The following is a 72,089-nucleotide window of genomic DNA, read 5'->3' as shown; positions in this document are numbered from 1 at the left end:
TTTACCCTTGCAGAGCTCCTAGACCTATTCTGACTGATTCTCCATCTGCAATCCAGGAAAGAGCACATGTTTGGAAGAGTATTGGAAGAGTATTAGCACAACTGCTATTTAAACTCAAAAATGGCATCAGCCATGGCCATCCCTCCTCCACAGGATACACCACCACCAAAACCACCACCCCCACCACCAGCTGGAAGGCCGGGACAATGGAAAAAGCGCAATGGTACAGAGAAGAATCAAGAGAACCAGGAAGATGAGATGGAGGAAATGCCTACCCCCAGTTCCCAAAGAGAATAATGGGTGTGGTGTTTCTTTACTTGTTTCTTTGTTTCTTTTATTTAAGTGAAATGCACTGAGTGCAATGCTGTACTTGGTGGCAGACAACCTGGGCAGTACTACAGGACCACATCCATGCACCACCACACCAAATCCAAACACCGGAATGCTCATAGAAAGGCTGTTTCTTTCTCAGGAAGTAGTAGGCTGTCTTCCTCTACCTTATCTTCCTCACCCAATACTGGCACCACACAGGCTACTCTTGTGGGGGTAGAAGTTCCCACCAGCTACCTTGCAAACCATAAAAGAGGCTGTTGATCCATATCTATCCAAGACAACAGTACTCTGTAATTACAGCAACACAGCACTCTGAAGGTGGAGCAGTTTTGAAGTGCTTTTCGAGGCTGCAATCAAGAAGAATGAGAAACACTGCCCCTTACCTTAGATTTAAGGCACATTCAACATCTTCCCCTGTCCACCTGCCCCTCTGTATCTGTGGTTTTTACCCCTTCCCTCATATCCCTCACCCACATTACTTCCTGGCACTGTATCTAGAAACATCATAAAGAATAGGTGTAGCAGTCAGGTTAAATGTTCTCTCGGGTTCACTAGCAGTTAGAGTTGCTCAGCTTCCTTCTAGTCCCTTCCTTCCCTTATTGAAATGCGTGCCGTTCAGTTTGTAAACTATTATTCTATTTTTTAACCATTTGAAATTGCAGCCCATCTCTTTCACATGTTGATTGGTGGGCCATATAGTGAACACTCCGTGGTCTCCCTCTTTCATGCATGTTTGTAATCTTTCAATCCCGGCATGTACTTTCCACTTTGATTTGATAAATTATCATGTATATGATATGCTCATACTTGGAAAATTCTCAATATGAAAGACTTGAACGGTATGTTTCATGTGCATTTCTGCAATACATTATCGTTCAGCTAACTACATAAATGTTTCAGCAAACCAATACTACGTGGCTTCCCAGTATATTTGCTAAATCTGCATCAGCAATCTCGTGCTAGTGACTAATTCATGACCATTCTCCTTTGCATGTATCTAAAAGGGCCTTAGATTACGCCTTACTCAACTTAGAAACAAGTTAACTGCGTTCTTTTGACTTACCAATTCTACGGAGTTCCGTTCTGCACATATCCGTGTATGGCAGTAGACCGCGCGGCCACCATTGTTTTGACTTTGTAAGAAGTACGAACTAGATTGATTACGCCTCATTCTCCACCTGAAGCAGCTATTGGCTCCTCCTTCAATTAGCTATTGGTTACCTTGACGCCCAGCGCATGGCGTTTTACAAACCAAATAAAGCAATAATGCCTGCTACCATGAGCACAAAAGTTCTAAACAAAGGAAATTTGCATTTTGAAAGAATGTAATCAAAAATCTACTTTTCTCACAGATGAAACATCTGTGATAGTTGAAAGTTTAAAACGTGTGTTGTAACTTTAATACTCTTTGTCCCTTCCTAATACCTGACATATAGACTCAGAGCTCATTTGGGCTCTGAACCCAACATATGGACACTGAGCTATTTAAGCTCACTTAATCTAAAGCAAGGCATGCAATACTATTTAGATAAGGCAGAATGTTACAATTTAGCCTGCTACTTATCTAACCACTTTATTATCAGCTGATTAAGCCCCATTTTTGGAGAGCATTTGCTCATCCACACACAAACACAATTATAATGCTCCAAATGGACTTTAGTCCTTGACTACTTTGCAGATATTCACCAAACAGTACAAAAGTTTTTTTAACAGAGATCAGTCACAAGAGATTACACCATGTTCTCTATATGGCATTTAACATGTCATTTCTATTAGTTGCTTTACACCATAATCTTTGAAAATCAATTAGCGATGGGTTGCCCAAATCTTGTGGGGTTTAGACTAAGAACTAATTTGTGTCCTCTGGGTCATGATATTTCTAATGCTGATTATAGACAAACCTTATTAATGCTGGTTTAGCTACATTGCTTGAACTATATGAAATTATAAAAAGGAACCCTAGCCCTGAAATGATAAATCATTTTCGCTTCCATCATACATTCCAGATTGGCACCTCTAACATTTCTTTGCACCTTCTTGAGTCTAATAAATCTTAGTTGATCTCTGTTGTGTAACTGATGTTCTTGCTGCCAATGGACTGCAAGGGGTAGTCTCTGATCTTGACTTGCAATTGAAGATCAATGTTCACATATTCTTGTTTTGAGGTTTCTTATCGTGCTACCAATGTAAAGTTGTTTGCTTATGCAAATAACTGCATAGACCAGATATTGAGTCTTACAGTTGATCAGCTCTTGGATTGCCCATTTGTTACCTTGCGTGTCTTCATATTCAGTGGTATATTCATGTGCATAGCGACACATTGTGCACATTCTGCATTTGAAAAAACCTTTAAGCCTTGGATTAAGCAAGTTTCAGGGAGGCAGGGAGGCTGTTCCAGAGAGAGGCCCTAGCCAAAGAAAGAGATCTATCAACAACTCATTGCTTGGAGAAGCGACTGACCCTGAGAGAGTTGGAGGCGGAAGAGCAAAGAGCTTGAGTAGGAAGATACTTAAGAAGAGAGAATTGGAGGTATTGAGGCCCCAGGCCCAAGAAGGCCTTGTCGACAATGCACACGGTCTTGAACTTAATCCTTGCAACCACTGGGAGCCAGTGCAGAGACTTTTGTACTGTTAAGATACGATCCCTGGGCTTGAGGCCTAGGACAAGTCTCGCAGTCCTGTTCTGGATGAGTTGCAGAGGGTGTAGAGTAGAAGCAGGCAGATTTAGAAAGAAGATGTTGCAGTAGTCGTGCCTAGAAACAACCAGAGCTCTGGAGACAGTGAGCTTTTGGGGGAAGGAGAGGAAAGGAAGAATACCTCTGCAGAGGTGCAGATGGTAGTGTGACTTCTTAGAGATGTCATAGATGTGAGGAGAGAAGGAGAGTGTGGAGTTGAAGATAACCTCAAGGTTTTTACCTCACAGTGTGGGAGCAGGAAGAGGGCCAAAAGAGACCGGCCAGAAAGTGACAGGAAAGGGGAGAGTAGGTGTGCCGATGAGGAGAATCTCAGTCTTACTGGCATTAAGGCAGAGATCATTGGCAGCATACCACTCCTGGGTAGTAGACAGACAGTCAGAGATGAGAGAAGGAGAAGTAGAGGAAGGGAGCCTGAAATTGAGTTGAGTGCCATCCGCATAGCACTGAAAGTTAGGGCAGAGAGCAGTAATGCGGTGGCCAAGAAGTGCAAAGTATTGGTTGAACAGCCAGGGAGAAAGGTTAAACCCCTGGGGAACCCTACAGTTAGAGATATAGATAGAGGTGAGGAAGGACCCAAGTTGAACCTGGGAGGGTCGATCGGAGAGGAAAGATGTCAGTCAAGGCAGGGCCTGGTCGATGATACCCAGGGTATCACGGAGACGGTTGAGCATGATGGCATGGTTGACTGTGTCAAAGGCAGACGGGAGATTAAGTAAGATGAGGACATAGGTGTGTTGGAATCAAGGTTGAAGAGCAAGTGTTACCCTTGCACTTGCCACCAGCTGGCCTCACCTTTTACTTATTGATTTTATTTATTCTATTTATTTTTCCTGTCCACTTTTTCTGACTCCCCCACCCTTCGCAGGCGATCTTTCAGCCACAAAATAACCCCAAATGTAATTTCCAGACTTTTTGCTCACCATTCTGTCGGCTGTCAGCGGCGATGTCTGTGGATCCAACATGGAGACTGTTTAAAAAAATCTGACGCAGCTCACGTTTTTGAACAAACAATCACTGTGCGTCTTTGATGTCCGTGGACACCGAACCATCCCCTGATTGGTCCAAAGGTGTCCACGGATTCCGAATCAGGAAATGAGTCAGCGGACCAGACCCAGATATCACTAATTTGTTTTACCTACTGTTTGCCCATTTTTATGAAGAACTACTGAATGGATTTACACCAAAAGTGCACAATCAGGCTTTTGGGACCAAGCCTCTGCTCCTGGCACGAATTTGGTGAAAATCCGTCCAGTGGTTTGGGCTGTAGGCACGAGGAAAAATGTGTTTCCATTGTGTCTATAGGATTTCAAACATTTTGGGACCCCCTATAACTTTGGCCCACCCCCTTGCCAAAACCACATCAAACTTCGTAGAATCATTCCTAGGGGGCTATATACTTTTTTTACAAAGTTTGGTGAGGATCCGTCCTTTGGGGCAGATTTATAAGCTACCCAAAAAGTATGAGTTGAGCAACTTAACCATAACTACAGGGCCACTATAATATATATATATATATATATATATATGTATATATATATATATATATATATATATATATGTATTCAATGAAAAGACGTTGTTAAAGGGACGTTATGGTTAAGTTGCGCTACTAAAAACCTATGAAATTCAGTGAAAAAACGTTGTTAAAGGGACATTATGGTTCCAAGTAAAACCGAAAACCCCCTGAAATTCTCCAGTTATGGTAAGCTAAGCAACCATAACTCGCGCCACCACCGTGCACTGCTAAGACTAACACCCAGGACATCAAAGATGACATCACTACATTACACTTGTCAAATAAGAAAACACTGCCACATTTGCAAAACCATGCTTGTAGATCCTTGCCAATGCACCTTACGCAAGTTTGCTGGAAATCCACTCATGTTTTATTTTTTCAAAAGTGTCAAATGAATGCACATGCAATCGTCATATAAGCTCTGCACAAAATCCCACCAAACTTTGTAAACTCATTCGAAATCAGGTCAGAAATATCCCATCCCATCCTCATCACCCCTCTCCTCCCAAGAGATTATTTCATAAGTTTGACAAGTGTAATGCTCAGAAAATATAATTGCCCTGAGGTTTCGGGCATGTATTTTTATACATACATTGATCTATCGCAAACATTTCCAATTCAACTTACCTCACTTTTCCTCTTTTAAAACATGTGAAATCTGGCAGCAGGGTGCAGCCATCTTGTGCTAATCTTATCCATTGCTGCATTGGCCTAAGGTAAACTTCCCTGACGTCACTAAATCATATGCCCCGCCCCTGAGCCTCACATCACCAAACCTAGTGATATTCTCCACCTTTCTCTGTGACGTTCCTCGTCAGCGTAGCCAGACGCGCCCATAATCACCAACGTGACGTGACGCAGAACCCGAAAATCAACACACATCGACTCACAACACAGCACGTCACAATTCGGAATATTAAACCGTACTTTAAAAGGAAACAACAACAATTTACAATTTGTAAAGTACTTTTATTTCACAATAAATGCTCCGAGAACATCTGACTATTGCCATATTCAATCAAATTGCAATTTGTTTCTTCGCTCACGATCCTAAATGTTTATCGTAAGGCACGCGTTGTTCTTTTTGTGTACACAAGATGTTCGTTTTCGGTAAAAGAAGCACTTGGGTCGCACAGTGAATCCAGTTGTTCACAATTATGTTCAACTGCCGATTGAAAAGGCCGTCAGTTGGCATCTGGAATCTATGACAATCGCAGAATGGCAGAACGTATCTGTTTCGAAAACATAACATAACATTTGTCTCACTACCCAAACTTTATTACAATCTATCTATTGACTTATTAATTCGGCATAGAGTTTAAGATTACCACAGACATGAAACAATCTCAACAGAGAGAAAACAACGTGGAAAGTGGTACACAATTCAAAATGGTCATACCTGACATTTTAACGAAATATTAGTGTTGAACCTGGGGGAACCGAGTGGTGGTCTACATGCACCTCAATGCTGGACTCCACATAAGTACGTTAGAAAGACCACTACAAACAAAGGCTGTACTTGCGTTTCATTGCAATAAGCCACACAGAACAGACGAATACAATGTAACCCAAAAATAATGTTCAGATAATAATACATTAATACTTGTTCCAGTATACAATCGTCAAAAATCAAACGTACATTATAGTCACCATTTCCATTCCACTCACACCGTAATGCTAACTGCGTTTGCACCAACGATTCTTCATAAACTGAACTTACATGTTCCTTACCCACTTTTGGAATGCATAACCTTATCATATCCTCATTATTACAAACCTCCTTTCATTGAATTCCTTTCGGAAGGGTCCCTTTCTCTCAAGGTCAAAAAACAATTGATACTGTGTGTCCGATGCATGGGCTTCCTTAGCTTGCAACCAAAAATTCAAAGCTGGTGACCTTCACTCAGAATCAACATACATTCTTACTTCGCAACAACTTGCCTGACTGCATCCATGAGAACTGTTATTCTCATCCACGTCCATCAGGCACTGCAGGTGGCTTCCTGAAGTGCCAGGATCTAGGGGGCACCAGTCTGACTCCATTATTATTTTAATTACATTTTAACACAGACACATTAGCCCTTTATTTGCCACGCTCTGGGTGTAGCACCAGCACAGCAATTTATAAACATCAAGTGTTTTAATTAAGAGTGTAAAATAACCTGAAATTGCTTCTATTTAATATTAATAAATATTGGGCAACCAATTTAAACAATATAGAGGAATGGGCATTCGTAATGTAGTATTACTCTGTAATACCACAAGGTAAGGTTGGGGTTGGAGACTGCAGAAGCAACAATCTATGCTTACAAATCCACAATTCCATAGTTATTCATCTCCATCCCTTGAATGCCAAAATGCAATCTCTTTGGCCTGCACTTTAGGCACATATTCTGGAACACCTCCAAATGTACCGTGTGACTTTCACGTAAATAAAACACCTGTTTTTTGCTTCTTGCAGCCATATCCCATCCCATCCTCATCACCCCTCACCTCGCCACAGATTATTTGATAAGTTTGACAAGTGCAATGTTGTGTTTTTTAATATGTTTTTACCGCAATGTCCGCGGACACCAAACATGGATCCAAGATGGTGGGCGCATTGAAACAATCCGACGCACCTCACGCTTCATTCCAACCAATCAGCGAACAAGTCGCCTGTCTGGGGACATGACGCAAGCCGATTACCCAATCGGTGTCCTGTCCGCGGAGCGAACAGGAAAGTGCATCCGCGCAGCGGACATAGATATCACTTATTTTTTGTGGCCTGCTTTTTAGTCATTTAAAAAAAAAATACTGGACGGATTTTCACCAAATTTACAAAAGCACACTTTCGGGACCAAGCCGCTGCTGCTGCCGTGAATTTGGTGAAAATCCGTCCAGCGGTTTGGGCTGTAGGCGTCAGCAAACTTTTTTCCTCATTCAGTCTATGGGAAGAAAAAAAGTTTTGGGACCCCTCTATAACTTTGCCCCCCCCTGGACCAAACCTCACCAAACTTTGCAAAAACAAAATCAGAGTGGGCCATATATTTCTTTTGCAAAGTTTGGTGAGGATTTGTCCAGGGCGAGCAAAGTTATAAGCCGCCCAAAAAGTGCTGTTACTATGGGATTAGCAACTTAACCATAACTGCACAGCCACTGCCGTGGCTGTGTAATTCAGTAAAAAAACTTTGTTAAAGGCACATTATGGTTAAGTTGTGCTACTAAAAACCTATGAAATTCAGTAAAAAAAACTTTGTTAAAGCGACGTTATGGTTCCAAGTAAAACCGGAAAACCCCTGAAATTCATCAGTTGTGGTAAGCTAAGCAACCATAACTTGCGCCACCACTGTGCACTGCTAAGACTAACACACAGGACATCAAAGATGACATCACAAATGTCATTGATGACATCACTGATAACATCACATGTCTGACTTGCTGTTTTTTCCTTTAGTGATATATCTTAGACAGCTAGGAACAAAAAAGTCAAAAAGTACTATATTTGTAGACTTATACTTTAAATATGTTCCTACAATAATTCTCTTAGGGTCCACTCACAGCATATAAAACATATACATAGGAAAAATACACAATCAGTAAGGTTATCAAAACTTTCTTATGGTTTTGCTGTTTTTTCATTACTGTACTTTCTCTGGTTGTGCTCATATTTGTATTTGCATTAGTTTCTTTAGGGTGCAGTCACATCATGTGATATTTGTACATAGGGAAGTAGTAGGTTTGAAGCAGAGCAACCCTTTCTGTGCATAAATATAATCAGTTAGGTTGTGAACACTTTCTGCTTCTACTGCTGCTTTTTTGCATACTTCACTTTCTCTATATATACTCATATGTGTATGTGTTGTTGTGTCTTTCTGTTTTGTCTGTAATAATGACATTATGCAGTAAGTTGTTTTATTAGCTGCTTATTACATGTTGCACAGTACAGCAAACTCTAATAAACCTCCATCATGTATGCTGCACACAATGCTTATATTTATACTTGAGTAGCTTAGTATAGTGTAAACAACTTCATAATAGAATACTATTTATATCAATGCATTGCCTAATGCACTACATAACTCCAGATATCTATTCCAATTATCCTTGACACTTTTTCTGTCAACATTATAATAAGAATACCTTGTACAGAGTTTTCATAAAAGTAAATGTACATGTGATGTTATCAGTGATGTCATCAATGACATTTGTGATGTCATCTTTGATGTCCTGTGTGGTAGTCTTAGCAGTGCACGGTGGTGGCGCGAGTTATGGTTGCTTAGCTTACCAAAACTGGTGAATTTCAGGGGGTTTTCGGTTTTACTTGGAACCATAACGTCAGTTTAACAAAGTTTTTTTCTGAATTTCATAGGTTTTTAGTACCGCAACTTAACCATAACGTCCCTTTAACAAAGTTTTTTTACTGAATTTCATAGGTTTTTAGTAGCGTAAATTAATCATAACGTCCCTTTTACAAAGTTTTTTTTACTGAATATACATTTTCATAGTGTGAATTTGATAGATGTTTACTAGGATTCCCTTACTTTATATACATGTAACATAGAACATACTGAACCCCCCATTAATGATTTTGATGTCCGCGGACTGTGCGTACGTCCGGGAACGGTCGCGGACGACATCAACACTACCCAAACACTCAGGGGGTATCTTAATTGTTTCTATCATACCATATAAACACTGCACAAGTTCAAAAAGCAGCACATAAACACATTATATGTAATAATAAATAAGCAGTGGAACCTACATATCTAACACATCAACCATCCATTTAAACCATCCATATGTAATAAAATGGAATATACCAAAACAAAAAAGATATGCCTCAACATAATTGCCTCACAGAAACTGCAGAGCTAGAAGCAACTGTAGACCTACACAACACTACGAATACAACTTACCAGAAACTAGTAAGTAGACTTCATTTTTCTTATATATTTCTAAACATTTTGCATTAGGTAAACTACAATTAATATATTTTTGTTTTTCACACAGAAATGTGCAGTACTTTTGAGTGGCGTGAGGAAAGTGTTCCACGTGAGGAAATGTCTGAAGACAGTGATAATATTGGTGGACACTTCTCTATATAAGCAAATTAATAATCATTACTTTATGTGTGCTTAACATATATATAGATTTATTTTTAAAAGACCATACAAACATTGAAAATAATACATCAAAAGACACATTGGAAAAGACTCTGCAACATATGGAATAGAAAATAGACATGCTCAAGGAAAATGTCAATGGTTTGAAACAGTTTGTGGAGGACCACATAAAAGAAAAAATTAAATACCATTGTCCCACATGTACCTGTTCCCCCTCTCCAAGTCTCAGTGAACTATACCCAAACCCTCAACACCAAGAAAAACGTTTTGATGAGATGTCCATCCCGTCATCCCCTCCCATCCATCCTCTCCAAACTCCTAATTCCCCTATATTTGTAGCAGTTTCTGCTTGCCCCTCTCTTTCATAAATTGTGTATGTATATAATAAAAAAACATTATGTTTCTTTTAATGAAATTCTTTGTGTCTTATTTTTTCTCAAAAAGCAGCTAGAATGTCCGCGGCCAGTGCGCCTGTCCGGGCTGTCCGTAATTAACAAAATGGGGATGTCATAAGGACACTACACCTGTCCGTACCATTAGCAACCAAGATGGAACTGTTCTCAGAACACTCCTGGTGTCCAGGATGTCCATAAATGAACACAATGGGGGTGTCCTAAGGACAGTATACCTGTCCGTGCCTACGGCCTGCGGCCAGGCACCCAAAACTCCAGGCCGGGCCACACCACCGCAGCATATCACACCCATAGAATCAAACATTTTAACTGTCTATATGGGCCCACCCATATCACACTTTCTGCAAAGTTTGGTGAGAATTCATCCAGGGTGAGCGAAGTTATAAACCCCCATGGTGGCTTGTAACTTCAGTGCATATAACTTCAGTCTTGGGTGTATGGCCTTTGTCCATGCACCCAAGACTCTAGGCCCTGGCCACAACCACCACAGCATATCACACCCACAACCACCGCAGCATATCACACCCATGCTGGCTTATAACTTCAGTGCTTATAACTTCAGTCTTGGGTGCATGGCCTTTGGCCATGCACCCAAGACTCTAGGTCCTGGCCACAACCACCGCAGCATGTCACACCCATGGTGGCTTATAACTTCAGTACTTAGAACTTCGGTCTCGGGTGCAGACCAAAGTTATAAGCACTGAAGTTATAAGCCTTCGGCCATGCACCCAAGACTCTAGGCCCTGCCCACAAACACTGCAGCATATCACACCCATGGTGGCTTATAATTTCAGTACTTATAACTTCAGTCTTGGGTGCATGGCCTTTGGCCATGCACCCAAGACTCTAGGCCCTGGCCACAACCACCGCAGCATATCATACCCATAGAATCAAACATTTTAACTGCGGCATATGGTAAATTTTTATGTCCGCTGACACCATATCACACTTTCTGCAAAGTTTGGTGAGAATTCATCCAGGGAGAGCGAGGTTATAAGCCACCAATGGTAGTTTATAACTCCAGTGCATGTATCTTCAGTCTTGGGTGCATGGCCTTTGGCCATGCACCCATGACTCTAGGCCCTGCCCACAACCACTGCAGCATACCACACCCACAACCACTACAGCATATTAAACCCATGCTGGCTTATAACTTCAGTGCTTATAACTTCGGTCTTGGGTGCATGGCCTTCGGCCAAGCGCCCAAGACTCTAAGCCCTGGCCACAACCACCGCAGCATATCACACCCATAGAATCAAAAATTTTAACTGCGGCATATGGTCAATTTCTATGTCCGCTGACACCGCTCGTGTCCTTAGAACAGTTTCAACTTGCCTGCGGACAGCACGGACAGGGATACTATCCTTAGGACACCCGTCATTTTCACTGATTACGAACATCCCGGACAGCGCGGGCATTGCGAATACATCAGTAGCACCTGCCACCTAATCAAATACAGTATTTCACCCATCTCTTACTCCCCAAATCTCCCCATGCACTCTTGCACACCAAAACACTCCAAGATGGCGGGCGCATCGGAACAATCTGATGCACATCACGCCTCACTCCAGCCAATCGACGGACACGTTGCATGTCCGCAGACATGATGTGAGACAATTAGCCAATCGGTGTCCTGCCCGCGGAGCAAACAGGGAAGTGTGTCCGCGGAGTGAACATAGATATCACATATTTTGTGATACCTACTTTTTGATCGTTTTAAAAAAAACTACTGGACAGATTTTCACCAAATTTACAAAGGCACACTTTCGGGACCAAGCCGCTGCTCCTGCCGCAAATTTGGTGAAAATCCATCCAGCGGTTTGGGTTGTGGGCGTGCGCAAAGTTTTTTCCCCATTCACTCTACGGGAAAAAATACATTTTGGGACCCCCCCTATAACTTTGCCCCCCCTGGACCAAGCCTCACCAAACTTTGCAAAAGAATTTTGAGTGGACCATATACTTTTTTTGTAAAGTTTGGTGAGGGTTTGTCCAGGGGGAACGAAGTTATAAGCCGCCCAAAAAGTGCTCTTCCTATGGGATTAGCAACTTAACCATAACTACACAGCCACTACGTGGCTCTGTAATATATATAAAACAAAAGGTTATTCTATTTTGCCTTGCACGTGAAAACTGCATTTGCTATTCTCCATGTATTCGCAGTTCCTTACCCAGGGATAGAAGTTCGTTATATGTGGGCCTCATGGCAGCTTGACGTTTAGAGTGCAATACTTTCAAGGACTGACAGTAGCACGGTTTGCAAAAATAGAATGTGGATGCCATGTGTTTTTTTGGTGTGTTATGAAATATCTAAAACTAAGAAAACGCACAGTATCCAGTACTGTGGGCTGTGTCTCATCCATGCAGTAACTGGGACTGACTCTGCATAGCTTCAAAGTGAGGAAAGGTGAAGCCCAATCAGGCTATGTTGCTCTAAGTGGTCTTGTAACTTGTGCTCATTTATTAGGCAACATGGCCTGAAAGGGCAGGCCCCTTGTTTGCTTAAAGCTAAGCAGGGTTGGTCCTGGTTACTGCATGGAAGGGAGTCCCAGTTGCCATAGTAACTGTGAGAAAAAAAAAAGATAAATATATATTTGCCCGTTTTTTTCCATAACAGCAGCTATGAACTACCCTTAGTTATACTCTCAGGTATTATTTTGTAGTTCTTATACCTGCAGTTATCAGGTAAAATCATATCCACTGACCTCTCCCATTCCCCCCACAGCACTCCTCATTTTTGTACTGCAGTTTTAGTTGAGATGTCAGGTAGCCGCAGCTATTCTGTCGGATAGCCAAGGTTACAGAAACGTTTTGTGTTGCAACCTCAGTCCTTAGACCTCATACAACTCCCAAATATAACTTGGCAACCTATACCCCACCCCCGACACCTCTACCCTAAAGGCATTTCACTGGACTTTCACCTGGAAGTGGCATTTTCTTGCTTTTTTATTTCCGGCTCACAGAGGTTATAGCCATGACTATATCTTGCACGGAGAAAACAAAATGGCTGCTGTTTAATTTATAAACTTCCGGTTCCTTGGCAATTTACCCAAGATATAGCTATCTATTTTGGAGAAGGAGCACCCCCTTCTCCAACAAATATTAAAAGTACTACTGTATGGAATTAAGGTCAACAAGTCAATGCTTCATGCCCAAGTTGTTTAGCATCTGATCTAAATCCATCTAGCGGTTTGGCCTGTGCGGTCCGGCAAAAATTGACCTTTTTTGTCTATTGGAATATCAAAGGTGACTAGGGCGCAACTTTGTTTTTTAGTTTTGTTAATAACTTTTTTAACAAAACATTTGTAGTTGTCTTCACAATTTCAACCAAATCTGTCACATAATTCACATAAGTCAAAAGTTATTATCAATTCATTTTTTCAGGTTTCTTATGGGAGTCCGACGCACCTTAACTATAGGGCAGGGACCACTACCTTATAATATGAGTATGGATTCAGGTGCTCACAAAATGCTAAACTAGATCGAAACAGAAAAAACCCTCCTCAAATCACCCATCTATGCATTAGGGAAGCTTGATCTCTACTGCCATCTTGTATGTTAGAGAAGATATCTTGATATGTAGAATAGGAATTTTTATCAATTTATGGAAAGAATTATAAACGTTTTGCCAATCTTCTGGTGAATACAAATATTCATAGTTCCCTTAGTGGTCTGCAAAAAGAGGTCATATGACCTCTTTTTTTAGATGACATTCCCCAACTGGTTGTACACCTCGAAATGCATCAAATGCGCCATGGGGGGGGGGGCTCCTATTTTTGTTCTATCATGGTTATTTGGTATACGCACCTTGACACCTTGTTTTGGGCAGTGGGTTTTTCATACATTACTCCCATTTCTAGATTTATTTCATTTAGCAATTTACACAATTCGACTATTTCTTGCCGTAATTGCTGGTCATTTAAACATGGGTGCAAAGGACCCTCAAAAGGGCTGGTTACTAATGTAGGTGTATTAGTGTAGTGCGTGTGCAAAATGAGCCAGAAAACATGGTGCCGATCCGCGGCCATCTTGGATATTCACTTCCATTTACGGCAACGAAACAGTAATGAAAGCCTACGTTTTTCTGGGCTCAGCAAGTAAACATGTATTTCTGCTGCAAAGACAAGGTCACATATTTATGTCAGATGACCAAGCCAGGAAGAATAGTTATTGTATTGTCTGCCGAAGTACACGCTAGAAAGGGAGTTGGGGCACTCTGCAGGTGCAGTGATAAGGGGTAGTCAGAACGACGGCAAGGAGGGAAGATGGATTTTTTCCACTTCTAGCTGGAATATTCCACTCTTTTTGCAGCTCATGCTTATTGTCTGCTCTTCGGCCGAGTGCAGCATGGTAACCCATGAGGGGCAGGGATGAAAAGCAGCCACTTAAGAGACAAGGTTTTCCTCCTGGAATAGTTAGAATTTGGACCCCAAGTGATGCAGTCTCACTGAGAGGGAGGACTCTCCGCTCCAGACCGCGTTTGAACGATCGATCGAAATTGGCCTACCTGCTGTGGGATTTAGCAGTGTTGTAGTGGCTGAGATCAAGGTGTCTTCTGTGGCGATGATAACAGTGATGCATTTTTTTTTCTATATATAACAGATTATGTGTTTATTTTTTCTTTCTGTATGTTATAAGTGATTAAAGAGCCTGTATCGCACCATTTTTCTTATAACTATAACCAATGTGGTATGTGTAATTCTTTGCCTATCTGAGTCCAATAACTACTTTTGCAAAAGGATGAACGCAATTAGCTGTTTCGATAGAGACATTTATAATACATGGGACTGGGGAAGGGATTTCTACTTGACTAGGGAGTGAGTTTGTTCTCTCCTTGGTCAATTGTTATGAAAGGGAACAAGTACCATCAACTTGTATATTGTCATGAAGTTTAGCAGGAAGAGTATAATAACATCCCCCTGTTTGATGATCTAAGCAGGGTCTTACTGTTGTATTGCAGTCATAGAATTTGTATTTTCCCACCATAAGAGCGCACATTGTTGGTTTAATACAAGGTATTCTGATTTAGTGGAGTTTCCCCATTTTTCCTGCCTTATTCTGTATGTCACCCCCCCATACCCCTTGCGCTCTTTTGCTTGCTCTCTCTCAGAGACTCCCCACTCCTCTTCAGATGATCAATGGCATCAAATAAAACCTCGATTTCATTGATCAAAATGTTCACTTTGTGTATTGGAGCAGTAAATCGGGCCATTCTCTTAGACCCTTGAGCAGGTGAAATCTGTGATGTTGCTTTATGCTTTGACATTGTGCCTTCAAGGATTTTGGGTTAGTGTGTACACACGCTATACGACCTTACCGCTAGTATCTGCCCACTTATGGGATGTGTGACTGTATAACAATCAGTTTATAGCAATGGCTGAGTAAATCAAAAAAATGTATTTAATAGTGCAACTTATAAATATTGAAAGGATTTGCTGAGTTAAAACTATACAAAAATATGCACAATTATATACAAGTTAGTTAAAATCTGTGAAGAAATGCAACACAGCTAATTAATTGTATCCAGGTAGGAAAACCAATAGGAGAGAGAGGGCTAATAAGTCAGCAATGTCTGCACTGCCCACAACTCTGTGTTAAAGTCAGCTTAAATAAAACAATTAATTACAATCTGTTAACTAAAATAGAAAAGAGATGACTAATAAATTGTTGTATTCTACCCAGTTTGCAGCTTCATATTTGTTAGTTTAGTAAAACGAATAGAGTCTGTTAGAGGATCACCCGATTGGCTTAAGGGGACACCGTAATCTGTCTCACCGACTCATATTCAAAAATCAATGTTAGAAGCAATCCTTTTAGAGATGCTGGTCTGACCATATAGTAGTTGTTGCCCCACTCACATCAACACAATAAGACCAGTCTAAGGGAGAAATCAAATAGTTACACACCATCTTCAGAAACACCCTATACCAGATTAAGGGACCCAATAGTCCATCTCCCACCCTTATCATCCAACTCCATTGTGCAGATCAGAATGTTCCAACCACTCTAGAAGATCACCAAGCTTATTACTCATTCATTGAATAATGGCGTTCCAGGGTGCCAGGTGGTGCCAAAATAGAGTAGTGTAATTAACAAGGCCAATTGTAACATACATAGTCTTGCCTTGTATCTATCTCTACACCATCTCTTTGTAGTATTAGTGGAGCGGTTAGCATTCAAACCCAATAGAGGGATTTGGATAACCTCAGATTAAGGAGCTACCAAATGGCTATTGACACCATCATTCATGCATGTACCACCTTTGTGCCCTTGAAGATCCTTAGTGTCACACTCCTCACTCCTCTCGCCTCACTGCCAAACAGCCTGAACAGCACTACTTAAGGCTTTGGCACAGACTCTGTTGGAGCCTTGGAGTCTTTTTACAGACATGGGTCATGGTGGTGATTTGGGGGTATAGCCTGGAACCCTGCTGCTTCCTGCTCTACCTTCTCCTTAGCCGAGCAGCATGAACAGTATGACTTACTCAGAGGATTCGGAGCAGACACTGCCATGCTCTGGTAGACCTTTTACAGGCACAGGTCATGGTGGTGATGTTGGGGGCCTGGCCTTGACTCTTACAGCTTCCTCGTCTCTTTTCTCCTTAGTGGAACCACCTGAACAGCACGACTAAAATATATTCTTTGCATAATCCTTAATGACTTTACTGATTCTTTCAGAATCTATTCTCTTTGAGGAATTCTCAAAATGACACCAAGTGAAGCTGAGATGTACTCTTAAAATCCTATCATCCACTAATTGTTAAACAACATATGAGGCACGGTAGTTTTAGGCTCTAGGGTTGGAACCTGCCAGTGCTGAGCTCCAGTTATATTGATCGTGAGCAAGATCACAGGAGTAATTGAAGGGGTTTAGCCCAAGCCCCTGTTTGGTTGGATAAGAAAAATGGTGGTCTCCTGGTTATCTCGCTTGGAAGTTAGTGAAGTAATTACTGTGACACTTTGTTCCATACGAATTGGTTTGTTTTTATTAGTGGTGGTTGTACTTGCATTGAGTTATTACATACTCATAGTTGTTTTTGAGAAACACTGTTTCAACCTAGATAAGCAAGTTAGGTCAGCCGACACGTGTTTCGACCCGTACGGTCTTTCTCAAGGCTGAGCAATGGTCATGGTGCCATGTGTGGGGTGTTATGTGACAATATCGTGACATATTGCAATAATACATTTGTGGTGTGAAGGTGATGTGTAAGTATTGTGACAATATATGACATTGACATCAAAAACATTGATGTTTAGGCAAAACATTTTTACATTGTATTGTAGGAGAGAAGGGAAGAGAAAGGAGAGGTGAGCAACTGGTAGAAAAATGATAGCTTCATTTAATATAAGAAAAGTTCGGGGTGGGGGAAAAAATGGATAACCCCTTACCATTTAATTCTGGTGTGTGCCCTCTGTGGGGCTCTGTTAGAATGTGGACTGTCCTTACGGCAGTCCAGGCTCCTGTTGGGCCCTGCAGGAAAGTAAAATGTAGTGAGCTTGTACTGCGGTTCAGCGGATACAGATAGTGCCCTGTGCTAAGTCTCCTGGGTTCATGGACAATCCCACCCGTGCAGAGTCTGCTCCCAATTGTGTTGTGGTTGCCTTTTGATGGGCAGTGCAATATGAAAATCACATCACGTGCCGTTTTCCATGGCCATGTGTGTTTTATACTGCTTGGGTCGTTTTATCTGTATGATGGTAAATCCAAGATGAGACATTTAATTGAGTAAGGATGGGTTCGGATGAACATCAAGAGCTCGATTGCAGTTCTTGTGTTCCCCGGGCCCATGATGGCCGTTTGAATTGGTGCTAGCGCTGGAGCGTCAGGGGTGAACCAACTCTAAGTGTGGTCACCGTCTCCCCGCGCTGTGCGAGTGAGGTGACTGCTGTGGAGTTCCATGGAAGGGGCAAGTCACTTTCGCTAGTGCTGAAGATCGGGGGGATTTGCGGGAAAGTTACCTGAGTGCTTCTCTGTAGTCCTCGGCGGCGGTGCGCTGCTGCTAAATGTGCCGTGCAGCGCCGCCATTATGTAGTGTTGTAATTAGCCACTACTTTTGTTGAGTCATGTTGATAGACTCAGCGCGCATGCGCATCACTGTAGTGGCAGTGGTCTGCGCATGCGTGTATGGGCAAATTACTGCCCGTCTGACGCTGGTCCATGCGCATGCGCATTATGTGCTCTTGGTTGCGCATGCATCATGGATCAGCTCCGAGAGGGAGTGTGTCAGCTTCCATGAGTCCGTTCCATAGAGAACAGCTGGGTGCACCCAGTGGTCTGGGGTCGGTCTGTTGAAAAAAAGGGGGGGGGTCGCATGTGTCCTGGTCCATGGGTATTAAGTAGTTAAGTAGTCACTAATTGCCCTATTGAGGGGCTGCTGGAGAGGTCCTAGGGTCCCGTAAGGGTCAACATGATAATGGTCCATCCCTCTGGTGGTTTGTAGAGAACTTCAATAATGGAAGACAGTAAAGGATCATAGGAAAACATTAAAATCATGATCCTTATTCAAGCCATTTTTTACACATCTGAAGTGGCAGATAAGACGTGCTTCTTCTTGTCTCAGTTTCAGGATTCTGTCCCCTCCTCTGGGACCAAGCCGGACCGTCTTGAGTCCGATGAATCGTATGTCACTCTTGTTCTCCATTTGGTGATTCTTTTGCCAGTGGTGGGCCAGAGGGAATCGAGGGTCCTGTGAATGTATACTGTTGATGTGCTCTCTAATTCTGAACCGCGTCTCGCGGATTGTACTGCCTATGTATATTTTTTGGCAAACACATATTAGGGCATATACCACAAACTTTGTTTTACAGTTAATGTGCTCTGTGATGTTGAACATTGGGCAGCCTGAGAATTTGGCACAGTTGGTCTGAGTTGCATACTTGCACATAGTACATGTTCCACATTTGGTAAATCCATGTGGTGACAGCTTGCTAAGCCAATCCTGTGCTGTGATCTTTTTTTCTGAAAGAAATGAGGGGCTCAGTAAGGTCCTCAGAGTCGGTGCTCTACTGTATGACATGCTTGGATACGATTCAAGTTGTGTTTCTATATGTTCATCCATGCGGAGTAAACCCCAGTGTTTTGTCAAAATTTTTTGAAGCGCATAGCTGTCCTTGTTGTATCTGGTGACAAATCTAATCTTGGGGTTTTCATCCTGTCTTCTTGGTTTTGGTGAGAGTAGGGATGACCTTTCGATTCTGCAGGCTTGGTTTCTTGCTTCGACCAGATTTACAGGGGAGTAGCCCCGATTTCTAAATCTTTCATCCAATAGGTTGCATTCATCTATGAAAGCTTGGTCTGTGTTGCAATTTCTTCGTGCCCGAATGTATTCCCCTTTCGGAATATTGCGGATGACATTTTTTCTGTGGCAGCTCCGTGCATGTAAGATAGAGTTGACTTCTGTCGGTTTGCGGAAGGTTCTGGTGGTAATTTTGTTGTCTACTATCTCAATTTTAAGGTCCAGAAAATCGATTTGGATTTTACTGATTTGGCTGGTTAGTTGGATACCAAAGTCATTGGTGTTGAGGAAGTCCATGTATTCTTTGAGTTCCTCCTCAGTCCCTTTCCAAATTAGAATGATATCATCAATGAATCTGGCCCAATTGACAATGAGCCCGGTGAATTTGTCTTCCTTCATAGCATGTTTCCTTTCGTATAAATGCATGAAGCAGTTTGCTAGTGCTGGGGCATAGCTGGCTCCCATTGCGATCCCTTTTGTCTGTTTGTAATATTCACCATTGAATATGAATATATTGTTTGTCAGTGAAAATTTAAGGAAGGCTTTAGTCATTTCCACTTGTTCCAAATGCGATGCAGACTCCTGTTTGAGAAGGAACCCCATGCTTGTTGTTGCAAGTTCGTGGTCAATCGATGTATATAGGGCCTTGACATCAAGTGTGGCCAGCCAGAAATGGGGTTCCCATTTTATTTTTGCCAGTAGCTCCAAAGTGTGCATTGTGTCCCTCAGATAGCTGGGGATTTTGGTAACGAGTGGTTGTATCCCTGAAGAATTTGTCATCCCTGAAGAATTTGTGAAGTTTCCTCATTTTCACTTCATCTTGATGTGTTTTCAGGATTTTGTACATGGTTTTGTAGTTTTTTTCCTTTGTTGATTTAGGTGCATCATAGTCTTCTAAGATGAAGTGAAAATGAGGAAACTTCACAAATTCTTCAGGGATGACAAAGACTATAGAGAAGATAGGGTTTTCAGCTACCAACCGAAATTTGACAAGAACCAACAACAAATCAAATCTACAGAAAGCACCCCTAACACTTCGGGAGCGAGTTCAGAAGTAGAAAGTGACCCAGAAGAAGCACTGGATCCAAGAGAAAAAACAATAGACAAACCATTAATCAAACGGAGTTTTTTAGACCAAATCAAACTACACAAGAACGCAAGTCGTTTGAAATCACAACCAAAAGACAAGCTCACCAAAAAGAAGGTATCCTTCGCGAGACCACTAGCAAATACAAAAACCCATCAAGAAGAAACAGAGGAGGAAGAAGAGTCAGAAGACACAAGACAACTGGAAGAAGAAATAGAACAAAGACAAACAAGATCCCAGTCACAGAAAACTGGAGGACAGAAACAGAACAAAATCTAATCATGAATCTATCAAAAAGGGAATTTTCAGTCCTAGAAAAGAAAGTCCTCAACAAAGGACTATCCTTTTCGCCGTCCAGTAACAACAACTTCGTTGATATACAAATAGACCTATTCAAATTTACGAGACGCCTCAAGCTTAAGAAATTCTTTGCTACGAAAGCAAGGGAATACAAACCACCGGAAATAGCACCCATACCAAGCATATTAACCATTGGGGATGTTGAGGACATCCATCTCGTCAGCACGCTTGCAGAGAACAATTTAAGTAAACAAGAATGCTTACTAGAACTAGGCATCCAGAATGTAGCAATGGCAATTCCTGAGCTCAAAACCAAATCTAGATTCACACCTCAACTCTTTTCAGAAAACTATATTGACACCTTTCACCAAGCAGTCACCTCGGACCTACACAAATTGAAAGATCGACGAACCCATGAAACAGAAACCAAGGGCAACCTCAGCATAAAGGAAAAAACCATACTAAAAAACCTACGTGAAGAAAACAACATTATAATCAAGGAAGCAGACAAAGGTGGTAATATAGTTATAATGGACAAAACAGATTACATAAAAATGGCACTCAACCATTTGGAAACACCAGGCAATTATATCAAATTGGTTAATAATCCTCAAACTAACATTTTAAAAGAACATCAGGCATTATTAACCAAATACAAAACAACAGGACTCATAACGGAAGAATACAGCTACCTCAGGACAGACCACCCGATTATGCCAACTATATACTTTCTGCCAAAAGTGCATAAAAATTTCGAGACTGTTCCAGAGGGTAGACCAATACTAAGTGGTATTGGAGGAATAACAGAGACATTAGCCAGGTATATCAATAATGTCATACAACCACTCGTTACCAAAATCCCCAGCTATCTGAGGGACACAATGCACACTTTGGAGCTACTGGCAAAAATAAAATGGGAACCCCATTTCTGGCTGGCCACACTTGATGTCAAGGCCCTATATACATCGATTGACCACGAACTTGCAACAACAAGCATGGGGTTCCTTCTCAAACAGGAGTCTGCATCGCATTTGGAACAAGTGGAAATGACTAAAGCCTTCCTTAAATTTTCACTGACAAACAATATATTCATATTCAATGGTGAATATTACAAACAGACAAAAGGGATCGCAATGGGAGCCAGCTATGCCCCAGCACTAGCAAACTGCTTCATGCATTTATACAAAAGGAAACATGCTATGAGGGAAGACAAATTCACCGGGCTCATTGTCAATTGGGCCAGATTCATTGATGATATCATTCTAATTTGGAAAGGGACTGAGGAGGAACTCAAAGAATACATGGACTTCCTCAACACCAATGACTTTGGTATCCAACTAACCAGCCAAATCAGTAAAATCCAAATCGATTTTCTGGACCTTAAAATTGAGATAGTAGACAACAAAATTACCACCAGAACCTTCCGCAAACCGACAGAAGTCAACTCTATCTTACATGCACAGAGCTGCCACAGAAAAAATGTCATCCGCAATATTCCGAAAGGGGAATACATTCGGGCACGAAGAAATTGCAACACAGACCAAGCTTTCATAGATGAATGCAACCTATTGGATGAAAGATTTAGAAATCGGGGCTACTCCCCTGTAAATCTGGTCGAAGCAAGAAACCAAGCCTGCAGAATCGAAAGGTCATCCCTACTCTCACCAAAACCAAGAAGACAGGATGAAAACCCCAAGATTAGATTTGTCACCAGATACAACAAGGACAGCTATGCGCTTCAAAAAATTTTGACAAAACACTGGGGTTTACTCCGCATGGATGAACATATAGAAACACAACTTGAATCGTATCCAAGCATGTCATACAGTAGAGCACCGACTCTGAGGACCTTACTGAGCCCCTCATTTCTTTCAGAAAAAAAGATCACAGCACAGGATTGGCTTAGCAAGCTGTCACCACATGGATTTACCAAATGTGGAACATGTACTATGTGCAAGTATGCAACTCTGACCAACTGTGCCAAATTCTCAGGCTGCCCAATGTTCAACATCACGGAGCACATTAACTGTAAAACAAAGTTTGTGGTATATGCCCTAATATGTGTTTGCCAAAAAATATACATAGGCAGTACAATCCGCGAGACGCGGTTCAGAATTAGAGAGCACATCAACAGTATACATTCACAGGACCCTCGACTCCCTCTGGCCCACCACTGGCAAAAGAATCACCAAATGGAGAACAAGAGTGACATACTATTCATCGGACTCAAGACGGTCCGGCTTGGTCCCAGAGGAGGGGACAGAATCCTGAAACTGAGACAAGAAGAAGCACGTCTTATCTGCCACTTCAGATGTGTAAAAAATGGCTTGAATAAGGATCATGATTTTAATGTTTTCCTATGATCCTTTACTGTCTTCCACTATTGAAGTTCTCTACAAACCACCAGAGGGATGGACCATTATCATGTTGACCCTTACGGGACCCTAGGACCTCTCCAGCAGCCCCTCAATAGGGCAATTAGTGACTACTTAACTACTTAATACCCATGGACCAGGACACATGCTTAGCCACGGTTTCCCCTTGCGACCCCCCCCCTTTTTTTCAACAGACCGACCCCAGACCACTGGGTGCACCCAGCTGTTCTCTATGGAACGGACTCATGGAAGCTGACACACTCCCTCTCGGAGCTGATCCATGACGCATGCGCAACCAAGAGCACGAAATGCGCATGCGCATGGACCAGCGTCAGACGGGCAGTAATTTGCCCATACACGCATGCGCAGACCACTGCCACTACAGTGATGCGCATGCGCGCTGAGTCGATCAACATGACTCAACAAAAGTAGTGGCTAATTACAACACTACATAATGGCGGCGCTGCACGGCACATTTAGCAGCAGCGCACCGCCGCCGAGGACTACAGAGAAGCACTCAGGTAACTTTCCCGCAAATCCCCCCGATCTTCAGCACTAGCGAAAGTGACTTGCCCCTTCCATGGAACTCCACAGCAGTCACCTCACTCGCACAGCGCGGGGAGACGGTGACCACACTTAGAGTTGGTTCACCCCTGACGCTCCAGCGCTAGCACCAATTCAAACGGCCATCATGGGCCTGGGGAACACAAGAACTGCAATCGAGCTCTTGATGTTCATCCGAACCCATCCTTACTCAATTAAATGTCTCATCTTGGATTTACCATCATACAGATAAAACGACCCAAGCAGTATAAAACACACATGGCCATGGAAAACGGCACGTGATGTGATTTTCATATTGCACTGCCCATCAAAAGGCAACCACAACACAATTGGGAGCAGACTCTGCACGGGTGGGATTGTCCATGAACCCAGGAGACTTAGCACAGGGCACTATCTGTATCCGCTGAACCGCAGTACAAGCTCACTACATTTTACTTTCCTGCAGGGCCCAACAGGAGCCTGGACTGCCGTAAGGACAGTCCACATTCTAACAGAGCCCCACAGAGGGCACACACCAGAATTAAATGGTAAGGGGTTATCCATTTTTCCCCCACCCCGAACATTTCTTATATTAAATGAAGCTATCATTTTTCTACCAGTTGCTCACCTCTCCTTTCTCTTCCCTTCTCTCCTACAATACAATGTAAAAATGTTTTGCCTAAACATCAATGTTTTTGATGTCAATGTCATATATTGTCACAATACTTACACATCACCTTCACACCACAAATGTATTATTGCAATATGTCACGATATTGTCACATAACACCCCACACATGGCACCATGACCATTGCTCAGCCTTGAGAAAGACTGTACGGGTCGAAACACGTGTCGGCTGACCTAACTTGCTTATCTAGGTCGAAACAGTGTTTCTCAAAAACAACTATGAGTATGTAATAACTCAATGCAAGTACAACCACCACTAATAAAAACGAACCAATTCGTATGGAACAAAGTGTCACAGTAATTACTTCACTAACTTCCAAGCGAGATAACCAGGAGACCACCATTTTTCTTATCCAACATATGAGGCACATTATTGTCTAAGAGACTGAGATATTTTGGAAGCTTACAACAGTTGTCATAAAATTGGGAGCATTAGCCTCCTCTTTAGGACCATTTGGGCATTTGCTTCCAATGCTACCTTAAATTCTTTTGGGACAGGTCCCATTACTTTAAGTGCATTGGAGGCTTCCAGGAAACATATTTTTGACTCAGATACTTTTCACTGATCAGGTTACAAAGTCGATAGTATTGAAAATAGCACGTTAGGGTAAAGATGTGTTTGTTCCCTTGCTAACAGAAAACTTTGTGTTTAAGGATCACAAAGAGTTTCTCTCCTTTAATGGCAAGTGGAGATGCTTTTCAAGACTTTCTTCCTGTTCCTATTTGTTAAGATATTTTTATTTGTACCATCAGGTTAGTGGGGTGTGGGAAACCAAACAGAAGTCGAGGTATCATATCCACATTCAGCCAGAATATCCTGTGCGCCTCAGACCATTGCTGCACATATCCAGTCATCCTCTGACATTGTCACCTCATGTGCGCGGTAGACTCTTCAATATTTTAATCACCTGGGAAAGTTCCAACTCAGACAAATTGTTCATGAACATTAGTTCCACAGGCTGTCTTATCAAATTCCTCAGTCCACCCCTAAGCCAAGGGCCATCACTCCAGACCAACATCAACAAACGATCAAGAATGTACCTATTGTCCACATTCACTCACACCACCACAGTGCGCAACAGGGCATGACTCAATTGCCTTCCTGTGCACAAAACATCACATTAGTATTGTTTGGTTATGGATTTGAAATTGCTCAACCACTTTGAGCACAATTTTCATTTTTGATAGGATACTTCAGCTAATCAGGTCTAACATACTACACTGGGTCTTCCTCACTTTCCTGTACCTGGAACATGGCTGCTTCCACATTCCATCATCAAGTTGTATCATAGATGTGGTGTGTGAGGAACATCTTCAATTCACTGTACTCCTTTTCAGAACAAGTTTTGCATCCAGGGTCTTTTAAAATATTTTCTTTTTTTATAGTGGCTATCCTTCATAGCAAGGGTATCACAGTTCCTCATCCCTTCTATGACTGGATTATACATTCTTATTTTCCCCAGGCTCCTGATGATGCACAGATTGGCTTCGAGCAAACGGTTCATTCATGCTTACTTCTCAACTGAGAAAAGTCATATCTTGCTCCCACTCCATCTTTGAACTACATGGAGGCTTCCTTTCATATCGGGAAGGGGATGTTTCACCCCCAAACGCCAGAATTGAATATTGTAAAATCAACAGTTTCTGTTACCTCTGTACTACAGCCAAGATACATATGGTGGTTGTGCGCTTAAGAAGTGACAGTAAGATAACATACAGCCAGAGATGACTTCAGTGCGCAGGGGGATACAGGAGCTTCTTCTGCTGTGGATGCTCGGGAGTGTATCCACATGTAGCCACTGTTCAGACCTTCCCTACGATACTGGTCGCCTTGATTCCTAAACACCTGTTCCTTTGGTCTGCTTTTGGATCTGCAGCTGTGATTCTATGTATTTATTTATTTCATTTACAGATCTCTATAAATTATAAACAAGGCACAAATACATCAGAGCGATGTACACTAAATCATATACAATAGCCAATAAATGAATTTATGATTAAAAACATCAAGTAAAAACGGACATAACACAAACATAAAGGCATATTAAATCAAAAGTAAAAGCCAAAAAAGTAAATCTAAAGCCACAGTTCCAAAACCAGTCTTTAATGTTTTCCAACATTTCAAATAATCACGGACCATACATAATACAGGTAGAACCGCATTCCAGTGGGGCACCGCAGCACCAGAAACATATTTTTTAATGGAAGCAGAATGTCTAAACCTTGGATCTACACACCATAGCAGTTCTGGACTGCAAAGACACCGGGAACCCCCAGAGATGTTCAATATTCAGCAAGGTATGCAGATGTCTGACAATGAAGAGCTTCATAAGAAATACACATTTTTTTCAAAAGAAATTCTAGCATTTAATGGGAGCAAGTGAAGCCTTTTATAGAATGGGAGTGATCTTAGCAAACTTCACGGCACTGTATGTCAACAGGGCTGCGGCATGAAACACGGATTACAATGGAGTCAAGGAAGAATGAGGCAGACCCGCTACAACAGTGCTACCTAAACGAATCCAAGGCAAGACTAATGATTTAACTAATGAATAAAAATGAGCGAAAGACGCAAAGGTTTCACAGGTTTTTGTGAAAATAAATGATAGCAGATTTAACCAAGGAGTTAATGTGATGATTCATGGTCAATTGAGGAGCCCGGATAAAGCCCAGGGACAGATTGCATTTCACCTTCGGATGGTATCTTACTATACAGCCGGTTGTCATCCGCATATTGATACATATGTATGTAATGCTTCATGGCCAGATATCCCAGAACTGTCCACTGGGACACTCTGAACAGCAAACCGGTCACAGCCTGTTTTTTTATTTAATTGTATTGTTTTAGCTTAAACCTAGTTCAAGATCAGCAGAGCACATCCTAGGAGCTGGGCACCAGCAATGTGCTTGCTATTTTATAGAGCAGTGCTGTACACTTGGTGGAGGAAGAGAGGCATTTTTGAGACACGTATTCAGTGTTTTACTTAACTGGAGGCTGGCAGGGGCATTTCAAGACTCTTCTGGGCTTGCGCACCAGATGACCGGGGCATGGCAGGAGGTTTGCTAGTGAGTCTTTCCTTTATGGGGTAGCTTAGACACCAACGTTGTGATAGTTTTTCTCTGTGAAGTTCGAGAGCCTCTAGAGGTGTGGAGTTCAGCCATCAACAATGCTGATGTTCCGTTCGAGACTACTTTCTATATGGTACACGAACATTTGAATATAAACTAGGATGGAAGGTTGAGACAATAAGGCTTGCACAGTGTTGGAGAGATATGGTCAAATGTAAGGGCACCTGCAATGAGGCGGCTGTCTTGAGGGGGGCTAGCGGTGTGGTTGAAAGCCTAGCGTGAATGGTGTTTCCCGCATCAATGTGTTAGATCACAAGAGCTTGGGCCACTGTGCAGAAATCATGTGGGGTGTGAAGGGTTTGATTGTTCAGAATGCACAGATCTGTGGCCAAGTAGGTTGCCCCTTTTGGGCTGTGTGCTTTTGGAAGGAAAGCCTACTGTAAAACATGAAGCCCAGGGATTTAGTTGACTTTTAGAGCTGATGATTGCATCCTTCCAGGCACATGTCATACATCCATTGTTGACCAAGTGGTTGTTTGGTGGGGGGGCCAATGAGGATGAATTTGGTCTTGGTGGGGTTCAGTTTGAAGTAGGCGTTTGACATCCATGGTTGTTATTCAGCAAGGCATTTTCAGAGGCAAATGTTATCCTGGGGCCATTGAGTTTAGGGAACAGCTGAGTGTCTTCAGTGTACTGATGGATGTCTACTGTATGCGTGGCTAGCCTTGATTCAGGAGGTTTGGCCCTACCCTAAGCTCTTCAGTCATCCAACTGGATGAAGTTGGAGTGTATGTTCTAAGCCCGAAGGAGATTCCTTCCCATGGTTTAATCATAAGCAAAATATATACAGCAAATCTGCAGCTGCGTTTTAAAATGGTTAGCAACCACTCCACTGCTCGATTTCTCCCTTTACATTAGACTCCGTGTGGAGCAAGACCTCATCAACCTCTCTGCAGTCTATATGCCTGCTGAAGAACATTTTTAGGCAGTCTGCCTTAGCAGCTTTCCTCGTGGCTGGGACTATTCTTTTCAACAGGAGGTGTTGCATGAATTTTGTAGTCAACTGGGTACTGCCAGACTCAACCTATTTTAATTCAGAGTTTCTATTTTTTCATTCCATTTTTTCAAGGCACAGGGGAATAGAAACCTAGGAGAACAACACCATGTTATTTTGGGGACAAGGTGACCTCCTTTACATAGCCTCACAATTTTCACTAGCTTCCAAAGTTCTGGTCCGATTCAGGGATGAGGCCGATCATAGTTTCCCTGTGGTTGTTCCTAGGCAAATTCTGCACTGATTCCCCTCCATCAAATATTGGTAATTTATCACAAGAAGCAGCTCCCCTACCTACAATCCTCTTCAGGAACCTTTTAGGGCCCAGGAGCTGTCAAATTTCCCCACTCCTTATTAGCTTGTTGGGTGATTAGGTAGCACCTCATTGTCCCTGGTTGTCCTGAGTGCTATATATATCTGTATTAAACAATCTAGATAACTAGCAAAGATGAAGTTCAATGGAATTCCTTCTATTGTGGTGTTCAGTGATGTAATTAGGAATAAAAACAACGGTATGGCGTACCGAAAGGGTTCTTCACACAGGGGAAGAAATAAGAAACAAAAGAAAAAAACTTTTCTGTAGAAAAATACAGTAAGTAAAATATAAATGAATGATGCTATCTATAGCATAGCTATCACAATATGTATTATGTGTTTGCTCTCATGACAAGAATCACCTAAGGGTCTTGAAAATGAAAATATATTCAATTCATGTTGGACTTGCGGATGGGACCTTACAGCATCTGCTCAGATACTTAGCAAAGGAACTTGGCCCGATCAAAGACTCCCCACCGCAAGAACGGAAGACTCAGCCATGGGGCAAAGTATAGTGGGCCCGATTCATGGAATAATCTGTGTGTAAAATAGGGTACCTGTGTGCAAAAGTCCCCATTGATCGATTCATGGAAAGCAATGTGTGGGGTTTACCCGGGACCTGCAGGGTATCCAAGCCGGTGCACCCCATCACTGGGACTCGATGAACGCTTTGCACGAAACTCAAAGAGGAGGGTGGCCCAGGCTTGCGCAGCAACCTAAAAAGGGGGTGGAACGCGCAGAATGAGGAAGAACAAGTGAAAATGTGGGCATTATGAGGGAATGTCCACCGTCAAACAATCGTACCCACCATACACAAAAAAAGGAATTCATGGAATCAAAAAGGGAATACCAGTACATGAAAAAGAATGCACAAATCAAAGACACCTACACCATGCGGTAGGAGGTGTAAACGTTAATGCACACACTAACAAATGTATAAAAAGCATGCACCCACAACAAACACATGGATACAGCCACGATGATTGCACCATTTGTTGCAGCAATCATCCAGGGACACCGCAGGAGGAGGAGGATGGCTAGGGCCCAGATCTTAAACCCACAGACCAGCCTTTTTGAGATGCCTGATGACCAGGCCTACGACAGGTATAGGTCCCTCCAATATCATCCTAGACCTAGTCAGGGAGAGGGAAAATAACCTCACATCACCCACCATGTGCTCTAAAGCACTGAGCCCCTTGCAAAAGGTGCTCACTGCTCTGCTTTTATTGGCCACTGGGTCATTCCAGTGGACCACCACCATAGTAGGTGGCATCTCCCAGGCCATGCAATCTCGCTGATTACACCAGGTGTTGGCAATCATAACTGCACATCCTTCTGTCTGCTGACATATCTATATGCCCAGAGAACCAGCAGAAAGGCAAGCAGTGGACCAGGATTTGTATGGGGTGGCACATTTTCCAAAGGTGCTAGGTGACATTGATTGCACCCATGTTGCTCTGAGTCCACCTCGAGCAACAGAGCACATCTACCGCAACTGGAAGCATTGGCATGTGATGCCAAGGGCATCATTACTGAAGTCTATGCCAACTATCATGGAAACACTATCATGGAAACACATATAATAGTTACATCTTCAGGATGTCCCTGCTACACCGGGCCTTGTACTATGGGAAGCATGGCAACACATGGCTCATTGCTGAGTATGAATGGCCATGCTCATGCATGCATGTTGCTCAAAGACCAATAGACATTGTCAACAAATGACAATGACAAAAATTCTGTAGAAAAAGGACCTATGCTGTTTAGCCATTGGTGTGGGCTGCACACCTATAATTACCACGTGTGGTTAATTGTTTTGTATTATACTTTGTCAAGTACCAACAAAGTTCAAATAGTTTTAAGGTAATTTTCTTTAATCCACTAAGTTGTGAATTAATAAATGCTTATAATTGGTTAAAAAGCACCAATTTGCTGTTTTTTAGGCAAACGAAAACCCTATGGCTAATGCATTTCGGAAATACTGATTTCCTTCTTCAGAGCCGGGTAAATCTACACAGGATTACTCAAAATTGTTCTTCCATTAATCAAAAAAATCATCAAGAATTACACATTCATGTTACAATAGACAGATTGTAAAAACTTTTAGAAAGACAAATTGCAAAAACATTTGGAAAAACAGGGTACCCACAGGAGACAACAACGATTAACAACCACACATAAAGAGAAAGAGAAAAAAGCATATGTTGCTATTAGTGACTTGTGTTAAAATACCTGTGAGTTTATGCAAGGGTCTTATTTAGCTAATTCTTTACACACTCATAATACAATGGTAAAACATGTTCCACATATTACAACAACTTAGAGAACTATATATCTCATCTTCTCTGTGTTCATAGAATTACTTATGCATTTTATCTGGTCAATCCATAATATTTATCGCTGCTCATTGGGCTAAACATTGTTAGTTCTCACCGAATGTTGTGCTTATTCATACTTTCATTTAGCGTATGCGGGCACTTACCTGCAAGTGCTTCTACGACCCGGGCGCTATCCGCGCTGGTCAGCGTTATCAGTTGCGTTCATATAACTCTGTAACAGGAAATTAAAATAAGTTGAACGCGTGCTGTAGCATGTTTGTGATGATAAAGTGCACGGCTGCTCTTGGTTAAGTGGCTGCTTATGGTTTCTTAGTGCTTACCTTAAATGCTTTGCTATCTGTAAGCGTAGTTCTTATGAGTCTTCCCTTCCGAGCTGCTGCCTGGCTCGGTGGTCACAGGAAAGTGAGATGTTGTCTAGGCAACGTATATATCCAAAATGGCCACTCGCAATAGGGCAAGTCGGCCATGTTGGTGTGGGCATGTCAATGGTACGTAATGTGAGTTACTGTGCTCCATCTCCATGTTCAGCTCATTGTCTGACTGGTGGACGTTTGATGGCTTAAGGCAATTCGTAAGTGTAAATAGTATGTTTACAGATTATACTACAATATATATATATCGGTAATTGAGTAGCAAGGTGCGTGTGTAAAGCGCGTGTGCTACTTTGTGCACATTAAAATTATGATGTTACGTGATTGGCTGGTTGGTGCCAATGCAAGTAATTGATGCCCATAGATGATGTTTCTATCAGGCTTATGTTACGTATAAAAAGTAAAAAGAAAGTGAGCAACTAAGCCCTTCTGAAGATGTAAATATGTGATACTCTTTTAAATGTTTAGATACCAAGCATGCATGATTATCATAAAGTAATACCAGTCTATCTATGTGGATACATGATACAGCGCTTGCAAAAACTTAAATAATGAAGAATGACAATACATAATGTAATTAAAGAAAACAATTCAGATCAAATTCGTCATTAATTCCTCTCAGTGATAATGCCTCTAGTCGATCAATCCAATATGCTTCTCTCTGCTGTCTCTTCTTTTTAGTGTCACTGGAGGTCTTGTCAATTAGTTCTAGTACTTGGAATCTGAGTTGTGAGATATTGTGATTTTTCTCATTGAAATGTTTTGCCACTACTGAGTTGGTATTTGTATTGTGTATACAGGATTAGTGTTCATTGATACATATGCGTAGTTTTCGTCCTGTTTCTCCAACATAGTATATACCACAAGGGCAACGTATACAATATACACAATTTTCTGTGTTGCAAGTTGCTTGACATTTTAATTTAATCTGTTCTCCTGTGTAGGGATGTACCACTGTTCCTTCTTTTATTATGCTGTTGCAATTCCCGCAATTTAAACACGGGTATGTTCCAGTTCTTTTGTCACTATGCTTTTTCTGCGTTTGTCTTCTCGTGTGTTAACAAGTAAGTCTCTTAGGTTGTTTGATCTCTGGTATGCAAATGTTGGGGGAGCAGAAAAAATATCTTTGGTTCTATCATCTTTCGTCAGTATTTGCCAATGTTTATTTATGCATTTCTTAATTTTCGTGCTCTGGGTAGAAAATCTTGATACATAGACCAGTGATGGTGATGATGGTTTGATTTGTGGCATGAGGGTACTGTCTCTTGTTTTTGCTGCAACCTTCTCTGTTGCTGCTAATATATCCTCCTCATGGTATCCACGGTCTTCAAGCTTTTTTCTCAATCTGATTAGCTCTTGTTCAAATTCACTTTGATCACTGATTATTCTTTTAAGACGCAACATTTGCCAATAGGGCAAGTTACGTAGTGTGTTTTGTGGATGAAAGCTCATCCGATGTAGTGAATTGTTTCTATCTGTTGGTTTGGTGAATAATGATGTTGTTATCTGTTGATTATGTACATTAACTTGAATATCCAGATAATGAATTCCAGGATTCCCTATCTTGAAGGTAAATTGTATTCAACAGTATATGCTGTTAATATACGGGAGAAATTCATTTAACAATTCCCTCGTATCTTGCCATATACAGAAAATATCGTCAATGTATCTGATCCACAATTTTATTTTGTCTTTCCACTGTGTTTTTTGTAGGATGTGTGTCATTTCAAATTGGTACATAAAGGAATTTGCGTGAGGCGGTGCCATCGTTGCACCCATAGCTGTTCATGATGTTTGTATGTAGTACTCAATCTTATATTTGAAATATGAATTAGTTGAAATGAAAATCAATAAAGACATTATGAATTCTTTGACTGCTCCTATGTTATCTTCACATAACAAGAGCCACTCCACCGCTTCTTGCCCCAAATCATGGGGGATGCTGGTATAAAGACTTGTCACGTCTATTGTAAAAAGAATATCATTCCCAGTTAGTTGTATGTTTTCGGGTATGTTAAGGAAATGTGTACTGTCTTTCACATAAGTTTCTGTCTTCTGTATGATAGGGTTAAAAAAATAATCAATGTAGGTTCCAAGTGGCTGTAATATACCTCCTGTGGCAGCTACAATTGGTCTTCCTGGTGGGTTTGTTAATCCTTTATGTATTTTTGGTAGAAGATAGAAATGTGGAATGGTTGGTTTCTGTGTAAATAGGAATGCTTACTTGTAATCATACCATCTTCTTCTGCTTTGGTTAAGAGAATCTCTAAATTTTCGCAAATATCATTGGTAGGATCTTGTTCCATCTTTGCATAAACTGTATGGTCGTCCAATTGTCTCCTGCATTCCAGTTCATAATCGTGAGTGTTTTGGATCACTAAGGCCCCTCCTTTGTTTGCTGGTCTAATAGTAATATTCTCATCAGAGTAAAGGTTACGTATTATGGACATTTCTTTTCTGTTAAGATTTTTATTTTTAGGAGCTCCATATTTAATTTTCTTCAGATCAGAGATAACCATTCTTTCAAAGATATCTATGGCAGGTACGCTGATAGGCGGTGTAAAAGTACTTTTTGGTTTGAACTCAACCAATTCTAATGTCTCTTTATTGGGAGACTCATGTTCCATTTCTGCGAAAAATACTTTTAATTTCAATTTTCTCGTTAGTTTATGAAGTTCAACTTTGGAGTTAAACAGATTAATGCCAAATGTAGGTACAAATTTCAAACCCTTCTGTAGTACTCGTTCTTCTTGTTGATTCAGAATACGTTTTGAGATGTTAACCACTAAGTTGTGCGAGCTTGGAATCTCGTCTGTACTCCTGGTCCTTTTCCTCTTCCCCTTCCTCGTTCGCTTACGTTTGGGTGTCTGTCTAAAAAAGAAGAAGAAGAAGAAGAAGAAGAAGTCAGGTGCGGAAATCTCCTGCTTGTACTTGGTCGTTCGGTTACACCTTGTTTGTGGTGGCTGTTCATGATGTCCGTCTCTACTGGAGTCCGTGTCGGAACTGCTATTATCTGAATTAGGGTTGGGATTCCTTGGTCGTTGTGGCTGATTTTGGTATTTATCAGCCCACGTATCAACTTCATCTCTCAAGTAGTCCAATGTGTCTCGTCTAAACTTTCTTATTTTTCTTGCTTCTAAATCTGTTTTGTATCCTTCAAGCTTGTTGTTGATGTCAATAAGTATATCTTTGAATGTTTCTTCACTTGTTAGTTCTGTTATCTCTGTACTAAGATATTTGATTTCTTGCTCCAGACCAAGCAAATTGTAACATGAATGTGTAATTCTTGATGATTTTTTTGATTAATGGAAGAACAATTTTGAATAATCCTGTGTAGATTTACCCAGCTCGGAAGAAAGAAATCAGTATTTCCGAAATGCATTAGCTATAGGGTTTTCGTTTGCCTAAAAAACAGCATATTGCAAATTGGTGCTTTTAAACCAATGATAAGCATGTATTAATTCACAACTTAGTGAATTAAAGAAAATTACCTTAAACCTATTTGAACTTTGTTGGTACTTATTATTTTTTGACAAAGTATAATACAAAACAATTAACCACACGTGGTAATTATAGGTGTGCGGCCCACACCGATGTCTAAACAGCCTAGGTCCTTTTTCTACAGTACAATACGAGAGTCCAGCATGGAGGCACTTTTTAGTGGGCGGCACCCTACGAAGTAACTATTAACTAATCAGAAGTTAACACGAAGAAAGTTACAAAATTATTGAATACATAGCTGTGCACCCTCTCCCTTCTCAATTCATAGTAATGACTAAAATTCTCACATCTACAGGGACAGTGCCTACCCTCTGAGCACATACATGATAAAGTCCATACGCAACCCCAACACACCTGCGAAGGTAAGGTGCAAAACCGGCCATATTGCGACTCGGCTTATAGTGGAGTGCACATTTGGAGTGCTCAAGTCATGTTTCCGCTCCCTTGACCACTCTGATGGTGTGTTGCTATATGCACCACCAGCAGTCTGCATGATAATTGTGGCAACATGTGTCCTGCACAATGTTGCAACACAACGTGGCATCCCAGGGGAACATGCTGGTGGCACACCATCCACACCCACAGGCACACCGCTTGCGTATGACTGGGCAACGGACAGGTGGAGAGGTTACACGTACCCAGCTTGTGCAATTGTTTTTCACTTAAAATCCTTCCCCTGTTGAGTGCACACAAGCCTGCAAAATTCCAGGTGCCATTCAATGATGACAATGGGCCAACCCACTGTGCCCACAAAATCCCCCTGAAAAAGTACCCTTGGAGGTGCAAATGTGTGCCCGTCCTTTAGAACTAAAAAGACATTCTATTTTGTGTTTCCAAAAGAAACACATTGAAGAGGGAGGACACCACAATAACCATGCATGCCATTGAAGGAAATCACCCCTCTAGCACCAAAACCATCCCATATGACTAACATACCTGTCAAATGAGTAAGCAGCGATAAATCATGACACCCATCAAACATCATACCTGAGCTGCAAGCCATACATGGCCTCCAAATGTAACATGTCCACAAAATACAAGAAGCACAATGGCATATTGCTGCACACATGTCCAGGAATGTGCATGATGTGCACAGACATGTCCCTATTGTGGGGTGTAGAAAAGCAGTGCAGTAACGATCCACATGTGACAGAATCTGGCAAAATGAACACAATAAACCCCTTCCAAAAAGGAACAAATGACAAAGAGGTAATTGACAATTTTGACAAAGAGGTTGACACACCAGAATGATCACATCCAGATATGCAGCAACCAATTTAGCCATTCCATAAGAATCAAGATAAAAGCTCATTTTACCTGTACCCTGGGCCTGCAGTCGGCAGTCAAAATTCATCCAAGGAAATAACCAACATTACCTGATGGAAGGCTATGCAGACCATGAAAAGAAAAATGAAACAGAGTGCAGCCAACTCAAACATGCACCCAAAAACCTAAGACCCATGTGCCCCACTCAGTGACATACAGCACATGCAAACAACAACTCACAAGACAATCAACATGTTTCCCAGCACACATGCAGAAACACCTGCACACTGCATGCAATTAAAATACACAAAACACACACACTGAGAAATATCAACAACCCCCACACTGTCTGACTCCCTGAATGACATGAAACAAATGTGCATGTCACATATCCCCATTCCCAAGGCGATGGCACATACACAACACACGCATCAGTCAACATGCTGCATGAAAATGAGAAGACATCAGATATCCAGATAATTGAGCCCCAAAAAAGCAGGGACACCCCTGGAAGACAAGCAATGGCATGACAAGGCATGCCACCACCAGCGTAGTATTGGAACAGTGCAGTGAACTCTGTCATGGGAGCCCATGATGCAAAGCACAAGAAGGCCAGTACACAAATACTCACATACTTCACTCCAGGCATGACCATGCTTGAGGAAGCATTTCATGGGGGCCGATTTCAGACTGGACAGGCTGGCGACAGAGGCAACTGCCATTGAAGACATAAGCAGACATGACAAAGCAAAGTGATACTGCAAGCACTGATAAATACAAGGAAAATGTATGATGCAATGGAAAAGTACAAGGTCAATGCAGACTTCATTGTGACAGTATACAATGGTCCAATTGTGCATTCAATTCAATGCATATGTACCATGCACCCAGTTGCGATCAGCTTCAAGTTGCAAACAACATGTTGCAGCATGCATGGGACTTGAATGTGAAAACACCAAACGTTGTGTGCCTGTTCACAACATAGCATCCAAAGAAATGTGAATCGATGGTTACATGGTTGTGGGTCGTAACTGGGACTGCACACCACAATTGGGGAACCCTGACAAAGAGAGGCCATATGTGCTGTTGAACCATTACCCCATAAACATTGCAAGGCATGTGAAGTGTCACTGAGTACAAATGTGCAAAGTGCAATGAAACACACACTAGCGCAACCATCAATACCTGTCAAAGGCCACGAACAGCTGGCCCTGCCACCCACAACCAACCACCCAAGAAAGGCACACACAGTTGGAACTCCCATAATTTGGAATCTGAAACATTTTGCCCCACCAATCCATAGAAACAACATCATGCCCAGACCTATGATCAGAACCATACCATGTGACACATGCACCCATGAAGTAGTATCAGTGCCCCACAGGACAAGTCAATCCCAAGTGATCACACACAGTGCCAGATCCCAGCCAAACACCATACAAGTGTCTGCAAATTCACTTCACTTACCTGTTCAGGGTACTCTCCTGACTTGCATACGATGCAACCCACCGGAAGACACATCCCCTAAATGCAATGACATGCATAGTAACAACAGAAAGAACCTGCACATCCATGACAACACATGAATGTAGCATGAAAATATGCTGAGACTACCCACTGCAGAAGGACCACAGGGTGCAAGAGGGTGACAGAACATAGATTGTGATCTGCCCATGAGTGCAACCTAGCACAACACAATGAGAGAGTGACAGCGAGAGGGAAGGCCAAGTTAAAAACACATCAAGGAGTACACAGCCTGGATTGGAGATGGTCAATGACACTGAGTACAACACAGTAGGTGCGGGCATAGCTGAGTTGATTGAGGGAGCAAGACAGTGACATAAGTACCACTTAAAAAACCATCCTGGCATGGTAGCATGCAAAGAAAATATGCAGGAAACTTCCACATGCAGAAAATACAGAGAACAATGAGGCATGCTGAACATGCCAGACATTGCTCATGCTTCACCGGGAACTGTGCTTCTGAATGAGTGGCAGCAGGCCCAGTGCCTGGTGGAGGCCGTCGGGAGCATGGATGTCAAAGAGTGCAGGGTGTCTCCCCCAGGACAGCAGTCACCGCCTCATTATGGATTACTGAAACAACATGGAACAAGACATTACAACAGGCATAGTTAAGTACCATTAACACAGCACACATGTGTGATGATACACTGAACCTATAGTTACCTGCACATGCCATCCTGAGCACCAGCATGCAAACATGCAAGTTGGCCTCACTCTGCATGCCTGCATGTCCACCACTGCAAATGTCATGTCCACCACCGCAAATGTCATGGCCTTGAGAGGGCTACTGCACAACTCAAGTAAACAATAAAATACCCCAAAATAAAAATAAACCTGGAAAGGGTAACTCAAAAACAGCATGCCAACATCTGGGCCTGGAGTCTACAATAGGGGCAAAAAAAAGAAATTGTCTATCATGGACAGGAGGGAGGTGCAGGGTCCAACCAGCAGGGGGGTGGGCCAGGGTGCATGTCAACATCCAACCATGAGCGGACATCCCCAAAAAATACAAAATCCCCTCATTGGGCTCATGGACTGCACGGCTGTGGTGGAACGGGAGGCATCTCTGTGCTGGCACCCCCAACATCATCATGCATTGAATATGCAGGTTGAAGTGGAGCTGGAGCCTGACCATGCAGTGCTCTGGCCTGGTCCGCAGTGGCAGCCGCCATGCGCAACACTGAGTAATGCACCAGCAGACTGAGGGCTCAGAGGTCACTAAGCACAACCTCACGGGTTGCACAGAGTTCCTCTGAGATTGTCTGCCTCAATGCTAACACCTCCTGGCGGAACAGTCTTCTGGTATCTGCATGTTCCTCACGGAATGCAGCCCTGTGGGCCAACAACTCACACCTCAGGGCATCCCTGTGTGCGCGACCCTCTGCAAGCAGGGATGCCTTCAGACACTGCAGATCTGCCCGTCGGCCCCTGATGGTAGCCTCCATGCGCCTGCAGCTGTTGCTCCACCTGTGTTTCTGGGGGGATCATGGAAGTGGCCACACTATCCATGGCCTCCGCCAAACGCAACATCTGCTGCTCCCACTCTGTATGCCCAGCATGCACACATCCCCCACATGTGCGGAGCCCACGCCTGCATGATGCAAGGGAGCATGGCCCTTGCTGTGATGCGCCTGTCTTTGGCTGCAGGACTACAACACTCATTTGTTCATCTGTCCCAGGACCAGAAACCAATACATGAGATGGTGCCATTGCAGCCGTAACCACCACAGACGGGCGTGCCACCACTGACTGGCCTTGTGAAGGCACCTGACCCCCGTGTAGACTCACAGGCCCCAACTGCTCCACCCATTGGTGCACTCACCACTGCCAGCAATGAGGACTGCACATCCAGTTCATCATCAGAGCCGGTTGAGTTCAAAGTGTCAGAAGTGTCTGAAACATGGCTCAGGATGGCTCGGGAATGGTCTTTAGCACCAGTGGGTCCTCACGGCCTGCTCCGCCAGAAATGGAACACATGGCCTATATTGCTTGGAGTCTTTTTTCCCTGCCCCCTCTACCTCCATGCATCTTTTGGGGCTATGGGGGAAATAGCATTGGTTTTTTGTGGGTGCAGTACTTAAAAAATACCACACTTTCCTACTCACAAGAAACCCTTCCCTAACTATTTCCGTGGTTGAAGATTGTATGGACACCCAGGGCACAGAGTGATCCTCAAACAAAGGTGGTTAGGCAAAGGTGAACCGTCTGCCTGATTAAAATGTGGGTTTGTGTAGACTTGAGAGGCCGAAACACGTGTAAACAAATGGAGCAATGAATTAATACATTTCTTTTGACTGCAATCACAGTGACAAAGGGAAATCATTTCTGGAGTTAAATAGATTTCGGTGGCGCAGTCACGGCGTGGTTCATAGACTTTGCAAGAAACCAAGGAGGGGGGATTGGTCCCTCCTAGAACCACCACACCAATGCGACACCACACAAAAAGGTGGTACTTTGGGGTCACCGGCATAAGAAGTTGTACCCAGAACAAACCCCCAAAAAACTACTGTCATGTGCAACATGTCTATAGTAAACATGTGCATCATATTGCAGTCATGCAACAGAATTCACGGCATGTCGCCATAAGAAATACAGCATCCACACATTATGGACAACAATCTATCTGAGCATGGCATATGCAGACTGGCAACAACATTCTCTGCTCAGGGCCATGCTGCCAGCGGACACATTGCCAACCAACAGGGTCATTAAGAAGCAAATCATGTGCCATGGTACCTCAAAATGTTGACTAATACCAGTGAAATGGGCATGGACATATGCCTCTGTATTGTGCAATTACATCACGGAGCAACATGCAAACACACATATCCACATCCAAGTCTGAGTCCATCACATGCCACACCAGTGTTATCTTGTACCCAATGGGAACAAGCCGTAAGTCTGGGAAAGAGGAAATTGTCCCAGGCAATGTATGTCTGTAAGAGTACCACCTAGGCAAGGTCTGTGAAGTGGAGAGAGTATGTCAATGGAGCCGAAGATAGGAATAAGGTACAGTGACCCACAAGAGGGAGAGAGGCATGGACCCATGGAGTGTGGGCTGAGTGTGGGAGGGTAACAGGGAGCAGGTCTCACAACTAAACGGCCTCAGGAGTCATTGCCATTGGGGCAGAGGGGATGTGCATAGTCTGGTCATATGCACACTCACTCAGGACATGCCATGAGGCACGTTGGGTATCATCTTGGATGTTCTATGTGGCTTGGAAACAGATATGTACATGTGTGAAAAGAGATTCAATAATCTGCATGGCATGAAGTGTAACTATGATTTTGGCCACATGCAGAGTAGAGGTACTCACATCAAGGATGCAGCAAACAAATGTGCACATTGTGGTATCATGTTACAGATGTTTGGCGGTTATGCTAGTGGGGGATGAGTACTGTCACACAGACATGTTCAAATGATGTACAACACATGGTTTATATCCACCCTTGTATACGCTGGACAGGAATCAGTACACCATATGACATGGTTCACCCGCGGCAGTCATTCAATGCAGCCAGATGTGCCCCACAATTATACATCTTGATGATGCATTACTTCATGTACTCAGGATGCACACTCTTGGTCACTGACCTGACGTGTCCTCATAATTTTCCACGCCTCACTTGCCTTGCACCTGCTCCAGTAGGATCAATTGGCTCATAGCCTCTTCATGCTCAATCAGCTCTTCCTCCTCTGGTGACCCCCCTTCAGTGGTCAGAGCAGAGGCCCGGTTGGCACCAAGCTTGGACTTGGTGCGATGGTTGAGATCATTCCAGCGCTTCACTACCTCTGCAGCAGTGCGCTTCCCAAACGCTAAGGCATTGATATCATCCATGACATGCTGCCAATGCACCATACGCTGAGCAGTTGTATATGAGCTCCCAGGATGCTGGCACAAATCATGGTGGTGAATGGTCACGTAGTCCATGAGGATCTTGAGTTTTTCATCATGGAAGTTCTTTTTCCTCAACGTGCCAGTGTTCTGTGCTGTGTCATGGGGTTGAGCCTGTTCCTGCTGTGCAGGCTTTGACTTCTTGCCATGAGGTGTTGGTGCCAGCCCTGTGTGGCTGGAACCACTTTAGGGGTCCAGATGCCGGACCACAAGTGGCCTGGGGCATGGCATTACTCCCTGTGACAGGGAAGCTGCTTCCACAGCATGTCCCTTACCCTTTCGGGCTGGGATCTGCTTCCAGAGCACGTCCCTTAAACTTTCAGGGTGGGAGAGCTGCTTCCACAGCACATCCTGGACCCCTTGGTGCTTTCACAGCTGCTTCCACAGCACGTCCCTTACCCTTTCTGGCTGTGACAGCTGCTTCTACAGTATTTCCGGGACCCCTTGGGCCTGGGACAGCTGCTTCCACAACATGTCCCGGACGCCTTGGGGCTGGGACTGCTCCTTCCACAACATGTCCCGGAACCCTATGGGCTGAGACAGCTGCTTCCACAGCACGTCCCTTACCCCAGCCAGTTGCAGGTGTAACGGAAATATGGAAGACACACTACGTAATTGTCCAGGGCAATATTAGTGTGGGGGCAGTCTACGTGATGGAAGACGTAGTTCTGTGGTCCAGAAGACTCAAATGTACCCCAGGTGGGGATATTATGGTATGCGTAACGCACAGGCACCCCTAAAAAAATCATAATGCATACCCGATACCAGTATAGCTAAGCAGTACGCGATACGCAGCGGCAGCCAGCAGCACCAAAAATGCATACGCAAACCCCAGAATTCTAACAGAAAGGTAAGAATAGTGGTATGCGATAAACAGGGGCACCCAGAGTAGAAATAAATGCATACGCGACTGACTGTTATCTTTGCAAAAATCAAAAATCAAAAGTAGATGCGCGTATGTGCGGAGGCGAATCCCCCAACAAAATAACACGTTTGTACGGTCCGTGAAGTGAACAGAATGCGTGGCACTTCAAAATACACAGTACTACACTAGTCTGTTTCCTCCCCTTAGCACGCACGTTCATAGTTGATTCTACATGTACTTATGTATCCCCAAATATGGCGTACTCAATGTCTACGTGCAGCACGTGTCACGTAAGTTACACACTGAGGGCCTTTCCTCTGATTTCACGTGTCCACGCTTTTCTCATTTTTTACCCTCAAGGCCCTGTAAGGAACTCACAGTGGCAAAAGCAAAAGACAGATACAAGTGATCAGAGTTCAAGGGTGTTTATTAAACTGCATGCAGGTTGGAAAAACACCTAATCTAAACCGAAACCTAAGATGGGAGCAAGTGTCATCCATCAAATGAAAATGAGGCAGTCCTAAAGGCAAGGGCCTATACTAAAAAACCTATTGCCAAACCTTACAACTAATACAAAAAGATTGTGGGATCGTTTTCAAGAAAAGAAACAAGTGTTTCCCAAGTAATATGTCAGGATGCAGTAGCTTGTGTCTTCCTTCCCCACGTTTTGAACACAGAGTAAGGTGGGACCTTGCAGCACAGCACATGCTCAAGCTTCCCCAAAACAAGACGACAGTTCAGCTTCGACTATAAGGTTCTTCGATGGCCAAGTCTCCTTTACCAAAAGTCTCTTGCCTTTGAGGGCCTGTTGTTTACGACAAACAAGTCCAAAGTTCCTTTTTCACGTATTCTCTGTAGGGGATGGATGCACCCCTGGGTCCCCCTCTTCCGGGCACTGACCCTTCAGAAATTGTATCTAAAAAAAAAAACAATTCCTTCCTTCTCTCAATGGACTTTGGGTGATGGCTTCAGCTCTGGATCGGCCTCGTTGGAGCTTGGAACCTTCAAAAATAGTTCCTATCTGTGTCAAGGCCTTCAGTGGTTTTGCCTCCTGCTTCCGAGGGCCTGATAGCTTCCGAAGTATCAAAGCAAAAAGTTCTTTCAAAAGGCTTTCTTCCCTGTATTTGGGTGATAGATCTCCACCCCTGAGTCCCCCTCTTTGTCAGCATCCCTCATTTGGTTTCTTTTTTTTTTATTTTTTTTTTATTTTATTGGTTTTTAGATCAAACCTTTAAAATATTACAACAAACACATAAGAAAAACATTTAGCACAACATTTAAACAAAATCATGATTCCAACATTATCCTACTTCCTTCCAGTGACCTCTTATACCAGCATACTCAGATAACACCTAAGGTCACTGAGTCAAACATGGCTTTACCTAGCCTCTTTATCTCCCAGCCTATCAAGAGCATTTAGTCTCTCTTCAATTACTGCCAAGAAGGAAGTCAGGGGCAATATTAATTTCATATCCAAACCATTACACATAATCTGCCATGATTCCTCCGCACATATGGACTGATGGACATTATACCACTGGCTCATATGAATTGATCTTATGTCTTTTAGTGCTGGACAGAAAAGCACAAGATGCTTAAGTGACTCCAGCTCTTTTTCGCAAAGGCGACAGGTGGAACTAGCTCCTACATTACAAGGCCAATGACTGGTCCTCTCCTTTGTTTTGAAGGCCTTTAACCGGAATAACATAAACAGTCTTCTTGCTTTCGAGTTTAGAGAGCAATTCAAATACTTTTGAGGCACGTTGAAGGCTCTTGCTTCGACCGGAGAGTCTTTCATGGCGCTAGCCGACTTTCGCTCACTACATGTGGAAATCCAGTCGGCACGCCAGAGCTTCTCCTTTGCTGCCGTTGGATTTGCTAGAAGAATTTCGATACTGATGTTATATAGTGCCACAGATCTTCACAACGTTTCACCCACTGAGATAGAATGTCACACCCTTTTGCTGAAGCCTGGTGTAATATCTTGAATTGCAAGATTCCTTCCTCTATTCTGGATTTCCGAAATAAGGTTAGCTGATTCCAGCTGACTCGAGCATGCAATGATATTAACGCAAGTTCGTATCTTATTCAAGCAGTCGATACCCCAATCGGTAAACTTAACGCTTTCATCCAGAACATGTGCTCCAAGGATGCCCAATGCTTTGACGAACATCCAAACGCATTTTCCGCACTGTAAATCAGGATAGGTACTGCTTTCTGTTCATAAAAGTTACGCAGGGGGTACATCGAAAAACGCCCAAACTTTCTGTGTATCACTAGACCCTGACAAGCTAGCTGGCCACTTTTCCTCTTGGATTCTACTACCCAGGACTCATCACAGATACTAGAATTCAGTAACATACCTAGGTACTTCACTTTTTTTGAAACCTTTAGCTGTATTTGATCTAGTTTCCACACGTACTTTGTCGCATTTGCAGTTTGAGTCGTTCTTGAGTTCCCAAACACCATTATTTCCGTCTTTGCTGCGTTGATCTTGAGGTTGTTCAAACTTACATAACTTTGTACTGTGTCTAGTTTCCGTTGAAGGCCAATCAGGGTTACGTCTAAGATTACTAAATCGTCGGCATACAGCAGCCAACTTATCCGTGAAGAATTGCGCTTAGGTGGGAACGCTCTCACGGAATGGATAGCCTCGCCGATATCAGAAATGAAGAGACTAAAAATTGCTGCTGCCAACGGACATCCCTGTTTGACACCCTTAAGTGTCTTGATTTGTGCCGACAAGGAGCCTGATTGATCTAGGCGAATTGTAATGTAGGTATCTGTATGAAGCTCTTTAATCGCCGCTAAGAGACCCACTGGACAACCCCACTCCTCCATTTTCTGCCACAGCTTCTCGCGATCAATCATGTCGAAGGCGCTAGAGAAATCAACGAAAGCTAGGTACACCTTCGTGTTTGATCGGAGGGCTTCCATCTTTAGGACCAGCAGGTTCAATGAGCATCCGACCAATTTTACGAATCCCGCTTGTCTTTCGTCAACTCTCTTTACTGTTATAGCCCAATTGAGCAATTTGGTTTTCAGCAACGATGCATAAATCTTGCCCAAGACATCCAGCAGCGCCACAGGTCGATAGTTTTTTGGTGATAATCTATCTCCTTTTTTGAATATGGGGACTATAATCCCAGTTTTCCATGAACTTGGCACTTGTTTTTGTGTATTAATTCTTCCAAATAGGTCGAAACAAAAATCAGTCCAGAGATCAGGGCACTGTTTAATCATGAAATTCGATAGGCCATCAGGGCCTGGTGCTCTGGAATTTTTAGCTCTCATGATTACCTCTCGGATCTCATCCTTCGCAAAGTATAAATCCCATGGTACTGAGTTAGGTCTTAAAGTAGTAGGAACTAAATGTTTGTGGTATAAAGCAGAAAAATGCTGCACCCACTCAGATTCAGATATCAGACTTACTTGCAAAGCCTCTTGCGGTCTTTCCATTTGATTAATAGTTCGCCAGAACTCTCTACTGTTCTTAGTGATTAGGATCTTCAACATTGCCTCTGCGTCTTGCTGAAGCAATATACATTTGTGACTTTTTATCCAATTTTTGTAGGATTGTTTGGTTATCCGATTTTTTGCTATTATTTCATGGACTGGCCCTTGCTTGTTTTTCCGAATTTCAGCCCTCATCAGTCTTTTCGGCTGCATCACCAACAGGTCGAAGCGATGTTTCTTCTGGAAAGACCAGTTTTTCATCCCGATGTTTTTAGCTTTGAATTGAGACAGAATGGACGCATATTCAATCTCCTCGGGAGTTGATCTAAATTGAGCGCATATGTTGGCCACGTCACTTTCATCCAGTCTCACCCGGAGTGGATTTGATTCCACCAGAATTTGTGATCTCCATTTTTGGTTTTGTTCCTCTTTTGAGTCTCGGAATGTTAATTCCAACAAATCATGGTCACTGTTGCTCATAGTACGGATTTTCAAGGATTTTGCCCGCGCCTGCATGATATCTGAAGCAAAAATATAGTCAATGGTTGAAAATTGACATTCACGCCGCCACGTAGGCTGAGCTGGAATGTCTCCTTGTGTACATCCGTTTAGCATTGATAGACCTCTTACATTCAGTTCTTCTACCCAGGTATTCGCGAGTTGTCTCTTCAATGCATTTTGCGGCTTGCAAATATCAACATTTAAATCACCACAAACTAACAAGCAACCCCCTTTGTTTGACTCCAGTAAATTGTCGATTATTAATGTCACCTGGTCGATGAACGAGTATGTTCCAGTCCGGTAATGGTTCCAGTATAGATAAATTATGTGGATCGCCTCCCCCACTTGTCGTATAGCGTTGCTTTTGCCAATCTCACAAACTTGAATGAAAGGCGTAACATTAGCGGAATTTAATAACCGGTAACCTGAAGATCGTTTGATCATCGTTAAGAGACCAGATATAGGGCGTCCCTTTTCTGCCTTGATAGCGGGGTTCAGTGCACACTCAAATTCAGAGGACACTGGCATTTCACACAACCACGTTTCTTGCAGGCAAATCAATTGTAAATCATGCAGCCAATCATTTTTTAGCAGATGTATGAACCCTCGCGTGTTCCATGAGGCAAAAGAACATAAGTGCACCGCGCTGGCCTTTAGGCAGTAGCTGTGAGTATTAACGTTCAACGCCGAGGCCAACCACTTCCAGTCCTGCGTCGTATCTCTGTCCGATGGGCTATTTACCATTATCGGAGTAGTCATGTCTGCAGAGCCACCGTTGTTTATGGTGATTTTAATTTTCGCCATTGGACTTGTTCTCGCAATCTCATCTTTTTTGCCTGCGCTTACACTTCTTCGCGCAGAAATTGATGACCCCTCTTTAGGCGCCAGCTCATTCACGACAAGTTGCTCCTGCTGGATTCATTCTCTGGATTCAGCTCTATTTAAGCTTTCTTTGTCCCCTGAATTACCTTTTTGTGTTACCTGAGCTTGGGCGGTTCCGTCTTTCATCACTACTTTTTTGCACCTTACAGGCTCCAATAATTTATAAGTGTCGAAACCTAGAGACAGTAGCTCCTCATCTGATTCCAAAATTACATTTGCGATTATATTGGAATTTATATGTAGGATCACCTTATCCGTGCGTTGCTCCTCCGGAAATTCGATAATACGCAGATCTTTAGAGCACAGGGATCGTAGCCTAGGCACGTGGTGAAGCAGCCTTAGCACATTTGATCAATTCAAAATTAATTTTTCACCACATTCCAACCTCTCCAGCATCAATTTAATTGCAGGGCTTAACCCTACCGGTTGGGCTGAATCGTGTCCGTTCCTGTCCTTAAGTTTGATCTCCTTCACCTCAGGCTGATGGTACTCGGTTTTCCGTGATCTGGGTAAATCATCAACCACCATTGACGCGGCCAGTTCACTTATTCCTTTTACGGCGTTTATCCTTATCAAAGGAGGTACACTTGTGCCACCAACGTTTTGACTCATTGATGCCGCGCTTCTCGCCAGCCGCTCACGTTTTTCTTGTAAGGTGACACACTCCGGGCTCTTGGGCCCTTGCTCCCCCTCTACAGCCTCTCCTACGGGTAAAGCTATCACACATACCCTATCACGGGACTCCGATGTTATGATCTTTGGTGGAGCTTGTTGCTTTCCCGGCAACTGGTCGTGAGAATTAGCAATGCCTACTACTGGCATCCTGAACTCACAATTCCTTCCTAAGTTTGAAGGCAACGTGACTGCTTTCTGATCACGCGGCACGACAAGAGGTATTACCACAGGGGCCTCTTGAATCGGATCCTCGTAAACTGATAATTCCAGTAGCTCCTGATCATCCAGCTCGGTTTCGTCTTGTAGAGCATCAGATCGTGGCGTGATAATTCCTGTCAAATCGACCTCAACTTGTTTATTCACCTTAATTGTGTCTGCTAATTTTAGACTAGATGTGATCGCTTTGTCGACCAGTTGGAACATGTTGATGTTGCGAAGAAATTTTCGGGCTCCCTTTTGTTTCGACTTCTTCCGAGCAGGCATGTTCTTTTCCTTTTTCGCTTGAGAGGGATTTTTTTTTCTTACTTCCCCAGTGATTTTATTTTGGGCTTCTACCAATATACCTCCAGAAATGGGGAATAGGCCTGCAGGCTTTGTCGTGTCAACAGCCGCTTCATTCAGGCATGAAACATCAGCCACCGCCTGCTGTATAAACAGCAAGCCAGATGCTTGCTGACCGTCATGCAAGGCGGGGTTTGATGCATTTTTAGTTTGCATAAACGCTGAATGGAACAAGCATTCCAGTGAGCATAGCTGGTCTTTGCCTTTTTCAGAGTCTTCACTGATGTTCTTCGAATTTTCTTCACTAGGTACCTCGTGAAAAGCGGCATCGTTAGTTGAACCTTTTGGCAAGCCAATTAATTCCATGTGCCGGCTTGTCGGGTTAAAGTTGGTTTGAGGGGACTGATCTTTCCTATGGGATAATGGAGTTTGCTGACCGATATGCTCTGTGGACGTTGCAATAGTGAATGGAAGTGGGAGAAGAGTCGACTGCTCATTCATATCCACGTGAGCCATGTTACTTGTTCTGCCCATCTCCTCTCCTTTTAGGTGGGTGTTTGGTTTGTGGAAGAGCGCCAACGCTTCTTTTGCAACTTCCGCAAACAGTTTTTTATCGATCATGTCATTCCGTTTGGCTTCATTAGCTGCTTCCATTCCTACCAGTATCTTTTGGTTTATCTCCTCTTGTTTTGACTCCTGGCCTCTGTGCATTAACTCTAGGTGAACGAGTTTTGAATTCACGAGAGCCAGCAGTGTTGTAACATCCTTCACATTTTCGTTTAATGTTTCATACAATTTAGTAAAAGGTGTCAGGGAGATTGCCATCGCGGATGTCAGGGCCATTAGTAGGTCATTCGATGGTACATGTACACACGGGGCTCTAGATTCGCCACCAGAAATGTGCTGCGCATCGCGTGCAGATCGTGAGAGCAGAACGCGTTCTCTTATTTTTGGGAGTGGACACGTCACAAACGATGAATCTCTTGACATAGGCTCGTCTGGTTTATCGCTATTTGAGTTTAGACTTAACTGTGGTTGATGTATATGATGTTGTCTCTCAACCTCATGACCTTCCGTAGATTGACAGGGCAATCTTTTCTGGGAGTGTACCACCTTTTCCTCTGATGATTGTGCTGACTCCTCAGAGGATCCAATTCTTAAGTTTTTATAATGACCAGATCCCCATATAACTCTATTGACATTCGTCATGGTTCTACATTGTCTTCTCTGGGAAAATGTTTGTGTCTCATTTGGATCTGGGGTAGCCACGACCGTCAAATTGCATGAACGTGATTTATTTAAATGGATCAGATTTTGCAAAACCGCAGAAACCACCTCCAACGAGTTCCTTCTATCGTTACATTTTACATTATCACTTACCGCACCTAGGTTACATTCACTTTGTGGTAATGTGTTTGGTGCTAGTATTGGCAAATAGGGATCCATTGTATCTAAGGGGGTAACATGAACAGTTTGTGATGTTGATGGAGCATTCATGACCACGCCTTGATCAGCTTGTGGCGTGCCATGCGAGTGCAAGTGCTTGGTTACGTCATTCTGTCTCCCAGACTTCGTACATGCTTTCGTTCCTTTCATCACTTTAGTCGTGCCAACTTTCCGTGAGTCAAGAAAGACCGCGGATGGAGGATCTACCGCGTCAGCAAGGTCGGTCAGTCTGCTATCCAGACATGCCTCTTCCAAGTCCAGCTGACGCTGCCGAGCCTCCGCGTCTGTGCCGTCATCACTCGCGACTGCATCAGTCACAATGCCGCCACGCCCACCTGCGTCATCACTCGTGGCCGGAGTCGGCGCTACCGCAGAAGACGCCCGGTCCACCATGGCACCCTCCCGCGGCGAACCCGCGGAGCCCGCGCTCCCCCCACCAACTCCAGGCAGCGACCGCGGGTCCGCCACGGTAGCCGAAGGAGCAAGCGCATCACCCAGTATGTTATCCATCAACTCATTACCCGTCGTGTGATCAACGATACCCACCCGAGTCATGAACTCAGCGGGTTGGGTAAGATTAGGAGGCGGGGGCGTAGATACGGAAGCGGAGAAAGTAGATGAGTGTAGAAGCTCATTGGCTACTAATGTCTCGCCCGGGGAGTCTTCAAAAACCTCTTCAACGAGCATAGCTGTCATATCCTCGCGAGTTTCTAATAATGAGCCACATGAATAGTATTGGCTCACCTGTTGTTGGCGGGCCCGCTTGACAGGGTGGTCCTCAGCGTTTGACTTGGGCTCTCGTCCTCGAGGCTGGTATAACTGGATCCATCAGGCCGAATCACAGTGACCTGGCGCCCTGCGCCACTCGCCAAACAGCAAACAGTATAGTCCACAGCCCTTTGGTCCTCAGGGCTTAGCGCCGCAAGGGCACTGGAGGCGGCCTTATGTACCAGGTGACCTAGGTCAGATGACCTGACTCCTGGGTCAGTTGTTAAAGGTACAAGCACACGCACCTCTGTACTCAGAACTCCTCCCCACAGCAAACAGTATAGTCCACAGCCCTTTGGTCCTCAGGGCTTAGCATTTGGTTTCACTCTTGCCAACTTCACATTTACTTTTGCTCTCAATGTTTGTGGGATTCACTTCCCTTGCTTTCTCTACAGTTCTTAGGTCAAAGCTTTCGACTGTATGTGGATTTTGCTTGACCTCCTGTATGACCACTTTGGCCTAACTTGACAGCTCTCCTATGGCCTTTTGGTATCTGTCGTTCACTCAAATGGGGATCGACCAGAGTCTTTCGAGTTAGCACCCACGTGGTGCCGGTTCCCTCTGCAGCTGGTCTCCCCAGTAACACTTTTAATAGTTATTTAAATGTGGTTCAAGTTGCCACTTTGCGACATTCATTCACCACAGCCCCGCTCTCCCCTTGACCCACAGGCTGTGATGAACCACTTCACTTTCCTCGTAACTAGAGTCAAGGTTGGTACCACAGGAGCAGGTGTTTCCCTCGCTCTTGCTTGACACGTGTTGACAGGCTCTGTGTACCGTTAACATCTGTTGCAGCACACTTGGGCTATTGTCCTCAGTGTTACGATTACCTCTGCAGTGGTTTAGCGGGACTACGTCAAAAATGACATGGTTGTTTCTATCCTTGTCAGCCCATCGATATACGCTGCCATTCTCCTCCTCTTGAACTGCCAGGCATGGATAGCTGTCTAGTCATGCGGTCTGCCTTGCTTGTACTGCGCTCTCTTGCTCCACCTTTTATCCCTGTGGGGAAAATGAAGGGTCATCAGGTGTGTGTGTGATTTAAGTCAGTTGCCTAACTTTGCCTGACCCTTGAGTTGGGACATGTCAGGTAAACTGGATGCATATTAATCTGTTGTTTTTCATGGGGTAAAACAGTGTTCATGTCGGAAAGGGGAGGGGTTGGAGTGTCAGAGTGTCCTATAGGATAGGATGGGGAAACAGTGCTATATGGAGTTACCATCCTTGCCTTAGAGGGGTTTTTGGTGATCTTGGGGAGGGCAGGTTTTGGAGGGATTTGAAATGAGTAGGAGGGCTTGTGAGGCAAACAGAGTGACCAGAATTATTTATATGAAGAAAACAGGGGGAATTGTAGGAAAGGTAGTGTTTTGTCTCAGCAGATGGGGAGTGCGGGAAATAGTGACTAGTGGGGTATAGAAAAGAATGACCTGGAGTATGTGGGTAAGACACGTGAAAACAGGGGATTTGGGAGAGAGAGGATTTGGATGTAACAGGCTGTTGGATCCTGGGGGATTGGCTCAGTACAGAGGGATCACTGGATCTGGGCACGAGAGATTTAATGAGAGGAAGCAGGGCAGTTGTATTATAGCCCATAAAGGTCTCAAGGACATCGATCACCTCTTCTTCATCAGCATAGTACAGTGTCTCACCTGGAGAATTTCCCTGAGCATAACCCCGGGTTCCCTTACCCAGGTGACCCTCTCTCACTTGTTCACCCTTAGAGTTGGGATAAAAGAGGGCCTGTTTTTCCATGGCCACCTGAATAAGGGGTTCCCGGGATCTACTTGGGAGAACACCCTCAGGTTTCTCACAGTCCCTTCACTCTGTACATGGCTTCCATCATTGCGAGACATGGAAGACCGACATTACTGCCTCTGTTCCATATGATCTGCCTCCACCTGCCCTGCGCTGCCTACAACTTTGCCATCTGCTGCTGCCTGTACAGTGTGTGTGTCTGCTGCCCACCTGAACTGCGTTTGGAGTGCCTGCTGTCCATCCATTGCTGTGCGACTGTCTCCATCGCAGCTGCTTCGCTGGACTCCCACTGTGCCATTCCACCACCACTGCTCCACAACCCAGCTCCAAGGTCCACCTTGCCCACCCAAACCTGCCTCAGGGGTTGCCATATCAGCACCATCATCCTCAGACCAGAGCGACAACCCCATGGCAGTGAGGCAGAGGGCTGTCAACTTCAGCGCCAGGAAAGTTGACATCCTGGTGGCAAAGGTCCTGGAGCATTATGATGCCGTCTTCAACCCTGTGATGCAACGCCGCAGGGAAGGACGTCAGAAGATCTGGGACGGGATCACAGATGCCATCAACGTGGAGGGGGTGGCAGTCCACACCTTCATGACCGCGCATAAGCGCTGGGAGGATCTTAAATCCAGGAGCCACAGCAAGGCCATGCGATACATCCAGGCCGGTGCTACGATGATGGGGCACAGTGCATTCATGTGCCAGATGTTGGGGACCAACGTGCAGGTCCTGGAGAGGTTTTACCCAGTGCTGCACACCCAGGTCTGCGAATAACACCAATCCCTGGAGTTGACAGGTGAGCAGCTTTGTGGTGCACTGCTCTTAGGTGCTTGTGTGTTGTACATGTACCAGCATGTTGGCAGTGACTCCCTTAGGCTTGCAGCAAGTATACATATCTCTGCATGCATGCCCCAGCCTTTGCTCTCCATGTGTGCATTGAGACATCTTTGGATTTAAAATGTCCTCTTACTTGCATTGTGTGTTGATGTGCTGTCATGCAGAACGTGCACATGCAATGTTACTTGTGGCTGAGACATTCCAGGATGGCAAGTGTGCCAGTTGAGGTAGTGTCGCCCACATCATGTGCATGAATGATGATCCTGTGTATGTGTCCCGAATGGAAATGTATGAATGTGCATCACCCACGCCTGGATACAACACATGCATTTGGATGCCTGGCTTTGTCATGTTGAGGCATTTCAGTTCACAGCACTCTGATGTGATTGACCATGGCACTGCTTGGGTCCTCTGTGTTGAAGTGTGTGCATGACATGTGTATGTGCTTGTTGCTATGGCATGCTCACATGTGCATGTGCAATTGATGCATGTGTGTATGGCATATGCCAGGTTGTGACAGTGGCATGTAGTTTGTTGTGACTGTGTGGAGTGATGGCCAGGTAGGTGTCTGCATGGATGTGGATTGCATGTCCATGTTTGTGGGTGTGGAGGTTTATGGTTGTTCCCTTGACAAGTTAGGATCCTGTGAATGTTGGTGATGTCATGCTGGCTTTGGTGCAGCACACGGATTTTGCTGTTCTGTGTCTCCTTTTCCACAGTTGCATCTGATGAAGAGGGTGGAAGAAGTGTGGTGGATGCAGCGATGCCTCCACCAGGCAGAGGCACAGGCCACAGCCACACCCCGGGACAACGTATCTTCCAGGAGCAAGGTGGCTGGGGCCGCAAAGCGACATCGGGCATGGCAGCTGTGGGTAAGTCCAAGAAGGTAAAGGTGAGAGTGGACTCCTCAGCAGTGTTGGCAACATGTAATATGGTATTATATGATATGGCATTTGTAACGCGCCTATACACAAGTGTTTCAAGGTGCAACAAGGCAAGTAAGGGGGAACAGACGGAGGACAGAGACAACGATCTTACTAGGCCAAGTGACATTGAGATCGTGCAGGTGAGGTGGAAGGGAAATGTGACAGGGTAAAGGGGAAGGAGCAGTGCTGTACATGGGATCAAAACAATAACAACAAGTGTGGGTAGCAGGTGGCAGGTGCAAGGGTAAGTGCAGACAGCAGGTGTCCGAAAGTGCCGGTAGGGGGACCATACGGTTACAGATACAGACCCAAGTGCAAGGGTTGTCGGGAGGCAGTGCAGGTGTGGCACTGGCCGAGTAGGGACCTGGGCCTGAAATCAGAGGGTAGCCAGGTGACAAAATCAGCAGGGGAGAAGAAGAGAGAAGGCAGAATCCAAGAGTAAGCTCTTGAGGTGCTTCCGGAAACAGAGATGGTTCTCCTCGAGTTTCAGAGAGGCAGGGAGGCTGTCCCAGAGGGAGGCCCAGCCAAAAAAAAGAGATCTACCACCAACTTGTTGCTTAGGGAAGTGACTGACCCTGAGAGAGTTGAAGGTGGAGGAGCGAAGAGCTCAAGTAGGAAGGTATTTACGAAGAGACAGTTGGAAGTATTGATGACCCATGCCCCAGAAGGCCTTGTTGACAATGCAGAAGGTGATGCCACACAGGGGCCATCCATGGTGGAATATGCCCTAGAGTCATCCAGGTTGACGGAGGGGGAGGTGGAAGAGGTGGCTGTTGTAGCCCAGCCCATGGGGTCAGGTGGGTGTGTTGAGGTAGGCATGCTTCGTGCAGTCCTGTCCCAGGGGAATGAGGCTATGCAGGCCACCGTGGAGGTGCCTGTGCAGAATCCGATCCCTGGGGCATTGAATGCAGCAGTATGCTCCTTCCAGGATGCCTCCACCCAGTTGACCAGGCGTACAGGTGTCATTCGTGATGAAGGCAGCCTACTCATAGTCTGCTTGTCCATCATCACAGTGAGCTATACCGCCTCATGTCCTAACTTGCAACATGCCTGTTCCGTTGTGTACTCCATGGGATGTTCACTGCTGTGACCACCTCCTCGTGTACCTCCTCTGTGCACCAGTCGTCCTCCAGGGTGCCTTCCTGCCCAGATACCAGCAGGGACCCCTGTTCATCAGTCCCACCCACAACGCCCCGTCTGGTGGAGCTCACATCTCTGCCCACATTGGGAGTCGAAGGCGCAGCAGCTGAGGTGGCCACCTTGCCTACCCAGGCACCAACAGGGGCACAGGCAATGAAGGGACAGCAGGCACCTATGAGCAGTGCAGGTGCCGTACACCCCCGGGGATTGTCTTCAGCTCGGAGGGCATGCATGCGTAGCAGGCACCGGGCACTGGACCAGCAGGTGGCAATGAGAGGAGGCTATTTATTGCAGAGCAGACCACCCAAAGTACGCATGTTGGAAGTGTGAGGTAGGAGGCACATGTGGCCATGAGGTACAGAATGTCTTCTCTGTTGCAGTGTTATGAAGGGCAGATCATGGCAGAGAGGTCGCGGGCATAGCAAGCAGGTGTATTGATGGCCAAGGCTGGGATTGCGCTGCATCGGGCAAGTAGGTGGGTTGCCATCCTGGAGGCCCCTTGCAGGGAAGTACAAGTGATAGAGACACAGATGCTGGACGACCTGCGACCCCCCAGGCAACAACGGAGGCCCACCTGAGGGGGGAGGTGGTGTGGGACCCAGCTCTAGGGGAAAGGCCTATTGAAATTGTAGAGGAGGACTAGCCCGCTGCCTTTGTAAATAGTTATTTAGGTGTAGGTTTCCTTTTTTATTTATAATTTTCCTCGGACCTGGCAGACCTTGCTTCCCAGTTTTTCATGTAGTTAGTTGGGTATAGGGCTTTTATTTCTTTTCTAATTTTCTCCTGGACTGCTTTGACCTTCATTCCCTGTTTTAACTTTAAATATTTATATTCAATACATATTTAATTTTGTTACATTCCACTCTTCATGCAGTTCATTTGTGTGTCGGTTACTTTGATAGTTCACTTTTCTGCAAGTGCATCTTTCCATTGCAAGCCATATGTCTCTTGGTGTGCATGCATGTTTGTTGCTGTTGCTGTGATTGTTGCGGCTGGAAGGATGCACATGTGCCTGACGGGTGGGGAAGGGTCCATCAGATGGCTGGGTCTGCACTGTATGTTTTAATTTGCTTTTAGCTGAGCAGCATCACTGTGTGTTTGCCATCAGTGTGGTTGGGGTGCAGGGAGGTGGCCTCACTGTGGAAGTGTTCCATTGTCCCGTTAATGGCACTTTTATTTGTCATTGCTGTGTTAAACCCATGCCATTCAAACATGTCCACCAGCAGGTGGAGTCACAAACTGCCTTCTCTCATGTGTTGCTTCTCCTCGGACAGTGTAATGCAGTAGTGAGCCATGATTGCTCTTTCTGAGTGGCAGCACAATTCTCCATTCTCTGTGACTCATGCACTCTCTCACTGTCCTCCCGTCACCCATGCATGGCCCTGTCATCTTATTGTTACCTGACAGGTAATTTGCCAACTCTTGCACCAAGGTCACTGATGCTCAGGCGGTGACGCACCTGGCCATTGTTTGTGTATATTTCATATTTATTTTTAGGTTTACTTCTGTCGTGGCACACATTCAGTTAGGGTGCTTTGATGCCTTGGCAATGTGTCATGGCCAACATACACATGAGTCTTAAAAGGTGTGTCAGCAGATGCTCCACTCCGGGATGAATCTCTGGTGCTTCCTGTTTATTGTGTTTGCGGTGGACATATTGGTTTTCCACTTCATGGTGCTGACAGACTACGATGGTTCATGTAAGCTGCAGACATGAATTGCACTGGTATTGTGGGAAACTGTGAGGGGGCTGTCTGGGGGGTATCCAGTCTGGCGGGGTCTGCCTGGGGATGGTGTCCAGGCTGGATGGGGCTGCCTGGGGTTTGTCCAGTCTGGAGGGGGCTGCCTAGTGGGGGTGTCACAGGTGAGAGGGGTTGGGGAGGTCCATCTGGAGGTGGCTGCCTGGGGGTGGTGTCAAGACTGGAGGGGGCTGCCTGGGGTGGTGTTCAGTCTGGAGGGGGCTGCCTGGTGGGGGTGTCACAGGTGAGAGGGGCTGGGGGTGGTGTCTAGTCTGGAGGGCGCTGCCTGGGGGGGTGTCACAGGTGAGGGGGGGCTGAGGGGTGGTGTCCAGTATGGAGGGGGCTGTCTGGGGGGTGCCACAGGTGAGGGGGGCTCGGGGTGGTGTCCAATCTGGAGGGGCTGCCTGGGGTGTTGGCCAGACTGGAGGTGGTTGCCTGGGGGGTATGGTGGTGTCCAGACTGGAGGGGGCAGGAGGTGTCCAGATTGGAAGGGGCTGCTGGGAGGTGTCACAGGTGAGGGGGCCTAGGTGTGGTGCCCTGCCCGGAGGGGACTGGCTAGGGGGTTTGTTCAGACTGGAGGGGGCTGCCTGGCGGGTGTCACAGGTGAGGGGGATGGGGAGATCAAGCTGTTCTCTCTAGAAGGTTGATATATCTCTGTACATCAGTGCTTAATCCATGTGATAACTGCAGATTTTCTGTGATTTTTGGTGCAGATCTGGAGGTTTTTTATAAATTGTTTTCTTATGTCCTGAAGACAACTACAGCATAGATCAACACAAGTTGAAACTAGACAGGAGAACCCGGTGCTATTAGTACCTCCTGAATGAGCTCCTTTCAGAAGGCAACTAGCATTGATTCTGTTGCCTCTTCTAGTAGCCGTTTTTGATCTAATTTATTATTCATGATTAATTGACCTTTCAGGGCATTGATTTATTCCATCTTAGTTTTGTTCATGGATCTGGTGATAGGACACAAATGGTATTTTCTTGTTTAGTAATGGTACCTATTTTCACCATTGACAGTGGCACTGAGTTAATTTATAGGTGCATTGACTGTTTTTAATTTGCATGATATGTTTTGTTAGAATTCAATAAAAATATGTTTTCATGTTCGAGACAGACACGTGATTCTTGTCAAAAGAGCAAACACATAATACATATTCTGATAGGTATGTTATAGATAGCATAATTAATTTATATTTTCCTTAGTGTGTTCTTCTTCATATAAATTATCTTTTTTTCAGTGATGTAATCATATGTGGTTTCTTTCATCCCCATCCAATGTATTTCTATATCCACCACATGTACTTCCATATGTTCCTGGTGGTCTCTTCTCTCATTGGCCAACGAGTTGCAGTTGCAGTTTATTCTCACAGCTGTAAGTGTCTAGACCAAATTGATAAATTCATGGGGCACCTCTTTAGCATATTCTCATTTGCATGCCGTACATGCCTTCAGGCTTTAAAATATGCACATTTTTAAACTATGGATTCTACTTCTTTAAGGTTTCTTTCATAAAGTTGATCTTTCTTGTGGAAAGGATATTACCACTAACATCAGGTTGAGGGGATGATTGGTGCTTTACTTTGCTCCCCCACACATCTACATTTTAGATTGTGAGAAGAAAGACCTGTGCTTTGCCTCAAACCCTTCCTTTTTGTTCCTCACAATATCATAAGTCAACAAAAATCTTCCTCCTCACATGTTTCCCATGCCAACCACTCAGGTCTACATATTTTATGATCAGAGAGCTGTGAAGATCTGTCTCCTGTTGCAGAAGTCAGACTCTTGATTTTTCAATTCTGGTTGAAGAATATTTAGACTTCTTCCATGAAGGTAATGTGGAAGAGTATGAAAATGTCACTTTGTATGACCGGCAGGTTTAGCAGTAACTGTTAAAACAAGCAGACTCCACTAAGTGAATTCCTACTTCCTGGACAGACCAAGGGGATTCACTTTCTTCAAATCTGCCAAAATACTACTTCTGCACCCAGTCTGCTTTTTTTAAAAATGGTAGGTTTCATGGTTTTGAAGCTTTTTGTTTTTGGATATTTTGACCATCTCTCTTTTTAAATGCTCTTACATTCCCCTATTTGCTTCACAGTTATACATTGTTCAATTAAAAAACGCTCTTTTTTTGTGAGCATTTCACATTTGGCCCTGGCCCTATGTTTTCATGTGTGAAGATCAGGTTCTAAGCTGATTGATTTCTCATGCATCCTCATAGAGTAAGGACAGGGCCGAGAAGGAGGGACAGGTGACAATGCTAGGAATGCTTATTGGTAAACTTATTTACACATAGTAATTTAATTCCTTGACACAGTCCTTCTTCCACTCATCCTCCTAGTGGACACTTCAGAGTTTAAATTGATCTTAAAATTCATCTGCATGTACTCTGCTTCATGCCTACCTCAAATCCATACCAATACTAGGAGGATGGAGCCATGGAAGGGGAGGACCAGGAGGAATATTAACAGTAAATAATCTGAGAATTTTCAGTTGGTCTTTTCCTGTTTACTTGGCAGCTAAACTTATCAACTTTCCTAATTTAATTTGTTTCAATAAAAGTACGTGAGCTGTTTAGTCACTGGCCTCATTACGACCTTGGCGGTAAGTGAAAAACGATGCCGGTAAAGGATTACCGGCATCGCTTACTGCTAGGTCCTATTACGACCCGAGATAGCGTTATCAGCGGCACCGTAATCAACGGTGACGCTAACAGCGCCAAGGGCGCAGGCACGCGACCTCCCATGCCGTAAATACCGGCATGGCGCAAAGTGGGGATAATCATGAGCCAAGCGGACATGCTCTTAACGCCCTTGAGAAGGCCCTAAAGTACCTCACCGACATGGTGCTAATACCGCCAACACGGATCAACCATAAACGGCCATGTGCAGTGTACCTAAGTGACACAGGTGCACACAATCAGCACAGGTGGAGGCAATACAGACAGGCCAAGTACAAAAGGAGCACACCCCACCCCTTCCCACACCCAGTCACACTCCACAATGATTCCAGTATGACTAGCGACGTTGGGGCTGGAGGACCTGATTGCAATGGAAGTGCTACAACAACAACAACAACAACTACTACTACATCAGGCAGCACAGAGGAGATGCAGGAGGAGAAGGAGGGCAAGGCAGGGCCAGCAAGCCCCACCAGCACATCCAGTGCCACCACGCCGGCAGCCCCCAATCCCACGCATCAGAGCCAGTCCATTCAACCTCACTGCTGAGCAGATCCACACCCTGTACCGTTTGGACCGGGACACCATCACCACCATCATTGACATGATACACAACAACATCATCAGCATGTTTGAAACACCCACCGCCATGCCACAGAGATGCATACTTTACCTGTCTGACATGGGGGGGGAGAGATGCATACTTTACCTGGCTGTGAGTACCAGAGGTAATGGAGCAAGCTCATAACCTAAAGCAGGCCAGACTTCAGCTGACACCTGACCATATAATGCTAGATGTGATCAGCCCTACCATGTGAATGAAGCTGTGTTCCAACCATTCCACAACCATCTGCATGTGCACTGTACTAAATCAGACCACACCCACCCCAACGCAATGTAGCTAGCTGCAATGACTTCAGGCAATACACAGCACCAAACACCATCAACTGAAAGGCCAGTCCCCCATAACTGCGCACAAAGGAGTCACATGGCGGTCATGAACACCAATACACCACTACACTGACACAGAGGCCCAACTGAATTGCATAACAACATTTTTAGTGCTCAGTGAGATCATCATGAGGCTGACAGCAATGGTGCCATGATGAAAGCATTAATATCACTGGACATCTGCCAGATCACCAAAAGAACCGATATGGACTAACACAGTGGATGGGCACTCACAAGGTACTGGACCTCCCTGCGTACACTAGTTGATGGCATGCAAAATTGTCCATAAGGGGAATACACATAAAGCGGTCACATCGTGTGACTCCATTCGTGCATGGAAATGGGGTTCAAGCTAAAAGATGAATGCATGCCATGGTGTCACGTAATGATTTGCAATCTGATGTCCTGACTGACACATACATTGTTTCCCACATACAGGTGATGCAGGCTATCCCTTGAGGAGGTGGCTCCTTACCCCAGTCTGGAACCACAGAACCGGCACGAGGAGGACTTCAATCGTGCACATGCACGAACCCGTGTGGTGATTGAGCAGACATTTGGCCTCTTTGAGGCACGGTTTCGCTGCCTCAGCAGGTCTGGTGGGGCACTCCTGTACCGCCATGAGAAGGTGCCAAAGATTGTCATGGCATGTGTAATGCTACACAATATGTGCATCAGAGGGAATGTGCCCCTGCCCCCTGACGCTGAACTGCAACCACCTGACGAAGAGGATGATGAGGGTGGGTATGGGGCAGCACCTCATGGAGGAAGCAATGCACAGAATCGACGTGCCATGCAACAGACTCTCATTAACCAATGCTTCTAGCACACATGGATGGGGGTGTCACATGGAGATGGCACTTGGGGCACTGTGTGTGTCTGGGACATGCACACTGCAGACTGTTCACCAATAAAGCACACGTACGCAATGAGCAATGTCTACACATGTGATTTGTGCATAACCAAAAAGTGTATTGAAATAGTGATTTGAATGAACACGCCCACTCCCCCCTCCCCCTCAACTCCCCAACACACCCACTCCCCCCTCCCCCTCAACTCCCCAACACACCCACTTCCCCCCTCAACTCCCCAACACACCCACTCCCCCCTCCCTCTTAACTCCCCTTAACATGTTGTGGATGTCAGTGTTCAAGTGCATCATGTGTGATCGTTCCACAGGGCGTCCTCTATTGGCACCCCCCTCTCCCGGCACCCGGTGCACCCCTGTCTGTACGCAACAGGTTCCTGCCCGATCTACGGACGGGGCTGGTTCTTGTAGAACTTGCAGCCGAGGAGGTACTGGCCTGCTCACATGTACGCATGTCCCTCATCGTTTGCACAAGCTCCGAAAGTATGTGCCGCACAGCGGCCAGTTCTGCACAAATATCCTTGGAGCTGGACTCTATGGCAGCCTTCACAGTTTCTACACATTGTTGCATTTCCGCCCTTGCACTTCCACATTCTGCCACATGCTGTGTCAAGAGGGTGGACAGTTGTTGTTGGTGCGTGATGATTTCTTCCATCGACTCCTCTTCTTTTTGGACTATGGATAATGCTAGTGGCGTGTCCATTGTGCTGCTCCCCTCCTGCACATCTGCCACTGGGCATGGAGTGGCCGGCCAAGAGTCATCAGGGGATTGCTCCTGTATGCCATCATCATGCTGGCTGCATGGGGACAGGTAGGGGGAATGAAGGGGGGCAGTGGGGGGACCCACAACAACATCATCATCCCCTACATCATTGTCCGAGGTTGCTGCGGTGGCAGCAGTCTCGCCAATCGTGCTGCTTCCTGCAGACCCAGTGCCTTCAGTGGACACCACTTGGTGGATGTTTGTTGCAGGTGGTACCGTGGTGCTTAACTTGGTGCACATCTGTGCCCTGGCCTGTGTTGTGCTGGTAGATTTCGGCTGCTGTGGGGGTTTGCTTTTTGCAGCAGAGTTGGAGGGTCGGTGTGTTGGGACTTCGGGCCTGGCCTTCTTGGCAGGTGTGGTGGCAGTGTCATCATCGGCACTGTCCGAATGAGAGCCTGTGGTGGAGCAAAGGAGGGAAAGGGTTAGTGATGGGTCTGCGGACATTGAGCAGGCATTGCGATAGCTGCATTCATTTTGATTACTAGATGGTGCACATTGGAGTCAGTGACATACAGGTTGTCTCCCTCTTATCTGGTAGAAGCATGGAGGCATGTGGGTGCCTACAGAAAGGGTGTGCATACTGCATGTGTAGAAGGCGGAGATCAACACTGCCTGAAGGCAGTCTTCTGCTAATGTTTTGTGTTAACCCAGTTAGGCATCATTCCCAAAAATCTGGACTTCAGTGAGTTTGGCAAGGCTGGATTCAAGGCACCTACCTGCGTTACCTGATGTCGGGGCTCCTCTCTACATTTCTCCGACCCCCTCGATGCTCTCTGTGCCTATGGTTGTGGCACATATCTCCTCCCACGGCTGCATTTTGATCAGTGACTCAGCTCCTCCACTAGTTGCCATGCCCAGGTTTCTATTTGCAGACAGCATACTCCTTACGCGGAGCCGTAGATCGTCCCACCTTTTTCTGCACTGTCTTGCATTGCGGGGTGTTGTGCCAACTGCACTGACCCTCTGTGCTACCATGTCCCATATGGCCTTCTTTCGTGTTATCGCCGGTCTGGTCATCTCGGTCGAGAAAACTACATCGGCATGTTCTTGTAGTGTTTCTGCCAACATATTCAACTCCTCCCTGGAAAAGCGCTCCTGCCGCAGCCGATCTCCGTTTTTTTCAGAACTTTAGGCATTCTGATGATTGATAGGTGTAGGAGAAGGTTTGTGGAGGTTGGGGGGTCAGGTGTCCACTGGTTGAAGAGGATGGCAATGGATTGTGTTTTTAAAGATGGCCGCCGTGCTCTTTCCCTTTCCTGTGCGGTGACGCAACTTCCGGATCCACTTATTTGCGATCACTGCTAATTGCGGTTCCCGCTATTTACAGTCAGCGCTATTAGCGGTGGCTGTTAATATGGAAGGCTAGGGTGGCGGAGGTGCTATTTGCACAGCATACGATGCCGGTAAGTGCAATTTTTATGCCTTTAGCGGCATGGCAGTGTTTCCATTACCGGCATGGCGCAATGCTCATGCCCGAGAAGTCGTAATGTGCTGCTTTTAGCGGTATCTGGCCAGCACGGACACGGTCATTACGCCATGCTGGTAATGTCCGTTACTTACCGCCAGGGTCGTAATGAGGGCCACTGTATGATTTGAAAATAATAACACATTTGTCCCTTGTCCTATGCCGTTATAGTCTATAGTGTACATTTCCAAAATAATGACCTGAGAATGACAGCAAGAAAGTAATTCGACAAATGTTAAAGCCTCAGCATAAAAACAGGTGTGTGTATTGTACATTCTAATTCAAAGTCGTCCAAAACCCCTAATAAAATCACAGGGCTGATACATCTCCTGCACTCACATTGATGTGGCTACGTTAAACCTTTTGAAAATCTGGAAACAGTCCTATTCCATGATTTTAAACGTTGAGATTGTGTCCCATTATTTTGTTTTTATATTTGCATATGTCCCTCTATCCAGCTTTTTACACAGTGCGTTAAAAGAGAACTCCGATGTTATGTTGTATCATAAATACATTTTCACTCTTGTCGAAAATCCTTTGAGGGTAATTTATCTTTTCTTTTATAAACAGTTTTGCTTCTTAAATCCTGACCTCCAGAGGGCATCTTAGAAATTAACTTCAATATCCTTCAGTAATCAGCAGCAGTGCTTTCCTTAAGGTAACTACATATATTTCTGTGTACGTTCAAGAAACCACCAGAGCATCATGAAACTTTCTCCTGGCCATGCCGTGACTGAACTATGAACATCCCGCAGCACCTCACCACGCGGCCTGCAATCCAACACTTAATTTGCATTGTTCAAAAAATGCAATGATTTCTTTCTGTTGTTCTTGAGTATTTGCATATTTTTCCTAATTAGTTATCACTTGCAGCAGCATGCCCTACAGGAACACCCACTAGGTCTGCTACAGTGGAACAGCTGCTGGTTGTATGTCTTACTGACCCGAACTTGCTCACAGCGAATTCTGCATTTTGATTTGATGGCATATTGAATTCTAAAGTTGGCGAAGGTCACGTACCTGCTTGTTTCTTTCCTATGCAACAATAGCAAATATTGACATTGAGAGAACCTTCTAGATCGGCATGATTTTAATATGTAGAGACCTTAGCTTGTTACGGGCTGTACAACACTTGTGTTGTGAGAACATAGCCCAATGTATGTAAAATGAAAATCACTGAAAACCGAGTAGAACATTTCAATTGAATTTTTCAGGGATGCTGTTCTGTTTTTGGGAGACTTTTTCCATGATAGAGATATTTGTGACGGCCTCGGCATAATCAGATGGGCTGCCCCAAATGGCCATAAGGCACTACATGCCACTCCATTGATGTATTGTATTTATTTGATTTTTATCATAAAGTGCTTTCACATAAGCTATATACAAATAGTTTACATAAACAGGAAGATATTAATGAGAAGAAAAGCAGATAAACCACACAGGTGAATCATTTCTATAATTTAAGGTACACCAACATGTGTTGCCCTAGTGTGTTCTTGCCCTTCAAACAAACTCCCCTAGGCCCTCGTCAGGGATCAGGTGATAAGCGGAGAGAGAACTTGCCCAATCACTAGTCTACATACAGACCACCATGTCTGATGAAAGAAAAATGATGCTAAAAGGCACATGCCAAACCAGGGATCAGGCATGTGTTGTCTGCTATTCAAATGAATTATTTAGAAATTTAATTGCATTCTTTGTCTAGCAAAAGCAGTTTAAAACACAAAACAAAAGAATTGAGATTTTTTGTTTTTTTAAATTTAAAATCGTCCTCTTGTCAGGTGTTCTATGTGTGTTCTGGGTACACCGTTGGAGAGGACTCACTGCTGCGTAACTTGCTTGCAGGTTTGTAATTTTACTTTAGAGAGTAGAGTGAAACCCCACATATCTAACAGAGATTCCTTCAGGTCATTGGGTTTCTTTGTGTTGTGTCTTAAACAAGTTTGTGGTATCTCTCTTTCTTTGTTTGTAAGAGAGAAATTGTTGTGACCTTTTCTGTGGAATTATTTGCATCTCACTAGACTGAGTCGTCTAAAAGCCGACCAGTTTCAGTGGACTGGTGTAGATGTACAACTTTCTTCAGGGCTAGGAAAAGGCGCCAATCTGTGTGCCTTGTCTAATTCGATCACAGCTCTGTCTGTAGTTAATTGTTGCGGTCCCACCTATAAGGATGAAAGGAGGGGTGGGGGGAGAGATACATGTCCCAATTAAGGTATCTCTGTAGACTGCCAACCTGCTGTGGTATAAAGAATACAATGGATAAAAGCTTATCCTATCCTTGGATTTGCTAGACTGCAGCGCTGACTCATACTGAAATACATGTGACATACAATTTTGTTATTGCGGATCCGTTACGATCTCAAGTCTCTTTTTCTATCTTGTGTAATCACCCGTGGGCACATCTCTCAATCTCAACCCCTCCTGCGGGGGAGCGTGTGAGGGCGCGCGCGAGGAAGAGCTTACCTTCTGCAGCGAAGCGTGTAGTCTGCAGGGTCTGATGAGCTGCACGTTGATTCAGAACGCAGCCGCTCAGTTGTTTGTGTTTATCATGGTTGCCATGATGCACATAGCGTCACGTGGATAAACAAAGATGGTGGCCCGATTTAGTTAGAATGGTCCCCATCTTTGAGTGTCTACTGGTGTCTGTGAGTTCAAATGCAGCGTTGTTGTTATAAACTACTTGTCATCCGATACTGGATGCTGCGGGTTCCAGCATCGCTTCAACAGCCTTTTGCAGGCGATCTATGATTGCTACTACATTTGTACACAAGTTAAATTCAAATTAGACAAAATGCAATGCTAAAGCTAACACTTGTTCCAATTCACATAGGTTATGCAAACAGTGTTCCAGGGCCCATGGGTAATTGAAAAAAGTTCAAGTTAAACCAGGAGGTTGGTGTGCAGATGTCTCTGGGTCAAACTGGGCCAGGTGCCCATTGTCAGCCTCAGGATAGTGCATCATGCAGGCAGAGGGGGGATCCCTCACTTTACATCTGTCTTTGCGTTTTGCACTTCTCTTCGATTTCTTCAATGTACATTTGTGTAATAACAACATTTACGCTATTTCCATATACATATTATTACATGTATGCATTATTGCATTCTGCACATTTGTCAGGACTTAGATTACAAAACAAACTGACACATCTCTCCATCTCTGCTCATTATGATTTCAGCAGTGGTGATGTACACCACTAGATTGCGACTCATGTGGGCTGATGTCATGATCTGCAGGCCATTCATCCCACATGGTTGCCAAGGTTTGCCAACTTGTAGGTTTATTCAGACCTGTTACATCTGTCCTCAGATGGAATATCCATAGTTGTTCCCTTCTGTAAAGGAGGTTCTGAATGTTGCCTCCCCTTTTGGGTATGTGATCTTTTCGCAGGTCGCACCCTTCTCTGTATGTAGGAGATTTGTTCATAGAAGGTGTTCTCGTGTATGAAGCAATTTATAGTTAAGGCAATTTCTGCCAGTTGCATGATGAGTGAGGCAGGGGTGCGGATAGGTGGATTAGTATTTCTCAGGACTTCTTCTATCACTCTGAGTGTTGCCATTTGGGATATCTTAGTGTATAGGGATTCAATGTCTAGGGTAACCAGTAGATTCAGTGTGGAATTGAAAGGGCGGTTTTTCATAAATTCAAGTACTGCAGTTGTGTCTTTTAGGTAGGATTTCATCTTGACCACCTCTGGTTTAAGAAAAAAGTCCACAAATTGGGATAGCGGTTCAAGTATTGATCCTATGCCGGACACGATGGGTCTGCCCGGCGGTGGTGATTTCCCTTTATGCACTTTAGGCAATACATAAAACGCAGGTTTTCTAGGTGCCTTCAGGTACAGAAATTCGTACTCCTTGTTACTAATCAGTTATTCTGCAGTTGCTTCCTCCAGGATAGGAAATATCAGTTGTCTAATCCCTTCGGTAGGGTCTGTACCCAGTGGTCTGTAGCTTTGGCGATCATAGGTAGATCTAGGGCCATTTTCTTACAGTTCGTTGAGTCCATTATTACCGTAGCTCCCCCTTTATCTGCAGGTTTAATTGTGATCAATTCATTGGCTGTCAGGGATTTCAATGCCATTTTGTTTCTTTTCGAGAAGTTATTGTAACCTGGTATCTTCTCTTTTTCAAGATCCTCAAGTTTTTTTTATCAAAGCTCTCTCGAAGGTGATTGATTCTGGTGATATACCGTTCAAGGGAGGGAAGAAGGTGGATTTGCCTCTTAAGTTGGTAGCACATGTTTCCTCTATGGTGTTGGTAGAGCCAAAGAACTGTTTATTCTACTTTCTTTCATAAAGTTTCATAAAGTTGATCTTTCTTGTGGAAAGGATATTACCACTAACATCAGGTTGAGGGGATGATTGGTGCTCTACTTCACTCGCCCACATATCTACATTTTAGATTGTGAGAAGAAAGACCTGTCTTTTGCCTCAAACCCTTCCTTTTTGTTCCTCACAATATCATAAGTCAACGAAAATCTTCCTCCTCACATGTTTCCTATTCCAACCAGTCAGGTCTACATATTTTACGATCAGAGAGCTGTGAAGGTCTGTCTCATGTTGCAGAACAAAATCTAATTATTTGAGCTATTTCTATGTGTGCTTGGAACAGGTCATGATCCGCTGTGGGTACAAATGAAAGTCTGTTTTCTAGTAGCTCTTTCTTGTCTGAGTTGAGGGTATAGTGTGATAAGTTCATAACAAGAGTCTCTATGTATGAAGCTGGTTCAGGGACAGGTGGCTGGTCCTCTAGATCCCGGTCACCCTGTCACTCTGGTGCAGCTATGGTGGTGGTCCTGTCCATCCTTGTCCTCGTCCTCTGCTGCGGCTTACACAGGGTGATTGATTTTGCCAGTGCACTAGTGCCTCCCAGTTGCCTCTGCCCTTGTTTTTGGTTTTTTCCTTGTCCTCTTTGAAAAATAGGTTGTCCTGCAAAGGGTACGTTGGTTTGTATTTTGTTACTCAAAGAGCCAGTAAATTCTGATGCATTTGAGCCACTGCCCCTGGAGCTCCCGCTTGAGAAAGTCCAGTTGTTTGGTCTGGGGCGGTTGTTCTGGAACCTCTTTCCATTGTATTGGTTAAATTGCTGTCCTGGTATGAGGGAAGTATTCTTGCTCTGATCCTCATAATATGCATCAGTAATGTAGGGATAGATCTTCTCTTGTGTGACGGCTGCTAGGTCCTTTTTTAGCTTGACTACTTTTTTGTTTAGGTTGAAGTCTCTGAATGGCAAGGATATTTGATGACTTGAGTGGCTCTTGTTTTTCCTAGATTTCTTTCATGAGTTTCTCCGATACTGCTTTCACTGTGCTGAAGATGAATACAAGTCAGTCTCTTGTGCATTTGTTGCATATGTTGCTCCAATCTTTTCTGAATTGCAGATGTTCCAGAAATGTCCTTGGTTAAATTCTTATAATTAGGCCCATTGGGGCTGCATGCGCCAGTAGGTATTCTGTCATGATGGGTCCATGGAGTTTGGTTCTAAGGAGTTGTTTCTTTAGGACTTCTAGCTCGTTCCATTCATCTGTGTTAGCTCCTACAGATGGAATGTTTCCTGCACCTATGATGGAGGGGATGGATAGGATGTCCTCTACTAGTTCTTCTGCATATGCTAGACATATAGCGTCTGTCATTTTCACTTTGTGTGCTATTCAATTGCCTTCTTTTGAGATTGTGAAAGTATGTCTATGTATTTCAAAAAACAGATACATAAATAAACTGGTGTGGGGTTGCTTGAGAAATTCAAGCTACAGTCCACAGCCTGTGGCCGCAAGAAGGACTATAAAACACTACAGGACTGTTTGGGGTTATCTCCTGTGGATTACCCTAATCAGTTATCACACCAAAAAACCACACAGGTTAATCATTTCTATAATTTAAGGTGCACCGACATGTGTTGCCCTAGTCTGTTCTTGCCCTTCAAACAAGTTCCGCTAGGCCCTTGTCAGGGGTGAGGGGATAAGTGGAGAGAGAACATGCCCTATCACTAGTCTACACACAGAATACCATGTCTGAGGAAAGAAAATGATTCAAAAAGGCACATGCCAAACCAGGGATCAGGCATGTGTCGCCTGCTATTCAAATGAAGTATTTAGAAATGTAATTGGATTCTTTGTCTGCTTTCTTTCATGTCCAGTCGATTTTGAATCTGCTATTTATCATATTTGTCTTCATGAGAGAAAGCATAACCAGGGAGCCCTGCAAGAAAATAAGAACAGTAAGAATACGAGTTGAGAAGGAAAAAAAGTGAGAATAAGGGTTTAGAAGCAAACTAAGAGAAGGGAAGGTAATTGTATAAATATTATGAAGTTGAACATTACATATATGCGGTAGAGAGGAAATGTGATGAGCAAATAAAGGAAATGAGAATTCAAAATTAATACCCAGATTATGTGTAGAGTCAGATATAGAAAGAAAGACATAGAAGTAGGAGGAGGACAATCATAAGTAGATGAAGCAGGCAAGAGGATGACCTCTGTTTTTGAAGGGTTTAGATTGTTTGAATGAGAAAGAATCTAAAGTTTTACAGCATAGAGAGTCAGAAAGAGAAGAAAGAAGGTGATCATAAAAGGAAGAAATGGAGATAAAGCAGTGAGCATCATCAGCATAGAAATGTCATTACTATCATGTCCAGAATCCTACCAGAAAGGCTGAGATTCTGGAAGGGTGGAGCATTGCCCAAAACATTGCATTAACATAAGGACTGTTCTTGAGGATGGGTTGAACAAGGGGATTTCCTTAGCACCAGGACCACAGACTATCCAAAAAGAACTGCTGATGATCTATCCTGCCCAGCATAACAGCGCTACAAAGGTGGCCCTGAGAAAACACAGTGGCCTAGAATACATATAACAGTTTTTCCAATTGAAACCAGTGGCCAATTCAAGGATTTCTGAAATGTAAGCACACCTGAGATTATTAATGCCAAACATCAGAGAGGAGTCCTAGATAAAGGTGAAAAAGGAAGCTGAAGAACATGATCTGATGAGAAGGGAGACAAGGATTGTGATGGTTTTGATATATGTGAGCATAAGGTACGGGAAGAATTCTCCAAATTAGCAAAGGTGTGACGATTTTGTAACAGAGTGTTATGGGCAACTGTGGTGACATCTTGAAAACATTTTGACCATTGTGCAGACACCACAAGTGTCACTTTTCCCACTGAAGACCAAGTAAAGTCAGACAATAACCTGCTTGTTTCAAGCAAGAAGCTGGCTACAACAGAGGTTGAAGTGCACAAAAAGAAATAGTGGAACTATTTTCCCTGCTGTCCTGCCCCCCACACACCCATTGTCATGCCATTTCCCACACACAATACACACCCCATACCTGGGCCCCACCTTTCCTCAACTCTACCCCCACCACTGTGTGAGGGCTGAAAGAAACACAGCGAAATAAAATGCTAAATGCATTTTAAACAACCCCTATTAACTTTATTCATGGTCCCCAGCAGCATGCAGCTTTACGCAGCCTCCTCTTTCTAATCACTCAATGTTCACACCTCTTTAGGGAGAATAAGGCCACCTTTCCTACCTACCCCTGATGTGGTGCACTGAAGTGCAAGCTTTAACTTCTTCTTACACTTTTATTTTAAGACTCAACCATTCCGGAATGGTCTCTTTTTTTAAATAAAAGTATAGTTATGGTGAAGCTTCTGGGTTCCATTGCTTGTTCAAGTGTGCACCGTCAACTCAATACAAATACATAATGGCTCTTTTGAGAGCCACCACTGTAAACAAAATCTCCTACCCTGGTTGACATTAGCCCACTCCTGTGCGCACAGCACGATAAGTCAGCGGACATTGCGATAGATACAAGGTTGCACGTGCCACATCCGACTCTTTTGCAGATGGCGGCCATAGCAATGGCCCTGTGCCCGCTACGGCATTGCTGAATAAGGTTTCTGGGTGCGGTTTTATGCAAAAACTGTGATACACAGTGTATTTGTTGATACAAATGCAGAAGTTGCGGTAATGGCAGGTGTGGACATCAAAGCAACACAAGACATTTTTTTTTCCTTAAGAGTCGACATGACCTCAGACGGACTGCAATCTGCATGAAATATAGTAGAAATCAGTCTTCCTTTCAAAATTGGTTTTACATTTTCCTCAATACCTCCTATACATATCTTATTAACCATTTCTGCATAATCTAAGTCTCCAGATTGCCTCATATTAATGGTAAATTCTTGGAATTCAAAACAATTCCAAAGGTTAAAATGACCAATACTTTGTATGCTTTTTGT

This window comes from Ambystoma mexicanum, chromosome 4q, assembly GCF_040938575.1.
Source record: "Ambystoma mexicanum isolate Mex_15411 chromosome 4q, UKY_AmexF1_1, whole genome shotgun sequence".
Lineage (NCBI taxonomy): Eukaryota > Metazoa > Chordata > Amphibia > Caudata > Ambystomatidae > Ambystoma > Ambystoma mexicanum.
The sequence above is the reverse complement of the archived record's forward strand: the minus strand, read 5'-3'. Positions refer to the sequence as shown.